At 46.4% G+C, this 71,548-nt stretch overlaps 3 protein-coding genes across 3 annotated transcripts; 1 reads left to right on the forward strand and 2 right to left on the reverse strand.

Annotated features, from left to right (window-relative positions):
* The first annotated feature begins 329 nt into the window (after nt 1–329).
* On the forward strand, nt 330–8,842 carry LOC128721203 (uncharacterized). Its single transcript, XM_053814930.1, has 6 exons — nt 330–373; nt 4,738–5,255; nt 6,049–6,259; nt 6,938–7,126; nt 7,191–7,559; nt 7,629–8,842. Exons 2-6 carry the CDS (start codon nt 4,974–4,976, stop codon nt 8,384–8,386), a joined length of 1,809 nt encoding a protein of 602 aa, XP_053670905.1. The 5' UTR covers nt 330–373; nt 4,738–4,973; the 3' UTR covers nt 8,387–8,842.
* A 22-nt stretch (nt 8,843–8,864) lies between these two features.
* On the reverse strand, nt 8,865–11,881 carry LOC128721202 (ATP-binding cassette sub-family B member 10, mitochondrial). The gene is made up of 8 exons (XM_053814929.1): nt 11,518–11,881; nt 11,220–11,426; nt 10,667–11,151; nt 10,364–10,595; nt 10,109–10,295; nt 9,948–10,047; nt 9,647–9,871; nt 8,865–9,569 (listed from the first exon to the last, which is right to left on the reverse strand). The coding sequence occupies exons 1-8, from the start codon at nt 11,879–11,881 to the stop codon at nt 9,291–9,293; spliced, it is 2,079 nt and encodes a 692-aa protein (XP_053670904.1). The 3' UTR covers nt 8,865–9,290.
* A 4,881-nt stretch (nt 11,882–16,762) lies between these two features.
* LOC128721201 (uncharacterized) lies at nt 16,763–28,273 on the reverse strand. Its single transcript, XM_053814928.1, has 6 exons — nt 24,365–28,273; nt 23,833–23,923; nt 21,055–21,276; nt 20,452–20,972; nt 19,684–19,850; nt 16,763–19,346 (listed from the first exon to the last, which is right to left on the reverse strand). Exons 1-6 carry the CDS (start codon nt 28,271–28,273, stop codon nt 16,763–16,765), a joined length of 7,494 nt encoding a protein of 2,497 aa, XP_053670903.1.
* Between the last annotated feature and the right edge of the window lie 43,275 nt (nt 28,274–71,548).

Consider the following 71,548-nt stretch of genomic DNA (forward strand, 5'->3'; position numbering starts at 1 on the left):
CATCGCCTCATCCCTAAAAAGAGCTGCAAATTGAAAAGCACAAAAGATGCGATCGTAAGCACTACAAAATTGTCGCCGTCCACCAGCCGCTTGAGCGATGGGTCGTTCATTATATTTACGCTGTGCCGTCGCCACTAGGCCGCGTCAATTCGCTCAAACCACGAGCCGAACGGTGCTCTCCACCAGCAGTCTCTGTGATCCAGGCTTTAAAAGCAATCGGGCCGTCTCGATCGCCGTGGTGCCGTGATTTTTAGTGTCTAATATTCGTCATATCGTTTCTGTGAGTGTATCTCTATTCGCTGTGCACCTGCTTAAAAACATCCCATCCAGCCAGACCGTCAGCGATCGCCGGCTTTTTTTTCCCACACGAAAGGTACGCATTCATCTTTCCATCTCACCACAGGTGAGATCCGTGCGCTTCCTGATCCTCGGATCCTGCACCGGTGTTCGTTTGTGTGTGCTTTTCCTGTTCTTAATGCCATCGGTGCCGTCGATATGCAACTTCGCTCATGACCTACACCAATCGAAGCATTCTTGCGCCGGAGATGGATATTTCGCAGCCGGGGCGAAAAAGAACAGCAGTGAATGCATTCACATGAGGTCATTGAATTTCACCGTCTCTGGTTAAGTGGTGGACGACTCAAAGGAGCGCCACAACGCGCATTTTATCGCAGATCGCTCTCTCGATGCACATTTTGCGCTGCGTTTGTGTGTTTGTGTGCTTTTGCTGGTATCAAAGTATATCATCCCGATAGATGGCTAAATTTAGCGCGCATCCCACGTCACAAGGCCACATCCTCTCCGTCGTATTCGACGCTGTTTTTTTTGCTTTCTGTTTCGTACGTCGATCGAGGTTCACTTGTACAGCTCTCTCGATCCGCACCGATGGCGTCTGGTACGGAAGGGTTCCACGAGGCCATTCGAAGGCCACCCATGATAACCCTTCGGGGGCATGCAGGACAGCGAATCCGGTCGGGAGAACCTGCAACCAAAGATGCAGACGGACACGAGCTACAAGAAAGGAATAAAAGATGTAGAATTGAAAGGCGATACGGTGCTGGCTAAACGACAGGAAGTGAAACCATACGGTAGGGTGCGATCAAAAACTAGTTTTTTCCGGTTCATCATATAAACTCGTCCACGCGGAACGAGCGACCAGCGCAATGACCGGTTATTCCCGCGAAGGCATCCTCAAGAAGGACCACAATGTCAATTATATCGTGTGACTGTTTAATTCCGAAATATGGTCCCATTGCGGCTGGTAACCTTAGCATAAATATGCGTGTGTGTATTTTCGTTACACCGTGCACGATCTACTCCACGATCTCAAGAACGGAGCGACTGGTCTATTTTCATTTCGAAAACACATTTCGACACATTTTTCTCTCCCGACCGCGGTTTTCGAAGGGCGACGCGATCGTGGATCATCATTCGCGCAATCCCGCACGCGATACAAAATATATACGCGCGTTCAGGGGCTAAAATGTATACAAACGTGATCGAGCGAGTGAGAGAGAGACAGAGATGAAGAGAAGAAATTAAAAAGACACACGCCACAGAAATCAACATCCAACGGCAAGCGTCAGTGTTGACGATGGGAAAAAGGAGAGAAAAAAATGCACAATATACCGGCAAAGAACCAGTAAGGGGTGGACTTTGATCGCTTGAAAGCGCGTTCGCGTCTCCCACTGTCACCCCTTTCAACCGATCGATCCACCCTTCGCGTGTCGGTCCACCCCACAGGGAATCTGTGGTTGTTTCCTCCTATTCAGAGCCCACGAACCCCAGATGAATGTCACGAAAGGGGGGTGTGTTTGGATGTGTGTTGGAAACACAACCGCGAATGTGTGTCAAATCATCCCTCGCAAAAGGGGGTGCATGGATGGGCGCTTGCGGGAAGATTGTTGTTTAGAGCATATGAGTGTGTGTGTTTTCCACCCCTCCCGACGAACACTAGCGTGTTCCCAGAGTGATCGTTTTGTAAATCAAAGTTACACGGCATGTGCCAACCGTTGTAATCAACCGACCTATCCCGGACAAATTACAACGCCCGTGTGTTTGCAACCCTTGGCGACCTTTTCCGTTCCGGCTTCATTCGTGATAAGACCGGAGGCGATCGTTCGAAACACTGGTGATAACTAGTTCCAAGAGACACCGAGACTGTGCCCGAGCTGTTCCAGAACAGTCGACGACACTATTAAACGCGTACGAGGCGCGCAAATTAGCGAACAAGCCTATTCGGGCGCGAAACAATACTTCCCCCGTGAGCTTATCTAATTTGATTGCGTTGTTGAATGGGGGCCCTTCAGCCAGACGATGCTGGATCGCGATAAGAGCCCTTGATAGTGCGAGGCCATACAGAGGCCGATGCCGCCGTTTAAAGAATCGTTTGGACTTTGGCCATCGTACGAGTGGCCGGTGTTTGGATGCCGCCAAAGAAGCTCGAAGGGATGACGAACGTGTGCTTCTGTAACGGATTGTTTTCCCGCTCGAGCTGCCCTCGCGAATCCACGGAACTGACGATGTATGATGCCATTCGACAAAACGAACCCCCTTAAACGTAGTTATTTTCGTTCAAGCGCTGGTCAGCGAGTTAAACCGTACGAAATTGCTAGCCTTTTTGTTTGCGACTGGGTCCAGCTGGAAGGCTAGTTGGCCAAAGTCACGCTACGAAACGTGCCATCGGAAAAAAGCGCAAGCAACCTGGGTGGAAAACGTACTCAGCCCTTCTCGAGGCGTGGAAACTATTCCCGTTCGCTCGATTAAGCACGCGCCATCTTTGATGCGCACGTTTTATTGAAATTTATGATGAGAAAACACACACACCACTCCCGTGGGTTCGGGGGAAATTTGAATATCGTAAGAGAGGTGTCCGCCACGGGAGAAAGAGAAAAGAAGTATTAAAGGACGAAAGCTCAAAGACGAGAACAAACACTAGCCGCGGGAAACAGCCACTCGAACCGGCACCCGGTAATTGGATGGAGTGTAATTAAAGTATTTTTTTCATTCACTCTTTCTGTCACTCTCTCTCTCTCTCTCTCGCTCGCTGCGTGCCTTCGCACTGCCCATTATTCATCCTTTCACGGGACAATCTGACATGGCTGGCTCCTCGGGCACGTGTCCTGTGAGCCTGTTGCGCGACATTGAGGGACCTTTGGTTTCGTGTATACTTTGCCTTCGCCTTTGATTGAAGATGCCCTCAAGGAGTGTGCTCGAGGGTGCTTCTGTGGGTGTTGTCCTGTGGGAATCTGCCCTCAAAGCTGGGACACACCATAATCACCACAAAAGACGCTCTTCGCTTCCTCGATTAGGTCCCATCGCTTAATTGCCGGAAAAGCGATGAATGCGTGCTGCAATTTCCCCACTTTTTCCCAACCAAAACGGTGACGCCTTTCTCCCGGAAGATGATTGATAATGTTTGCCCCTTTCGTTTCGAGTGGGCGTTTCAGGCGCCCTTTCCATAGACGCAACCCCCCGGAGGGGTGACAAGAAAAGGCAAGTCCTTTTTCCTGCAGGAGCAATGGGTCGGGACGTAAATTGCTTGTTTACTTTGAGCATCGAAACGCCCTTCGTCCGGTCCGGCGCTAGGTTCACGGACTCAATCAAAGACCGGATGGGAGGGATTTTTTTTTCTTCACTCTCCACCCCTCCATCGCCCACCCCCCACGAAGCGCCGGTAAACATCATCAGCGCAAATGAGATTGGCGTGGAGGTGTGGAAAGTGTTGTTTTAAAAATTCAAATATTCATTTCCCACCTCGCGAATGGCCCCCCACTGTCCACGTGCACATCCTCGTTCCACGGAGCCTGAACGGGGGACGATTGCAATATGTGGAACGATGGCAAGCCACGTGAGCCCCACAAAAAGGACACACCGCGCCCGGGAGGCAGCATATTAGCAGCGGGTGGAAAAACAGCCCCAAGGTTAGGGTAAACATTTGCCGGGAAAACATCGACCGGTCCGAAACCGTGACATTCCGGGCGTTCGATTGCAAGCCGGAACGTGGACAGGTCGCAAACCATCGCAGCTTCTCAAGAAGCGTACTCGGCGAACGAGGCTGACCTGCATCATCTGGGTGGGCTGGTTTTTTTTTCTCCCCTAGCACCATGTGCAACCTGCCTTTCTAAAGGATCCACCCAGAAAAGGGCGTCGAGTGCTTCTTGACCTCATTTTTCCGTGCGCCCTGTCGGCTTCGTGCCTTGTTCTTAGTTTTGCGCGTCTTACACCGCACCGGAGCCAGTTGTGGATGAATAATTGAAGCTGTTTGTTTGTAAACACCACTCGGTCGGTTACTAAATTTAGATCCTGGAGCAATTCCTTGGCCCCGTGATTTTAGCCACACGGACGAGCTCCTAGGGGACGAGTTCCTGGGAAGGAGAAACACAAAGCTAAAACTTAAGAAAAACTGTACCGCCTATCCCGAAGACAACAGCATCAACGCATCTACGGTAAGGACTCCTTCGTATCCGGACGTGACCAACGACGCGTTGGGCTAAGGACTAAGCGGAAAAAACTAGCCAAACCAAGCCTACGTGCCTTCAATGATTCAGCCCATTTGGGGGACTTTTGTGGGGCAGAGTGGGGTGTTTGAGATTTTCCACAGAGTTTAAAAATGTATGTCAATAGCGCTCGTGCGTCGGTTAGTTTTTTTTTTGGTCTATTCCACGCAACATTTGTGTGCCGTGTGCAGTTTTGTGAGGTTAACCAAAAATTCTACCCTTGCTTTCTTTTGCGCAGCATCCACACATATCAGGCGTGCAGCTGAAACAACGCTCCCAGTACAAAATCCCACCCACCGGCCACAGATAACAGCATTTGCTCAGTGAATTGGCGAATTTTTGCACCTCAAACTGCAACTAAAGCAGCTTATCTTGGTTTCATCTCGCGAGTAAATCCTCAAACACGCCAGCTCGGCTTAAGATCATCACCCTTCATCAAGTCAGTTCCAACCCACCACCCACCACCCACCAAGGATGATGCGCGGTTTATCATTAGCCCGGTTGGCCCAACTGGGACTGCATCCGGGCATGACCGCAACCGTGGGTCGTAACCATCCGCAACGCCACTGGAGTCAACAGTTCGTCCGACTGCTCAGTACCAGACGTCAGGTGAAGTACCTCGAGGACACGAACTTTCCGCCAGAGAATGGACATGAGCAGAATTCGCTGTACGATAGCAATATCCCGGTGCCGCACGTCACGCTCGATCACTACATGTGGGATCGCTTCAGCCAGTGGACCAACAAGACGGCCGTGGTAAGTGAGCTTCTGCCCTCGGGTCCATAGTCCATCGCAGGAGAGCAGGCCAATTGTTTTATGAGATAATTTATTTGCATCCCGCGGCATCGCGCGTTATCGAGATGTCCTCTCGAGATTGCAACCCATCGCATCCCAGACACTGTTGTCTCGTTCGGTTCCAGGCGTTTGTTTGGTGAGGCCAAAGTGCGATCTGCCAGTTCAGCCGGAGCCAAGTGGACGCATTATCTCTGGGGGGTAATTTATATTTTTGATAGCACCCGAATTTGCACCAACTTGCGGAAAGCGAGCGATAAAGAGTACGCGCGTGCATGTTCTTAAATATAGGCAACGATTGTTTTCGGGACGCTTGCCGCGGGTGTTATCGCGGTGGATGCTTCATTCTCGTACCCGGTTTCAACCGGTTCGAGGTTCAGATCGAGCAGGTTAAGTGATGCCACTCGGTCGGAGTTGATTGCTGATGGTTAGGCGAATCTGCCGGCAGAAATCTGGTATCAGCGAAAACATTCGCTCCTCGTGGCAAATGTTTTTCCCTAGCCAAGAAAGAATTCTAGGAACGATTGATGTGCGTAAGCAGGGACAAATTATTGCGAGCGTCCGTTTTTGTGTAGAGCCACTTATCAATGTCTAAAAAAACCAGTCCCCTAAACGGAACAGCGTGTTTTTCCCCCGAGAAATAGCCGCGAAGGTTCTCGACGCACGCGTGCTAATCGGACGTTACGGCTCTCACGTTTGTGGCATGTTTTCCCAATTTTTCTAATGCTTTATTTCTCTCATTTTCCACCTCACACAGGTCTGTGGTGTCACCGGACGTAACTATACCTACGGGACGTTGAGAGATCATTGCGCAGCGCTCGCAATTCGGCTACAGCGCAAGATGAACCTCGGCTTTGGCAGTACGGTTGCGATCTGTCTGCCCAACATTCCAGAGTTCCCGCTCATCACGTTCGGTGCCATCGAAGCTGGCCTGGTGGTCACGACCATCAATCCCATCTACAACGCAGGTACGTCCTTGCCACTAGCAGAAGTTTCCGCTTGCCAATCGATGGCGCCTGACATTCACCTCGCGAAATGGCCTTCCTCAGCATGAGACCGGAATTTCGGTGTACGACCGATAGCGTGTAACGCCAGCTCAATCGCGTTCTTATCAACCCAAGTAGTAGGATTACTTGTCATCACCCACAGGGTGGCGTATCACAGCATCTGGTCACAAAACCGTAGCGCCGATTACTCGCTATCAGGACCTAATTGAATGTCACATCTCTATCGCTGACAATCGAAGATTTCGCGGTCGAAGCGATCACTTCCTTTCCACCCTAAAAATGGGGCCAAATGGAGGTGTTCGTGTTATCACGCCGCTGGAGCTAAATTGTATGACCGCATGGGCTCGCGAACCGGTACCAATCGCTCGTATGGACCAGTTTTCTGTCCGCCTTGACGGTTGAGTCGTAAATCGTGCCAATCGGTCACAACGCCTACTTCGGTGCGTCCAGTGAGTCAGCAGAGGTTGCTTCGATATGTCACTCGTTTTTCCGTCTCGTCATTCCACGGGGCTGGGGCGGGTTCTTAGCAAAAAGATAACATTCAACTGTCGTCCGCTCGTTTGACGAATCTTTCCCTGTCGCGTACGACATGTCTGAAATGTCTACCCTTTTTGGGGGTGCTACTTCTTCTTCTTGCAGAGGAAATCTCCCGCCAGCTAGTGGACAGTGACGCGAAGATTCTCGTCGGTTTGGCGTCCAACTATGCAGTATTGAAGGAGGCGATGCACCAAGCGAAACGCGACATTCCGATCGTCTGCATTCGGTGCACCAACGATGAGAGTCTTCCGGCGGGTTCTATCGACTTTGCAGAGCTTTCTAACCCCACCGGTATGTAGGAAACCTTTCCGGAGGTCTATCAAGATATCTTACGTCTTCTTTCGTCTGGTTGTAGGAATTCATTACAGCGAACTGCGGCCACATGACCGCACTGCCGATGATATCGTCTTCCTGCCGTACTCATCCGGCACAACTGGGTTACCGAAGGGCGTTGAGTTGACTCACCTGAACATTGTGTCCAACAGTGAAATGCTCGGTGCAAAGGCCGGCACTGGGACGGTGGTTCTGCCCACGACCGACACCTTTCAGGACGTGTTGCCGTGCGTGCTACCATTCTTCCACATCTACGGTCTCACCGTGACGATGATCTCGAAGCTCCAGCAAGGTTGCAAACTGGTGACGTTACCCAACTTCCGACCGGACACGTTCCTGCACGCTCTCGCCGAACACAAGGGCACGGTGCTACACCTCGTGCCACCGATAAGTACGCATCCTTTATCAGGTTCTTATGTGCTTCCGCGCTGAGACTAACGATCATTTTTCGCTATTTTAGTCATCTTTCTCGGACACCATGAGGGTGTGAAGTCAGAACACACGTCCTCCATCCGGAACGTGTTCTCGGGAGCGGCTCCAATGGGAACTCCGGACGCAGAGCGCTTCACGGCACGTGTCCCGAACGTGGAGTTCATCCAGGGCTACGGGTTAACGGAGACGGCACCAGTCGTGTTGATGGCGGCTCTTGGCTCTCGCAACTACGCCTCAGTAGGATCACCTTGTCCACGCACTCAGGCCAAAATCGTCGATCTGAATGATCCCACAAACACCGCACTTGGTCCAAACATGTCTGGGGAACTGCTCGTGCGTGGCCCACAGGTCATGAAGGGCTACCACAACAACCGTAAGGCGACGGACGAAATGATCATCGAAGGCGGATGGTTACGCACCGGTGACATCGCCCACTACGACGAGGATCTGCAGTTCTACATCACCGACCGGTTGAAGGAATTGATCAAGGTGAAGGGCTTCCAGGTGCCACCGGCCGAGCTGGAAGAGTTACTTCGCTCGCACCCTTCAGTAGCCGATGCAGCCGTCGTCGGAACACCACATCCCGTGTCCGGTGAGGTTCCACGAGCGTTTGTCGTGGCAAAACCGGACGCCCGGGTGTCCGAGGACACGCTGAAGGAGTTCATCGCAGAGAAGGTGGCCGCCTACAAGCGACTCGAAGGTGGCGTCACGTTTGTGGACAGTATTCCGAAGAACGCATCGGGCAAGATCCTGCGGCGACAGCTCAAGCTAGAGCACTGCTCGTAGGTGGACACGGCCAGATGTTCTCACACACCCCCTGCGTAGGGACCTGATTGCGAAAATCTCATTTACCATCTTGCACCGGGCGAGCCGGAAGGCGATCGCCGCAGGACGTTTGCTTCATTTTCCGTTACCTACATCCACATTTTACCTCCACACAGACTGTTTAGCTCGGTAGTGACGACGGACGGACGGTGCCGTTGGAAGGTAGCTTCCGCACGTGCATGGTGTTTTGTGTGTTTGTACGTTAAATTTAGGACATTCATCTGTTTTAGCTGATAAACTGTGCTGTGCAGTCGTTGCGCTCAACTCCATCGAGCCGGTAGACAGGGACGGACAGGGTTGACTCCAGCGGAATAGGATTAAGTGAAAAGAGAAAGAAAAAAAAACAAACCTTTTACAAAGTAAAATAAACTAATTTTATAGCTCCTGCGTGGGGTATTTTCGGATATCGTACGCTAGTGAAAATGCATTCATTTGTTTCGTTCGTGTATTTACTATCCATTTTCACCACTCCACTATGCTAGATACATGATTTGTTCTCCGAGGTACACGGTACGTTAAGAACGGGATTCGTTCCGAATAATCTGATTCGCTAACAGTCTCAATACGGCAGTTAAGTGGCGGGTCAAACTGTGTTTCATAAATAAGAGAAATTATTCACAAACAAAAAAACTACAACTCATTCGTTCGATCTCTCCACAAACGAGCTGCAGCTGGGGTGCATTGATTATGGACTTCCTTGTTCTTGCGGTACCGCCCGGCAATCGAAGGATAACGTTCAGTAACAAATATCCAATAACAAAACCGAATCATAATTCGAATGTAAAAACTAAGAATAAACCAACAAACGTGGCCACGTGGCGACCTAAAACAATCATAACGATGCAACCGGCATCACCGACGAGTCCTAGCTCGCGTTAGTAGAACTGCTAAAGGTTTGTCGTTGCACAAGCTCCCGAAACACGCCTCCGTGCGTCGCGATCAGCTGATCGTAGTTTCCGTGTTCCACGATCCGGCCATCCTGCAGCACGGCAATGTTTGTCGCGTTCCGGATTGTGCTTAATCGGTGCGCAATTGTCAGCACGGTACGGTTCTTGGTCAGCTTTTCCAGCGCGTTCTGTATCAACTCTTCCGAAACCGCATCCAGGGCACTAGTCGCTTCGTCAAGGATGAGTATTTTAGGGTTCTAGAACAAGAACAAACGGCATGCGTTCATTAGATTAGCTGCTAATAGGTCTGTTGGGTTCGGTTCGCTTTTCCCACCCGTATGATCGCTCGGGCAATGGCCACCCGCTGCTTCTGGCCACCACTCAGCATCACACCACGTTGGCCAACGAGCGTATTCAAACCGTCCGGAAACTGCTGCACGAACTCGTCCACGTGCGCCTCCCGAACAGCTCGCTCGAAAGCACTCTCGGAGATTTTCTCGCCCATGTTCAACCCGTAGAGAATGTTCTCCCTTATTGTGCCGCTGAACAGTACCGGTTCCTGCGGGAAATGGAAATACCAATTGTTTTAAATTGTTTTCGATTGGAAAGGTTCATTGCTCCGTGCTACGACATGCCTGATTCACTGCGCCAATGTACCGACGGAGAGAAGACGGATTAAGGTCTTTCAGATCGGTCCCATCCAATCGTACCGATCCTTGCTCCGGATCATAAAGCCTGCAACGTTAATAAATATAAACAAAATCCGTCTTATCGATTGAAGTGGGGCCAAGGTTACCTTAACACCAACGACGCGATGGTGGACTTTCCCGAGCCACTGCGTCCGACAACGGCGGTCGAGGTTCCGGGTTCGATGGTCAAGTTCACACCGTTCAAAATCGGTGCATCCGGACGGGAAGGATAATGAAATACGACGTCACGGAACTGAATCTGCCCTGCTAGGGCATTGGTCACTTCAACTCCACCTGGTGAGCGGAATGGTGGAAATTTTGTTAACATCAACCAATGGCTTGTTGCCGAATTCGACACGTACCTTCGATGGGAATCGCATACTTCCGGTCAATTATCTCCCACAGCCTGCTAGCCGACCCGACGCCCTTATTCAGCTCAGTGTAAAAGTTGCTAAGGCCTCCTATCGAGATGGCCGTATAACCGGCGTACAAAATGAACGACGTCAACGCACCGATCGTCATTTCTGCGTTATTCACCATCGTACCACCGTAGTACAGTACCGACAGGATAATAATGTTCCCCGACAGGCCCGTCTAGAGGAGGAAAAGCAAAACACAAGCATATAATAAACCCTCCTAAGGATCTTCTCTGGTGTTAGCGTTACCATCCCGTAAAACGTGGCCCGTGCCCTGGTCTCTCGGTAGCCGATGTTAAGCGCATCCTGCAGTTGTTCCGAAAAGAGCTGCTTCTCGAACCGCTCCTTACAGAACACTTTGACCGTCTTTACGTTTCCCAAACGCTCCTCACCGATCTTCATGATGTCCGCGTACTTGTCCATCAGCTCCCGCGTGATGTTACGCACGTATCGCCCATAAACGATCGCTCCTCCAGCCACACAAGGCACGATACACATTCCCACCAGGGCCAGATGGGGCGAGGTGTACACCATCATTCCAGCACCGGCCGCAATCATGGCCGTAGACCTCAACCCATCGGAGAGGTTCATACTGAGCGAATTCCCCACCAGGTACGTATCGGAGGACAACCGATTCACCAGCTCCCCTGTGCCTTTCCGGTCGAACCAGCCAGCTTCCTGGTTCAGCATGGCGCTGTACACGCTAGCGCGAATGTTTTTCGTTATCCTCAATGCTGAAAACGAAGGCAATGAATTATTCACACCGTCCAAACGGATTCACATCGCTTCTGCAAACACGTACAGGCATTGCTGAACAGGTACACGCGCCCGAAGTTGGCCAACCCGCCAAGGAGAAAGATCCCGCCGAGAATGAGACAAAATTGGTCCAGCTTTTCCTTCGCCATTCCGGTCTCAGCCGAGCTGGAGTAGATGGCGTCAAGGATTTTACCCAATCCAAAGGGAACGGACATTGTGATTGCTGACGAAACGATCAAACATCCAACGCCACCTGCAAGAGGAACCGTGAGAAGATTAAGAAAGACGTTAAAACCCCAACGACAGCAACCGGGAAATCAGCACTAGATGTCCTGTTTATCAACCTGCGATGCTCCATTGCTCGGATTTCGCAAAACCCAGCAACCGCTTCACATCCGACGATCGCAGCTTCAGCTTGGCACGTTTCGCAACTTTCTCCTGATCGGTTGCGGCTTCATTTTTAGCCACCTCCTCCGTACTACCGGTGCTCGCGAATCTGCGCCCCAAGCTACCGGTTATCAGCTGATGATTACGAAATGCTTCCACACCATGCCGGCTGTTCAAACACGATCGATTGCCAACGGTACGACGCAACGTGCTGAATGCCACCCGTTGTAATCCATTCGCACTCGGCAGTAATCGACGTTGTGGGCGAATCGAGAAGGAGATTATTTTGCTCTCACTGCCCCGGACCAGGTTTATGAACATCCTTAAGGTGGCTTCTTTGGGTTGCGCAATTTTTAGGCTGAAGCAACACGTGGCCGACGTTGGCACATGTTCTAACGGTAACGCGAGTTTACGATCACGATCGAGTCACAACCTTTTTAACCGCGTGTTGTTCCGTGTTGCTCGATGAATATCGAATAATTCCAGCTTCTAAAATGAGCCGTTCTCAGGCTGGAGTAGAAAGATCAACGACTGTCGGCAGTTTCGTTAGACTCGTCAGCAACTTATCGCATCGCGGCGCCAAATAAAACGAGAAAAAAGTATTTTCGAATGTTGTAAACAACCACAATCTAGTTCATTTGATGCAGTCTCGCGGAAGCGGCTGAAGTGGGAAAGCAACAGCATTAGAACACGCTTTTGAGGATGTATCAAAGCCAAATGGAGGGCTTTTTGTGGAACATTCCGGTTCACAAGTATACCTTGCAGGTCGGAAAATGGTTACATTTCACTTTCTACTGGCCAGATAGCTTACATTTTTCTATGGCCGGTTATAAATAAACAATTATACAGTCGGCCTTACACAATCGCGACAAGTGCAGTGGAGGATTTGCTCGTTTACAAGAGTACATTGAACCTTTCCGCTATTTTTTACACTAGCAAACTGATTAAAGTAACTGTTCGCTTATGTTTGAAATATTTTAAAACCTAATTCCAGCGGTTAAGCGAAGGAAAAAGGATCACGAAGCTTTCTTATTCCAACTGCTTCATGCTTATGTTGCGTACATGCCTGTATAATTTTCGAAACGTCATAACAAACCATTGGATGTGTGCGTTTCCTTACGTCAAAAGGATTTCCAATCCAGAAGTAATCGAACCGGCAACAATAACACCACGTGATGTGCTGGTTTTTTAATTATTCCGCTCCTAAAATGTGCCAAATAATGCGTGAAACATGGGTATTTGTGTTTAAAATTGTTAGCCTATTTTTAATTTATCGATATTTTAAAAGTGTCATCGAAAAAATGTATAACGAAATGCAGCGTAACGTGTCCTGTCATGGCGCCAAACAGCTGATCATGTCAACAAAACGCCCAAAACAAACGATGTAAAATTACAAAAAACAAAAACCATCCGCTCACCGGTCGGGCTAAACAGTGAAAATTTTATGCAAAAGTAACAGGAGAACATACCAGCTAAGAGGTAACATTTTTGCCGATCGAATTTGGAGCGCAAACTGGGCTACAAAAAATATTTCCGTATAACAGAAACTGAGTGCCGCTGTACACAAGCTTGTCTGCTGGCTCATAGATGGCGCGCAATGCTATAAAACTTGAAATATTTCCAGCGTTGAAATGTTTCATATAATTTGAAACAGATAGCGCCATCTATCGTCAAATAGCGCAAGCAGTATAGCATTTTTATTTTTGAAGCGTTTTTTAAATTCGAAGCGTTTATAATATTTACAAACTGTAGCCTGCTAGCTAGTATGCTCTCCTGTTACTTTTGCCTGAAATTTTCCCAGTTTTGCCCTGCCGGAGCGCGACAATTTTTTTTGATCGTTTTTCTTTCCTCGTTTTGCCTGCTGTTGTGTACTCACTTTTAATGAGCATATTCATTGCGAATAGTCTAATAACAACGTGATATTCATACAATGTGATATTTTATCAGAATATATTTCATCTTTCGTAGCATATACGGGAAAAGGCAATATTATCATAATTCAACGCTCAGAAGAACGAATGGGAGTGCAAGTTTTAATGAATTGTAATAATAACGAGCACCATATGCACACAACTGCACAATATTTGTGTATTTCGGTACAAAATCAGACTAAAGCTATGGGCAAAAGATTTAAAACACGGCTAGTCACTTATTTTTTCCCGAACTGCCTTCAAACATCTGCATAATATCTCAATCGACGCCTGAACCGGTGTTGAATCTAACGATTATTTGAAGCCAACAGTTAAGATATCAGAAGCACCACACCGAGAGGTCGGGAAAATGTTGCCGGACTTTCCCCTCGAAGAAAACGCCGGAGAAAGTTGCTGTAAAAGACGACCATTGGCGCACGCAGATGTTGCCAATGATGTTCGATGGTAGTAAAAACTTTTCACCAAACCACCGCCGAGACATCCGGTGAGAGAGAGAGATGTTCCGACGAGCTTATTGTTAGCAGGATGTGCGCCAACGCATAGACCAGAGCCTTGGCAAGCGAAAAGTGTTTGAAGTTAATTTAAATAAATCATTCCAATAAAAGGATGCTCCACCACCACGGGAAATTGATATTAGCTTCACGGGCAACTTTACGAATAAAATCCGGCACAATGCGATTAGATGATGTGGCGAATTACATTCTCGTTTCCTCTCTGCTTCTCACTGGAAATAAAAATACGTATTAGTTTCGAAAGAAATAGAACCGAGAATTGATGATCGTTGCTTAAACCAAGCGGCACGTTTTTCTTTCCTGCTATGAAGACACGCACAAAGGTATTGCTTTTTTGTACTTTTTTTCCATAACTTTATTTGCTCCAAACATTGTTTCATGCAGACTCAAACTCGCTTTCTCGTTCTCGTATGTGTTCGGTTCAGTTTGACCAATCATTAATAAACCATCATTGCATGCATTTCGGGGGCAAACGTTCAAACGCGTTCTCTGCACTATTATACTTCCTAAGTATGCATTTTTTTCCCTAGGCTAGGTTTTTGCGGTGTGTATATGTATATATAGATATATGGGGTTCGTACAATTTATTGTAAAAAATATGTATCCTCTCTCTTTCTCTCTCTCTCTCTGTCGCGTGTTTAGCACACGATAAATCGTCCCTTTTAGCGGGACCTACCTTGAACAGCTTCTTGATCGCATATTTCACCCTAATTCATACACCTTTGTTTTGTTTTCAAGCGCCCGTTTTTGTTTCCAAAAGCTGCTTATCATATAGGAGCGTGTGTGTCTCGGGGCGGCTAGGTGCGCGATTCGTTCATTGGTTCCATTAGAGAATCATTAATTGGCTTGATTTGCATTTCCTCGCGACCTCGGGTCAATCTAACGTGATAAATGAGTATGTGATCGAATGACGCTTACGCGCGTCTACTGAATATTGGCGACAGCCGGGCGCAAAGAGAAAAAAAAGCTCCTCATCGAGAGATCGATCGAAAGTAAACGAATTCCAACCGATGATCGGAAGGAGTTCGCTTTCAGCTGCTGCAGCATACGATGCACGTTATGATTCGTGATCCACCGTTACAGCACGTTTCTCTCGCACTTGGGAACACAACCACGCCTGTAACTGTAACTGAACTGGCTAACTAAATGACGATAAAGTAAGCTTCTTGCAAATATCATACAATTCGATAGATAACCGCCAAGCAAATGGTGAGTAAAAATTAGGTGAATAATTCATAATACACATGCACGATTTTCTTACGAAGCTAAAACGTTTGTTCAAATTCAATCCTTCCAATCGCAGCTATTGATCAACCATTTCTGGAAAAGAAACCGGAAAGCGTAGATAGAAAGCGTGATTATATACTCAAAACTAGTGTCTCACCCGCGGCACAAGATAGCGCCGCCAATCAGTTGGAAAAAAAACTGCCAGGATTTCACAACTTAATACTCTCGACATTCGGATGAATGAAGATTGTATTACTTGTACAATTAATCTCTGAATCGTTCATTCATTCTCGCTCTCTCTCTCCCTCGCTTTTTATCCCTGCAAAGCACTGTTCTATCTTAGCTATTATGTTCACTAAATAAATTAAATGTAACAAATGATTTCCCACGATATCGGTCAGTGCTTCCGGTACCTCAAACGAGCATATTCCAGTTTTCTCTCGTTCTATTCGACAACCATCTTTCACACCTTGCTGAGTTTTCCGGTGCGAGGTAGGAAGGATGAAACCAATTGCCTATATGCTTATTGGACACCTCGACTCCATGGTCCAAAGAATGAGCCAAAGAAATCGAAGAGCTTAAGCGAGGCGATGCTGCATGTCTAATGCAGCTAAAATATTTCACCTTCCTTTTGGTGCGCTCCACTAGCTCAGTTGTTCGTTCAATTCTGGAATGTCAAACGAGAGAGAAAGCGGCTCTCTTTCGCCTAAAAGGCAGACGTTCTTCCCGTCGATCGAAATTCGATATGTGCAATTATCGTATCTACCGTCAAAAGTCCATGTCTATTGCAGGACACCTGAAGGTGTGTAGAACTCGCACACACTCACACATGGGCTCATTGATTAGGAGAAAGTTGTCGAGTTTAGAGCGAGCGTACGTGAACTCGACGTGAAAGACAGAGAATGAGGAAGGTGTGGTGTTAATGACTAGAGGAGTGTGCGGAAACAGAAACCAAGTGGCCAGGTGGTACAGTTTTGCGAGCCTATCCACGTCAACACCTTTGCATGTTCTCTCCACACTGGCTGATAGGAAAGAACCGCAAACAATGGCTACTTTCCTATTGCAGTGTCCTGCGATTGTTCCACTTTCAGTACTCCCGGTTGCCCGTTACATTTTATACATTTGCTACATGTACTTCCCTACCCTCTCTTATGTACATGATGTTGGTTCTGCGATCAAGAGTTTCGCGATTGTGCCCTGGCACGGCAGTTAGGCAGTTTGCAAGGTAATGTAGTTGTTTTGTTTTGTTAGCTGTGGTTGCGCTTCTTTCGTACTTGGAAGAGAGGTCACTACTGTTTCTACCTGTTTCTGTGTACCTTACGTTACGTTAGGAGGCATCGTCGAATTCGTGTTTAATATTATCGAGAATCACTGCACCACAAGGGGGCGCAAGTGATTCGTTAGTTCATAAATTCCATCTGAATATGCTCACGTGGACGTAGCGTGGTCTACGCGTTCGTGATTAAACATTGTATGTGGGTTGCATTATGCTTTGCTGGTGTTTTCTCCGTCCGTTCTCTCTCCGTTCTTCTCTAGGCACTGCTTTGGTCCTCATTCGAGGAAACGCGCGACATTGATCTTTGTTTCTGTTGTGGTATCACAGTTAATGATTTTGGTATTTTGGAGAGCAACTGCGCAGGGTTTTCCATCAGCGAGGTGGCACCGTTGGCCGCCGTCGTGGCTGCCACGAACTCTTGCAGCTGCGCCTGGGTCACCAGATTGCCACCCTTGAGCAGCTGATCGAACGGATTCATGGCCATCATGTTGCAATTTGCCGCACTCATGTACGATACGGGTTGCGAAAGCAGGAGCGACGATGTGCCAGAGGATTTACTGCTGGATGAGGCCTGTGTCGTCATACCGCTAGCGCCAGTGGACAAGGAGCTGGTCAAGGATACCCCCACCGATGACGAAGGTAGTGAGATTGTGTTTGCAGTAACCATCATCGGTAACACGGTCGTACTGTTTGGGAGCGACAAGGATTTCATCGCTGCCGTACCGAGTGTCGACGTCTTGGCAAGACTGTTGTTGTTGACCGTTGTCGTCATGGTTACCGTCAGACTACTGCTGTTGTTTTTCTGCGAGTTTGTGGTGCCAGAGGAGGCCGCCTTGTTGGTGTTGGCGCCACTACCGCCGAGAATTGGAATGAGTGAGTTTTGCTCCAGTAGCTGATTCGGCAGCTGCACCATCTTTCCACTACCGGTGGGAGGCGTTGTCAGCGAATTGGCGGTGACGGTGCTGCTGGTGAGGCTGTTTTCCACCGACGATGTGACCAAACGCAGAGCTGGGGGCGGTGGTGCCACGGTGATTGCTGGAGATGCAGAGCCCTGTTTTGGTTGCGGGAGTTGCGGCTGGCGCCTGGTGGCCGTCTGCATCATGTTGTGCTGCTGTAGGAGCAGTTTCTCACGTCGCAGGATGCACATACGGTTGTAGTCTTCGATCGAGATGTGATATGCTTTGCCACCTGACATGACCTGCACCAGCATCGGCAATAGTCGACCATCGGCAGTTTGGTAGAGTGGACCAACTTTTAGGCTTTCCGTAACGCCGGGCGCTATCGGGAGCAACGTTGGTCGCCAATTGCGTGGTGACGATTCACGACGTTCCGCTTCCGTCAACTGTTCCGGCATTTGAATGATTTCGCGCGCAGTGTTAGGAACACTGGGCGTCGCTGTTGTGGTTCCACTGGTTGTTCCAGCTGGCACTTTCTTCTGCGATACGGGGGTATTTTGTAGCAGCGACTGCTGTGATGGATTCAACAGTGATTGTTGTTTCTGGACACCAGCCGATGGTGGAGGTCCCGCCGTGGTCAAAGTAGCCGTCGGAATGGTGGTAATAGTTACGCTCGGTTTTCGATTGATGCTGATCAGCTCCGGTGGGGTGGATGACGGTGTTTTAGCATCGTCCAGTTTAACCACCTTCGATCGATTTTCAACCCCGGAACCACCACTGGTGGCGGCGGGTGGTGATGTAGCCGGGGTTGCTCCGTGAGAATTGCCACCACTGCCCGACAGCTTCGCTTCAATCGATAGTTTTCGTTTAAGGCTGTGTTTCGGCGTATGCTCACTGCCACTGTTCGTCAGGTGCATATTGTTGGATTTAAGCAAGCTAACGGGAGCCGGTGGTGATATCGGTGTGGTCTCAGAGCTATTACCGACGGCAGAGGAACCACTTGAGAGAGCCATCGACGCCGCCCTCGGACGGGCTTTCGTTGCCGGAACGATGGTGATAGTGGCGCTGCTGAATTGCTGGAAAATGTTACTCGCCTTTTCTCGCGAAGCCGCCGCCGCTGACGAAGAATTGGTCGATGTTAGCGAGGCTAGTGCCGGTGGTGAGCTAGGCGTCTGGATGTTGTCGAAAGATCGCAACCGATTCTGAACTGCCTCTGAGTAGGTTGTGGCGTTGTTCTTCGCTTGCGGCGACAGCACCAAGTCCCCATTGCGGAAGTACTTTTCAAGAAGAATGAGGTGGCGCAAAAAGCTCGACTGATTTCCGTAAGGTTTCTGCAGTTCCTCCCAGAGTGAGCGCGTACTATCGTCGTACTGGATGGTGGAAGTGACCTTCGTCCAGCCCTCGGGAGTGCGCGCCGATGATGAGCTGAACGGGATGTTCACGTGTACGCCGAGCTCTTCTTCGCCCGGGAACAGCTCACGCATCGAAATATTCGGGTTCGATTTGAGTACCTTTGTCATATCGATGTTGTCGTCACGCTGTTGATGCGACTGATTTACAGCGGACTTTGACGTCGGTATGATGGTGATTTCGCCGAGATCACCCATCCGTGCACCGCCGTTGTTCTCGACAATCGTCACCTCAGGCGATTTCCTGTTGCTCACACGACGCCGCAAGGAAACGGAACTGTCACCGATGGGAAACAGATTGCCCAGATATTGCGTTTCGTCTTGCTGCTGGGATTCGGAACTCTCGTCACCTTCCTCCTCCTCAGCTTCGGCCGCTTCCTCGTCTCCATCCGAAATGACTATGTCCACGGGCACCGGATGGTGCTGCTGCAACAGTTGATGTCGGGGAGTAATGACGACTGTCGTTTCAACATTTTGTACTCGCGCATTCTGTTCTTCCTGGTCTTCCGCTGCTCGCTGACGTAAATTGTACAATCTGCAAAGAAAATTTCCCCGTAACCAGAAACAAATGACCCGCATGATGAGTTACAACATTGTCCACGAAACTTCACCAAAAACTCATCTCAATGGAGCCGCCCAGTCATTCGTTCATCGTTCTCCTAAAACCGAATTCAGGGCTACTAGGATGCGTTCCGTTGTTTGAGAACTGTGTAGAACAATAACATCCCTCACCCCGTTTCCGTAACGTGCTAGGAGAACTTGTCCGGAAGTGTCAAATCTTCGTACACTTTCTTCGGACGGAAGCCGACAAACTAATGACCGGTAGGCGTGCTTAACCCTCGACACACACGTACATACAAATTTACACTTACCTTCGATTGTAGTCCTTAACAAATTGGGCCTTTTTTGATTTCTCAGTCGGTGGCGATAACAATAAATTAGCATAATATTTACATAATTTACACACGACCAACTCCGAGCTGCCCAGACTCATGGAAATCCCCTGCTGTTGAATCAGGCGCTCTAGTGTGGGAATATTCTGTCGGAGAAAAACAAGTACAAAATTAGAGACAAGCTACAGAATGAACAATTCAATTCAAGAGAAGATCCGCCCGTAGCCAAGGTACGGCAGGGAAACCCTTTTCGAACGCACATTCTCCCAACCAACCATAGGGACCGTTTCGCGTCTGGCATAGACGAACCGCCCAACCACAAATTGACAGCCCCGTTGGGGTGGGACACGCAGTCTAATGGGGGCGGTGGTGGTCGCCTTTTCTTAGCCACAAATCCTTCGCTGCAGGAAAAGCTGACAACTTCACCACGGGAACCAACCTCGTGCCGTACCGGTTATTTGTACGCGCATCGTCGATCCACGAAGAGACAGTACCATTTGCTCACGTCGCCGACGGGTACAAGGACACAGCACGAGCCGCTATAAGGTTTGGCCTGGTCTTGGCAACAGAACCTCTGACAAAGCATGCGTTGGATGATGGTAAGAGGGAGAAGTTTGCCGAAATTTATAGTCATTTATTTCCGGCGCCCACGGAAACTTTCTCACCTAACCACACGGGGAGAACGGGCGGGTTCATGGACGAAGGGAGAGCGCACAAAATACTTTCGCTCACGGACGGTATACTTACGTTGTACATATAGTAGACGAGGTTCTTCTGTAACGGTTTCGTACAGATGGCGCAAATCATCAGGTGGCTAATCTGCTCGTAGTGTTTGTTACATATGGAGATGAATTCCGCGGTCGTCTTAGCCGCCTGCTCGAGATTGATGTCCAAGTGCTTGCCAATTTTGCGCTTCATTTTCAGCACCCATTTGCGGCGGAGCGATTGTAGCGCGTGTGCGGTACATTGCCGCACGGCGCAGATTTCGCGAGCCCTGCCACCGGCGTTCGGTGCGTCGTCCATTGTCGCCGGTTGCTCCGTGGCAATACTCGTCGATCCGTCCTTATTAGTGGTCATCTTAATTACTAACGGCGACACTGTCGACTGAGTTGTTGTGCTCGTGGTGGCAACAGACGCACCGGCGGATGAACCAGACTGAGAAACGCTTGCCGATTTCTTTTTCTGAGGTGGACAATTTGCTTTACGATCGACATGACGGTAGCAAGCGTCGCAAAGGCAACTGTCGAGCGTAATCTTCGGTAAAACCGCTGGATTGATAAAGAAGGTATAAGAAAAGGAGAGAACGATTAGAAACTATCGAGAATGTCTTATTGTCCGATAGTAACGTACTATTGAGAATTCTTTGCTGTCGCTCATTCGATTTCATAGCGGCCACGTGGCAAGGCGTATCGTATAAACCAAATCTTCCACCACAGTAGGAACACTGGTCCTGACAGAGTCGCCCCGGGTGTACGTTAAATGAGGATGCTTTCTCGGGGATGACTAACGATTTCTGTGAAACCTCCTTGGTGGATACACTTTCGCTGTCCGGTTCTGCTACACCTATTCCGTCTAAGAAAGAAAAGAGATAAAATGTTTAAGATAAGCGGCTCATCAAATGATGATAATAATTTTCCAATTTCAAGGTATCATCAGCGTGACGATATAATTGACAAATGTTTTTCACACTTTTCTTAGTCCACATCAATTTGAATCCTTGGTACTACGCTAAGCGGATAGATGAAAGGCAAGAGAGAGAGAGAAAAACAACCAATTACACTCATTGGAATGCAACTCTCTTCATCTGAAATTGGCTCCAGATTTCATTTAGAATCTTTTTGTTAATATTTATTTGGGAAAGGTAGCCATTTTTAAACAAGGATGCAGACTAGTCCCGCTACCGAACTGCGCAGGTGGTATGTAATAAAAGAGGGAATCTCTAATGTTTCATTCATTTCATCGGTTTATAAACATAGGGGGGAGGAGAAAGGGGTAGGCAACGAGCGCAAGAAAATGAACAAAAGGTTTACTTTTTATATTCTATAAATTGAATATTTTCAGAAAAATATGCTGTGATGGAAAAACGAATCTGCTGCTCTTCTTTAAATGCTTGTTTTGCCATTTTTGTACGTCTTGCGGGTAGAGTAAATGATTCACAAATCCGATCAAAATTGATACAACAATGTTGACATCGCATTCTGTTCATTGTCTCAACGCTTTCTTCCGAATGTAGTCTATTTTCAAACGAAGGCTTCATCATTTTTTGCGCAATAAATCCTTAGTCCTACCACCGAAGGGAAGAATTTGCAAAGACAAATTTCTCATTGCTCACTACTTTACGGAGTGCAGGACTAAGATTATTGTTAGAGGACGAAGCATCTTTCAGTGCGTCCTATCGCTTCCATCTTTTCGTTGGATTTGTTGCGTCCTCTCGTCACGTCTCGTCAGTGTTTATCATATTCAACCAAGCTAGCTTCTCGATAGAGCGACCAAATGTCTGGCTGGTGCTTGAAAAAGGGAATAAAAAACGAACTCTCCATTGCCCGTATCATGCGCTAGCACAAGAGATTCTGCGACGGCATTTTCCATCCTCTGTTTGTTTACTCTCCTTCGGAAGGATCATTGGAAGGATGCCGTTTCTCGAACGCTAAGCGATGATTTAATTACATTACGACATTCTTTTGGCGAGTCGTCGTTTTACGACAACAATTTTAATTATTATCGCTGCCCGCCCGTCTCAAGAAAGGCGTCGAGGGGATTTCTTAAGGTGTCAGACCATTCGAAAACATGAAAGACAGACAATTGTCTTTGACGAAATTTTAAATCGCATCATCCCATGTTGGATTCGAATTTAATTGACATACTTGAGATTGTTCAATAAAATCTTACCGCACAGTGATTACAAGTGTATTAATTCCCATGAAAAAGCTTTTGATTGCTGGGAATATTTTGTAGTTAACGTGCAAATGTAATTTATTCTTCACAAAGCCTTTGTTATGAAATATTTAAATATCATAGATACTTGATTAAATATCATAGATACTTGATTTAACAATTTTATTCATTTGTCAAGAAATGCATCAATACAATGATGAAAATAAATTGATTTTAGAATCCATTCAAAAAGAGTTTCAGAAACGAATAATAAATAAATAAAACATATTTCATGTATGTTAGGCAGTAAGCTGAAAACATGAAACACCATGCGCCTCCATGTGGCAATGAAAATCATATAATTTTTGTTGTTGCTGCACAGAAAAAGAATGCAACAATTTTATATGATGCGATTTAAGTACTTAAACGCATTTATTCTTCATATTATTTCCTAACATAAGCGGCTGCATAAATATAAAAGCACCTCAGCTACACGTAGTTTCAGTATAGTGAGCTAATCGGAAGGAAAGAAAGTGGTGAGATGAACGTATAATTATTATTCATTCATTCATAACCAGCATTAGGCTTGGATCATAAAGGATTAGAAAAACAGGATAGTGTGTGCTTACCAACCACCACCATTGTTTATGCTTAAGACCTAAGCTGCTCAATGACGTCCGGTTTCGTGGTAATTTTGCCCGGTGCCGGAAGAAACAGTCCACTTTCAAAATAGAAGCACCCCACTTCTACCCATTATCATTTGGATAAAGGAAAGAAGACTGAGCAGCAACGTGGGCACAAGTACACCGAAATGGAAAACTTGTTGATACGGAATCAAGTCACATCATATGACAAATCCTATCCAAACACAGACGACCATCCTTTGCAGAGGATGATATCGGAAAAATACGATGTGAATCCCCACGGTCAGCACAATTTGAAGACTAGACCAACGAGTACGATTCACGATTGGATAGTTACTTTAAGACGAAGGAAAATATGTTGAGCAAAATACTGATACAGTTTGTCTTATTACTTTCTTTTGTAGAAAAACACAACATCGTTACAATTCATGCTACATTCAACGTCTCATAACCATAACCCTTGGCAATCAATTTTGGTTGAAAACTACGCAACCTCCAGCCCTAAAAACGATGTAACCAATGGACTGAAACATTAATTTTCGTGTCAGTACAACGGTTACGCCGCGGCCATTTAATGTCGATGTTATCACGCCCAGCTCCCTGTACCTACCGGTAGTGTGTGATCGACTATGCGCCTTCCGGCCCACCGAAGCTCCCGAATCCCGGTGCGAGTCAGATGAATTGGACGAGTGGTGGTCCAGCTGGAGAATGAAACAAAACAAGAAAGAAAATCAATTCGATGTAACAATCGCCGGATGCAACAGGTGTTACAGCCAATCGAAGCAAGAAAGCAAGCAAGCGCGATGAGGGGATTAGAAAGCATGCCAAAGGTGCGCGGGTCTTGGGTGTTATTGATTTTTCGATGGCAGGGATTTGCTGCCTATTGCACACAGAAAAAAAAGGACAGAAAGGAAGTGGCTCGACCGTTTCTACTCCGTCCCTTCTCTTAGGTACGTGACATTGCTTGATCGTTTAATAGACACGCGTTGGAAGTAAGAAAACTGCCACCATTAGCCTAATCCTGACCATTTCGTCTCGCAACGATGAATCCTTCTTGCTTCGGGTGGATGTGTGTGGGGTGCTGCGATACTACTGTTTTTTTTTTGTCTGTTTTCTTTTTTATTTTTTGGTTACATGCTCACCTCGTTACTGTGCACGGTGTAGAACGCGGTGTCTCCGTTGTTGCCCGAATCGGTCGCATAACCGCATCCATTGCTAGACGACGTGCCTGACCCGTTGGAGGAATCGCGACCCGTCGTCCCACCACCGGTTGACGTGCTCTTGCCCTTGCCCTTCTGGAAGGTCATCTTCAGTGGCATGCGCTGCTGCTTGCGCTTTTCTCCACGTGAATTGTTGCCGCCCTTCAACACGGTTTTCATCGAAACCGTGTATTCGTCCCTTGAGCTGCGGCTTGATTTATTGCTACCAGTGCTACGGCCACCACTGCCGCCGGATTGACTGTTGCTGGATGCCGCGGCAAGCCAACCGTCCCCTCCATTGGCCGCTCCACCGACTGATCCTTCGGGGAAAGAATCGCACGCATTCACCGACGAGGCGGCCGGTTTCTGTTCCGCACGCCGTTGCTTTTCTTCGCACGCCGCCCGAATGGTGAGCAGACCTAGATGCTTGAGGTGCGATTCTTTGCGTTTCGCAGCGTCATCCGATTCGTCGAACTGTACGGCCGATCCGACCGGTTTCGCGTCTTCGACCGCACTCAAATGCATCGAAGCCGAAGGAGGCGATGTGCTTCCGGTCGTCGTAGGCGAACCATTGTTGCTTTCGATTTTGATTATGCTCAGCGACGCCACCGGCGACTTGTTGCTGTCCCTTCGGTCCGTTGCGGTGACGGCTGCCGCAGCACTTTCGCTTTTAGAGATGATCCGCAGTGGTGACTCGGCGGATTCGGCTAACGTTGGAGCCGCGGGCGCATTTCCTCCACCGGCTTCCTTGGCGGGTTTCTCCTCCTTGGATAGCAACACGACGGCCGGAAGTTGCAGGCCGTCCGGCTTGATGGGCAGGATCTCCAGTTCGGCCTTCGGCACTTTCGGAACCACCAATGCGCGAGAAGCTGCTGTGGCACCGTTTTCGTCCTTCTCATCCGACGCACCACTACCACTGTCTTTCTTTGTGATGGCGATCGTGATAGCAGGCAAATTTAATCCCCCGAGTGAAATGACATTTGCCTTGGGAGCGGCGGGGTTGGATTCAGTCTTGGGATCTTTTTCGGCAACACTTTGCTTTTCCCCAGCAACCGCAACTCGCTGATCGGTCTGGGAGGCAGGACTGCTTCCGCCGCTTCTACTGCCAGATACATCCTCTATGAGGCCGTTTTCCAACAACTTTCCTCCTTCTCTATGCTGCTGCAGCAGTTCCTCTTTCAGTCTCATCTCGGCCTCTTGCCGCTCGGCACGTAGCTTTTCTTCCCGTACCTTTTCCTCAACCCGCAGCTTCTCCTGGCGCAGTTTCTCTTCGCGTGTCTTTTCGTCTTCTTTACTTTTCTCTTTGACGACTCGCGTTTTTGACTTCGTTTCCTTTCCGCTTCCGGGAGTTCCTGCGGAGGTTGAACCAGTCGATGCTGACGATTTTGGCGTTTTTGATGTAACCGTCCCTCCAGCAGCGTTGCTCGATTTTGGCTGCCCACGCGAAACGTGTTGATTGCTGGTTGATTGGGTGTTGCTATTAGTTCCAATGGTTTCGCCATTCGTTTTGCCGGAAACTCCGCCATCGGCGACGATCGGAGAATTAACGGTCAATCTATTTTCGACATTACATTCACTTTGCGTTTTGGACGAGGCAATGACAATTTCGGTTTGGGGAACATCCACAGAACCGTTGGCATCATCGTCAGCATTTAAAGAACAGTCTTTTTGCTCCATAGGTTTTTCCCCCTGGAAGGATTCTTCCACCTTTACGGAGATCGATTTTTCATCGATCATCATTGCATCATCCTCCAATAACTCGAAACCTTTTTTTAGGGAACCTATTTTCGATACGACTGTGGTGTCCATTTCATCGCCCTGTGCTAAATTTCCTGACAACATCACACTTTGCTCGTTTGGGTCATCGCAATAATCGTCTTCACTTCGACCTGGTTTCGTGACAACTTCTGCCGCTTCCTGCTGGATTTCTACAATGTCCATTATCGTGGGATCATCATCATCTGCGACCTGGATTTGTCCCTGAACTGCCTGCTTCTCATTCTCTCCCTCGACTGTATCTACAATTGAACTGACGATCGCGGTCGGCACTTCCTTTTCCTTCGCTTTGCTAGTGGACATTGCTTCCTCGCCAATCGTGACGGGAACGTCTTCCAGCACACCACCACCACAGTCTCCTTTAGCGCTCCTAGCGTCATTTTCTGCGTTAGCACCATCACTTTCGTCACTAACCTTGTCGCACCGGAAGCGTTCCTGCACGATCTCCCCCAGCTTCGGATCCTTTTCGATACCCAGATTGTTCTCCATGAAGGCCGGCTCGCTGTAGCACTCCTTCACGCTCTGCTCCGATACACCCTCGCTAATCAGCTCGCCTGGGCTTAGCGAAGGATCTTTCCCCACGGCCAGCTCTTCCTCTCCAACACTAACACCGACACTGCCGCTACCGTTCTCGACGCTGCTAGCCGTTCCATCACTGTGCAGTGGCTCCGCTTCGATCGGAACATCCAGCTCCGCCGTGTCGATAGTCAAGGGTGCTGCCACAGCTGAAGTTGCCGCGTTCTCCCCATCACCATCGAACAACGACGAATCCATCGAGTCGACTAGTTCTGCGGGCTCCATCTTAACGTCGACCATGCCGGACCTTCCGCGCGGAGGCAAAAAATCCTCCTTATCCCGGGCAGTGCTCTTCCGCTGGCGCATGCTGCGTCGCAACGCCCCTCCGGATCCTTGGCCCTTATCGTCCTTCGAGCCTGCGACAACGGGAGATGCGGCACCGCCCGTTGATTTGCGGTCATTGAATGCTTCGGCCATTTTGTCCAGCATTTTGTTGCGCGAGTCATAGTCGAGTAGGTCCCGCTTGGCGTCGAGCCCTGCCTGATCTCCGTCGTCCATAACGTCAAAGCATTTGGTAATCGACACGGAAAGTCGCCGTTCCAGCTTCACCGTTGCAACCAGACTGTCGGAGGATTTGCTGAGATCCTGCTTCAAGGCAGCCAGCGCAAGCCCAGCGGTGGACTTGCGTTTCGCGACAGGACTATCCGAATTGCGAGGCTTTCCATTGCGCAAACTTGGTGTAGTTGGTGCGTCCTCCTCTTTCTCTTTGGCTGCGGTCGACGGAGAAACGACATCCTTTTTCAAAGGCGCAATAGCAACGAAAGGAACGTCCTCCGAGATCGCAGCAGATTTAGCGGCCAAAACCAATTGCCGCCTGCCGACAGCCTTCCTGCCCAGCATTGGCTTGCCGATGATTTTTTTCCCTTTACGCTTGAGCAAAGTTGTATGCTTGAGGGCTCCCACACGATTTTTCGGCGGACGACCGATTCTTCTCTTAGTTTCGGAAGTGTTCGCCGTCTTTGGCCCTGCTTTGCGACCTGCACCGCTAGCTGCAGACTTCGTCAGATCAGCGTCATCTCTGTCCTTTGCAGTCCCCATTGTGACTTGAGCCTCTGCAAGGGACGCGTCTTCCTTGGCGGCAACTACTCCACCACCACGCGTTGTGCGGGATGGAGTTGTTGGAAGTGTCTCCGAACTGAAGGCGATCGTGTCCTCTGCGATCGCATCTTCTCCGGAGCTTTGCTGCAGCAGCTGTTGTTTCGATTTCAACCGACTCAGTGACCCACGTGTTGTCGAGGAGGATGTACTGCTACTTCCACTGCCACCGACGTTACTCACACTTCCGGTGCCACTAGCACCGGTGCTTGGTACATTCGCTGATGCAGCGGCAGCTTTTCTGGTCGACGTTGGAGTCGTTGGTGTCGAGTCACTGCCAACACCCGTGCTGGGAGTGGTGGCTGTGACACTGATGTTGCCGTTGCTGCCACTGTTCGCGCTACCAAGCGAAGGCGTTGGTGAATCTGCCGTCACCGATCGGGCCTTCTTTTCTCGGGTTGCCATAGCGCTATCCTGCGGCCAGCCCGACTCGATGCACCGACAACCGGTGCTCTGAGCGGGGTGAGATCACTGCCCGCAGGCGGGTTTACGAGTGATGATCAACTTATAGGCGTTGCTTGCTAGATCTGTAACGACAAACGTAGATGGGAAATTATTGAATAGATCATGACGTCCAAACACAATATGTAGCACATAAATAGTACAACATGACGGGGGAAAACCACAATCTAACACACCGTCAGTTTATATTTCATTCGAACGCGATTTCAAAAACATCCCCCGGGCAGCCAACGGAAAAATGATGGGAAGCGAAAAGGTGAAAACTTTTTTCCCTCGTCCGCTCTCGTTTGTTTTTCGTGGTACTGCTGCCACGTTAAGAATGAATTCATAGTGTCAACTGGTGGCTTGGAGCAGAAAAAAAGCGGCAACATAATCACCGAACTGTACTGTTTTCATGTGCTTTCTTTGCGCGTCGTTATTCGCACCAAAACAAAGATGGTCGATTGGGTGCCTCGTTCGAAGACGCGGCGATGGTGGTGTTTTAATGGAAAAGTTGGCACTCGTTGCATTTTCCCCTCGAGCAACTGCAAATGTACACATACACACGCGCAGTACGCGTTAGCCCGCAAGCAACAGTACGTGAAATTATGCTCTTTCTAAGATGCTACTAAGTGCATATATTTCTGCATGAGCTTTCTCGGCTGCGATTATGTTGGTTATTAATGTTCATCGATCAACTTTCAGGCAAGGTTCTAAATTATAGCGTTGTTTGATTTTAAAATTAAAGTAAATGTACTAAATATGCTAGTACAAATCCATGCACCCTAATAAATATCACAATAAAGCAACATAGCAGAACCGTAAACATTAACGAAACCTTCTGAAAAACATCGAATCGAAACGAAAATTCGAAACCGTTTAGCTGTACCAACCAAAATAAATCACAAACCACATAACCCTCAACCGCGCAGGCTCTTTCCCGAAACAACAAACCTGCTTTATTCACTCCCTGCCCTTTCCTAACCCTTGAAGAATACGCAGCAGCATAATGAAGGTGACAAAACTATGATTTGCGGATAAGCTTCATCCACACTCCGCCACACATTTATACGTACGGGCACAACACACCTCATATAACAGAAGCAGAAAAAAACGTACCACACACACACACATCAGCGCACGCAAAACACTGCGCTAAAAAAAAGAGCTACAACATAAAATATGTGGCCCAAACCATCTGCGGCCCAAACCTGCCGGAAAGAGTGCATGTAGAGAAAAATGGTGGACCGACAACGAGAGCTTCCAATCGATGGAACAAGGGCACGAGATGCAAAACTGTGTCCCACCAAATTGAAGGCCAACCGAGCAAGCTTGCGCTCCGAACTCACCAGACGTCAAAAACCACTCGCAGGATAACGTAATCGTCGTAGGCCGCCTATGAAGATGATGATGAGGTGCGCACCCGCGTTTATAGCCACGACGCGACGGGCTCAAAGGGCCCGCCGATGCGACAGCGGTAGTGAAAAAGCACCGCAAATAAATACACGCTTCGAATGGAGGCAACAACCACCATGGCGGCGGGTGCGCGAAAATGAGGCACCGCAGGGACGAAAACGGACAGCCGCAGGTTCGTGTGCAATGCCGCGATCAGGAATGTCGTCGTCGCACTCACCGTGACGGTTGTGTTTGAGACGCTGTCACCACCGTTGCTTCTTCCCACTTCCCACAACACGGAGTCCGGGTCCGTGGTGCGGAGATAAAAACATAAAACGCGAACGCGCGCGGACCAGCTCTTGAGCTGGGCGTTTTGGGATGATGGACTGGCGAGAACTGAACCTGCCCTTCTATCCCCGGGTACACCCATCGTCGTCGATTGCTACTCTGCTCCGTTGCTTGACGACCAACCGCGCATTGCACTCACACTCGCGCAAATCCCCCGTTCGGAGAGAGACTGTACGTCATTTTTCTCTCGCGGCCTGCACAGCAGCGGCAAATGGCGCTCTTTGCAGCGCACATCACTTATGTGGCGTGCGTGGTTTTCATTCGCTCTCGCTCTCTTTCTCTCTCCTAAGTGAGCTACACGGCTAACTCGACATCTCACGCATACAAAGCCTGGATGCGTACTATAGCTTTTTCAGCTTGAAAAATTAGCGTTTATTTAACCTTTTTCATTGCTCGATCGAAAAAACAAAAGCACACATGCTAACGGGAAATATTGTAGATCCTTTCTTGGGACTCACTCAATTAATTTCACGTCATTCCAGGGTAGACTCGACCTCTCTTTGTTCGGGTCTTCTACTTTTGCTAACACTTGTTTTGCTGCACGTACGATCTTTCTTGCACCTCGCTCTCTTTTCCTTCGTCTGCTCTCACACTCAAGAACAAATCCCCGGCTCTCTCGCTCTCGCTCTCTCTCTCTCTCACCAACAGCAAACCACACTTCGAGCTCCTCCGATTATATGGCGCTTTTCCAAGCTAATTTTTCGTTCCGTGCCAACGTTTCGCCGAATTTTCCTCTTTCGCGATGCTCCGCGCACAACTACCAGCGCAGCGCGCGAGCACTGAAATCTACACACACGCCATCAACTGCGCTTATCAACATATTATTCTTTCTCGCATGCTTCGCCTGCGTAGCTTACGCACACAGGCGACTGCGCATGCTTTTTATGTTCAAAACTCGCTCAGCCACAGCTCACTGGAATGGCGTCTCGCGCATATGCTGCCGCCTGGTGCTTTCAACCTCCGAAACAACCAAAGCATACAACATATTTGTGCATGCCTAAATGGAGCTATTATTATGCGTCACGGACTACTAGAATACTTAACGTTCTTTGTTTCATGTCGTACTGTGCAGTTCGCAGAAGGGATGTTGAGAGAATTTAAGCCATATTTCATTTGCCATCTTCCTCCGTTCACCCGTAACTCCACATGTTTCGTTCGCTACGTCACCCGCTGCCATTTGTATTTAATCTCTCGCCCAACCTTAACTTGCCCCTGATTCCCTGCTTCCGATCGCACAACTACCTGCACGAGCGTGGCGTTGGCGAAAAAGCGCATTAAACGCAATCAATCAATTATAACCTCACTATTAGCAGGCGAATACAGAAAGCTTAGAAAATATAGAAATAGTTTTAAGGGAAAAATTGAAAGCAAATCCATTTGAGGTCTTTAAACGAAATTGTACACTCATCTAACATTCTAAGATTAGTATAGCCACAGGAAGGAGTTGGTAAAATACAGTTAGGTAAAACGTCACAACTAATTGGTGATGCATCAGCATGCAAACCAGACATGATATTAAAATTATATTCAACATTGAAAACATGTTCAACGCATTTATTAGTTATCTCAAGCTTCCGCTTTTAAACACGAGCTTTAATAATAAAAGTTTGTTACCAAAATTCCACTCATCTTTTCAGATTAAAAAAGCAGTCCAGGTTCCAAGGTTCAACCTAAGGACTCATTTTATGAATACCACGCTTAAGTTTCCTCCCGGTCTATTTCAGTTACGCCAGCGGATGTCGCAATTTCCTTTACAACCAGTAAACTCGATAAAATGAAACCATCGATAGCCGATAGCCTGCTCCTTCGCCACCAAAGAACAGCACTGAATAATATTATCTGATTCGACGATTCAAAAGCACCCACTCCATCAGGGGCTGCGAAGTTTAGAAGGATTAAGGAAATCCAAGCCAAGCACACGAGGGTATTTCGTCAAATCCGGAAGCCAAAGGGAAAAAGACAATGCTCTTCAACAGCATGTCCTCGATATGTTTGCTTAATGTAAAAAAGGCAAACCATTCCATCGGAAATGCCAGTTTCCGGAGCACGTGTACTCTGCCGGACCAAGAGGATACATTTCACGTTGCATTGGGGATCGTGTTTGTTAAAAGGAGCCCACACTCTTTTCTTCAATCAAACTTACCACACCAGCCAATATTTTGTAAACCCAAAACTCAAGTAACGCAAAGACTTCCTGTTCTTTTCACAGTTTCATCCGCAACCAGAAGTTTAATAACGACAGGAAAAAAGGCTATCAGGGATCGTCCGGAGGACGACTACAGGCGCCCAGATCGGTAAATATTGGTCTGTTTGCGTTGGGGTTTGTGGGCAGGAAGAAAACTTCAGCTCAAGACCATTGAAATGCAATGTTTTAGAATTAGCCTTTTTGCAAAAGCTGAAAATCTTCACTGACATGCTCCTGCTCCATCGTCGGCAAGCCGGGAAGCTTCGAAAAGTGCAATCGCCATGCCAGAATGAAACGGCAACGCTCCAACAGCCTCCGGGGATTTCAGGCTAGGAAAAACACAAACGCTTTACCAAGCTAGTTCACATTTATGCAGCAGTCAGGGAGACTGTGTGCTGCAAGGGTTTGCCAATTTGCTTGCCTTGTGTCCTAACCCATTCCAAGGAACAACAAAAAATGGTCAGCCGTCTCGTACGCGTTTCGCCATGGTCAGTGCGTACTGTAAACGTTCCGAGAATTATTTGCAGACGAGAGGGAAACTCAAGCCAAATATTGCAATAAAAGAACGAAAGGATTTTTTTCTAATGTTATGTTATTTGCTTCAACAGGGGTAGCACTTTTTTTGGCTTTGCTTTGTTCCCCGTGATCTATCGCTATGGTCTCAGTGCGAAATTGGAATTTCATTACTTTAAATTAACCAAACGTTTCAGTTAATGAGAGTCTGCCCGGGTGTTCTTTTATTTGCTCCTACGCAGCTGGGTAGAAATTTAAAATAAAACCCGTCCTCGCTATTACTAGCGTGTCCGTGGCGTTTTCGTTGCTGCCCGTGGTCGAATTCCGCTTGAAAAATGGCTTCTTTAGCAAAAAAAAGCCGCCCGCTTTGCCACCATTTGCTTTACTCTACCCGTTAAGGATACGTCCTGCATTGTGGGCGGATGGTCAACGTGCAAATGTTTGGTTGGCGTCTCTTTCCTAGTTTCTCCATCTTTCTCTCCCTTTTATCTCTATCTCGCCAACTCTGGCGTGTTTTATGCGTGTGTTAACATTTGCTTTATTTTTCCTATCAGATAATACTGGTTCTCATTTCCACCCATGGGCAGCCAACGGGTGCGTCATAAGAGCCTTTTTCTACTTATTTATGTTTAAAATCTCTTTTTTTATTTCCAGCAGTGTAACCAGAGCGATGAACCTTTTCAAAGAAGGGGAAGGGTAAAGTTTGCTTTGTTTCCTCAAAGCTTGACTTTGGGCAAAAAGTCCATATTTGCATTAGCGTAGTCTGTTGGCTTTGGGGTGTCGAATCTCATCGAGTGAAGGGTTTAACGCTTTAACCAACCCGCACTGTTTTTCTTTCTTTCTTTACTTCAAATAAAACATATTCGGCGACCGACAATGGCTTTATCTTGATCAATGCTCTACCGAATCAATTCAGATAAAGATCTGCAATAAAACTTTCAGGTACTTTCAATGTTTCCCACACGTCATCCACTTTAAAAACAGCCGTTTTTGCAAGCGATTAAGGTCATCCACAAAAAAAGGAACTTTTTTCCTAAAATGTCCTAAAAACGAGCTTCATGTTTTCTCCCTATGCTGAAATATTGTACCTTTTTCCGTAAAAAGCGCAATAGACAAAACGACAGCTACGATCGATTCCCCAAGCCCCGGAAGCAGTGCAAGCAAACACGCGCCACCATTTTGCGACAGAACAGATGTGACACCCGGCGGCATTTGTGGTGGCGTACACGGGAAGATAAATTGCACCATCACAAGCGGTTGTGATTGCACTTGCGCCGAACGGGGACAACCCTAGCTGGAATGGATTGGTCTCCAATCCATCGTCTCCGGAAATCGTAGCAGAAAGGGAGAATTGTGTGGTTGGGTTCGAGCTAGATTGTATTGTATTGGATTGTGGCAATTTGGAAGCAATTCCTCCGGGATCAAAATCTCATCTCGAGGAGACGAGCGATTGAAAGATACGCAATTGAATCTGCTTTATCAATGCTGGTGCAGCTTTTTTTGGCAACCATTCGTGAAACAGGCGATAAAATCCGCAAACGAATCCAGCAACGAAAAACAAACATCGTGATAATTGTTGTACCTGGATTAATTTTAAACTCATAATTAATTACTACTTTTTATCCAAGCCAACTCTAGAGCACAGGGGGCGTCGTGTTGAGTAGCGTGTTTCCAAACCAACCTGCTCCCGGCGTTTGTACTTCATTAAAACACCCAAACACATACGAACACACAAGCGCACTTGAGCGAACGAGGATGAGAAAAGTTTATTAAGTCTCCAAGGCAGCGTCGAGTGGGAGCCTTTCCCCCCAAATTGATGCTTCATCCAGTTCGTCCCTGCGATACATGAAGCTATTCGTACATAATCGCTCAAAATACCCGCCCTAGGACATGCACTTGCTGAATGTCCTTCCGCTTCCGCCCGGATGGCACAGAAGCCCGAAATGGTGGTCTGCCTGTTGTGACGGGCCTAGCAAAAAGGGGTGAAAAGTCGCTCATTCGGAACTCAACCCCTCACGCGTCGTGCATCGAAGATCCCAAACTCACACCCTTTGCCGTTTCCGAACCCCTGCTAGACATGCGCGTCGTCGTCTTCCATCACATCGCTTCGGTCGCCTCGCAACCTAACCTACGCTACGTTGAAAATCACTTCCGACACCGGAGGATGATGCAAGGACAACGAGCTAGCACTGTTGCAGACGCCAACACTGGCCCCGGGGGCGTTGGAGAGGGTCAAGGTCGCGGGGATGCACGGGATTCGGAAAATCGTGTATTGTTGCCGGCGGTTCCATCCCTTGTCGAATGTCGGTTGGTCGGGAAAACCGACCGATGGCCTTCACTTCCCTTCGTGGGCCCCCTTCCAATGCCCAGTTTTTCCATTTTCCCCCACTCGATTATGACAGAATCCAACCCTTTATCATCGCACGGTCACAAAACGTGCGGCGGCTCGGTGGAATGGCGGATTCTATGCTTCAGAGCGACTTTTTCCCGCCAGACCAACGGTGGGCAGTGAAAGAAACCGCCCCAAGGTCGATCGATTTCCCGGACGAACCACCCGCACAGGTCGGAGGAGCCGGAACCGGAACAGTGGACACGCGAGCCGCGTTTGCGGATCAGCCCTTTTTTATCAAATGAGGGGTGAAATGGCAAACAGAACCCATCGGGAAGCCAGGCATTGGCGCGTGGTCTGGACGTGGCAAGCGAAAGGCAGAATGCGTAAATACGGAGCGTTGATTTATGATTTCGCACGAGCTTTGCTGGATTGGGATTCGGTGTTTTCAATGGGATTTCAAGCGCCTGAGAGCCACAAGTTGCGAACTTTTCGATTTCACGTCACTAGTGAAGCTCGCGCTATTTTACTGCTGCAATATGGCTCTGCTAAATTTCGAACGCTTTCCTGGTCATAAAATTGTGAGAGTTTCATTTCGATCTACCACAAAAAGTGTACACCACATTCGATTAGCCATAAAAAGTAGGAACCTTTCCCCCATCTCGAAACGCATCCTTTCATTCCATTCAGCCATATTAAGGAGAAGTTGTAGATTGAACATATTTTTTAATTTACGACATCCCGCGCCGGCTTCCTCCGAGTGATATTTCTCTTTTCCTCAAAGCTTTACGAAAGTGTGTACATATATATTCATAGCCGGTGTTTTAGCCACACAGAAGAATGGAACCATCCGAGGACTACGACGCCATCCTATCAGATGGTACCCTTCAGAAGTTGTAATTTAAAACAAAAATAACCATCCAGGCTGCGCAGCACGGCAAGGGTGGCAATAAAAAAAGGGAAATCCCTCATCCCATTGATTCTTGTGCTCGTATTTCCTTTTTCCAATCCCACTCATAGCAAACCACCGTTCGGTGTTGGACCTTCGATGCAAATGTTCCATGCCGTGGAGGAGAGAAATTAGTTTTATGATTATTTTCAACCGCTTCAGAAAACTTTTCCCCCAGAGCGCTGCAGGTTGTTTCCGACTCATGGTGAAAGGACTTCGAGAGAAGCAACAAATTCATGGTAAAATTTTTAAACTCCCTCTCTATCGCCGCCAAGCCGCACTGGCCAAACCAAATCCTATTCTTCCGTCCGGTGTAAGGTCAGGAGCGTTTCGCACCGGCAATGATTTATGCGCGGAACATTACTTCAACGGACGGACAGGCGACCCGTTATGTTGCACCCTCTCTCGAAAGTGTCATCTCCTTTTGGATAGTTTCACAGTGCAAACCCTGCGGGCTGGGAGAACTTCACTCTGTTGCATTCGTCGGTGTGTCGGTCGTTGCGATCAAAATCCATTTGCCCGCTGGAAAAGGACTCGTACCATCCCACCGGACACAGTATCAAGCTTATTTCCCCCGCTTCAAAAAGGCTGCACGTGACAATGCCCAAAATTCTAACCATAGCAAATTCTAACTACCAAAAACCCCACACACCACCATCGCTCATAAATAAGGACGTCCTGGTTCGCCTGCCGACAAAACAAAGGGGAAAGCCCTCATTTGTGAGCAGTTGGTGGTTGGATTAGACGCATTTTTGTGTCCATATCATAGTGCTGCTCATAAAGAACCGGACAATGCACTCGAAACATGCTGGGGCAAGAACCGGTGTGAAGTAGTTCCTGGGAAAAGTTGGCATCGCCCGAATTCAATCAATAGAGCGCTAAACCATAACTGCTTTCCGGTGCCGGTGGAGCTCTTCACTCCGCCATTTAACGGGTACGAGAGTCTTTATCGGGTCATTACCATTAACGGCGGAACGCCTTTTGCCTTCTCCCTTCTCAAGCTGGCGAGGCGGTGTAAATGTAATGCGATTTTACTTAGCACTATATAGCTCCAACCCGAGCGCCGTTCCGACCTGCGTTGTGGTGCGTTGGCGCGCTCAGAAGTTGTCCTCGCCGGCGTCTGTCGTTGGCCAACGGGCTTTGTTAGGGTGGAGATGTGAATCCTTTCGCAGAGCTTTATCATGGAAATTTAACTACACCCACACACATGCCGACCCGGGGGCGCTCATTCGCTGACGGGTTCCCAAAAACCCAAAAGGGTTTGCGTGCCCTTTCAGGCGCTTTGGACGAGGTTCAAGACGATTGAGGACCGTGCGATTGGGACATTGTGCCAAGGGGTGCGAATGATGATGCTCGTACGAGCTGAACTGCTCACCACTTTTCCACCTTTAAAACCTTTTGCCCGACCTCGAGGAAACGGAAGTTTCTAGGCGGGAACGGCGATACCGGACGCGAACGGGAAACGATCGATCCCACGCACGGGTTCGGCCCATCTTCCGGTGGTTTGAGTCCTTTCCGTGAAGAAGGAGTCTTGGGATGAAACAACGCGCCCCGGGCGGTCGATGCTGTCGAGATAAAGTGTATTTTACGCCTTTTAATCAGACGCTCCATGGAACCGCCCGTTGCGGATGGTTCGTGATTATATGTGCGGTGCGGTTTACGATCGATCGTAAGAAGTTTCATTTTGATAGGGTCGTGAAGGAGGTTTTTTTTTGCGCAATAGCTGCTCTAACCCTGCTGATGACTACACGTAGGAGCAATTAGAATACCCAAATTTGCAGGTAGCAGTGGGTGATCATTGCCTGCTACCCCATAGTTGAGACTAAGCGATTTCGAAGGATAATCAATTTCATAATCAGCACTTCAAGCACACTAGCTTTTTAAAACCATCCCAAATGTGTTCGATGAATCTGATAGAACCTTTATTAACAGAAAATGGAGCTTTAAAAAAACGAGTGATTTCCAAATTAAATTATAGCAAATATTTGCAAACCACACCGAATCGCAAGAGCAGCCATTTTCCTCCTTTATTACAAGAAAAATATCTCAAGCATATCTTAAGCATACGCTTTTTTGTTTTCGATTAGCACGAACATAGCATAGAAAAAGCAGCAAAAAAAGAAAATTTATGGCGCTCTTTCCCCAGCGACGGAAAATCACCGGCAAAGTAAACCTTTCAACGACACCATTCGACACCCTGTCAAGGAGCTGGAAGCACCGGAAGACGATCGTGAGAAACGACCACAGACGGATACAGCAAAAAAGCTGCAAGTCGAATAAATTGAAATAGATTGTTAAATAAATAAAATCAACAACATCGTGATCGTGAATAACCGCTGTCAATAACGAGACGGCCTTGCTCCCCTTTGCTTTTTTCTTAAGGAACAAACGCTAAGGATAGCAGTCACGAGGTAGTGCTGTGCAGCCACCCACCGTGAAGAAAGCAAATTCTTCTCACGAAATTTACATCCCTTTTACACAAACGTGGGGGGCGCACTCCTCGAGGGCCCATTTTGCGTCGGTAGACCTAAGATGCCACCGCAGAAAAAATGATCAAGGAAGCGAAGCAGAGTGAAAGATAAGTCAAACGGTGGGATACTTTATCTGTTCCGTTCCGCTGACTTTTCCGGATACGGAAAGCCACTCCTCTGTTCAATCCCACGTCCTGTTTTGGGAAAAAAAATTCTTGGACGAAAACAATTGCTTTTCAGAACGATAAAAAAACGTACCAATGAACTCCCGAGAAGAAACGTCGGGACAATGCAAAGATACATCTCAAGACTTGTCGACCGACGAAATCGAGCGATTGTTTTTCGGCAAGCGGAAAAAGAGAAAATCCAAAGCCGGAAAACCAACAGACCACCCCCAATTGACGCTCCACCCGAATCCAACGTCGTTCCCTTGCTCAGGATATTATATGTGCGTATGTTTTCCCGCTTTTCACAGCAGCTAACGCGTAAATGTTTGAAATGCCATTAAATTGATTGATTTCCATCGTTTCCATTCGATCGCGGCCAGTTCATTGTTCCGCCGAAAGTTCTCGGAGAGCATGGCTTAGGTTTCCGTTTTGTCTGCTTTCTTTCGTCCTTTTTCGCGAGCGGTTTTCGCACCCAATCGAAGCCACCACCAGTCTCGATGCCCCTTGCAACAAGCCTACAGTTCGATTTAGGGGATTTTTAATGTGCGCCCCCACGCCGGGAAGCAGCTGTGGCTTGGGCTTGGGCAAATATTTGATAACATTTTTCAATTTGTTAATTCAACAGGTACCGACACGTCGAGCCGTCCCTCCTGGCCGGTCAGAAACGGAAGCAGGCCCATTAGCATCGCGCTGCGTGTCTAGAAGGAGACCGCCAGGATAAGATGCGATGTGGGATGAAACCGTGGGCACCCACGGAGAAGGAGGTTTGGGAAGTTTTTAATAAAGATGGAAAATAAACAGGTAATTCATGGTCGATTTAGGAAACGCGCACCGTCGTCCTTTTCTTCATTTTTTACTCTTGTTTCGGAGACAGTAAGCGCGTTCCATGCCTGCTGGGAGGAAAAAAGTTCTACCCACAAAAAGGGAGTCTGATGACCGGCAGAGTTCGCTCTAGAGGACGGTCTCTTCCAAGTTACGCGTTATGCGAATAGAAAACGGAAGCTCATTCCCGTGTACACACAACAGGAAACATATTGCGAAAGCATACCAAAATAAAGCAGTAACATAAATACGTATCAATGTCGAGCGACGTTTTTGTTTTGAATGTCAACATACAATCCAAAACTCCTGTAATGGAGTTTAAATTAAGCTGGGCAAGATGGTTAATCGAGTTTGAAAGTTTTCTTTTGCTTCAGTAATTAGAAAACTTTCAAAAACCTACTTTTTTCATGCTGACAATAAAAGTTTTCGAAGAATATAGCTTTGCATCCAACGCATATTGCTTTATTCAACTAATTGACTTTGAAGAATGTACGTCACTTTGAAAAATTATGTCGATTGGCTTCAACATAGGTTTAACGAGATGAATGAAATTCCAACACAGGCTAGTAATATCTAGCACGTGAAAAGGCTGACATTGAAAAGCAAATATTAAAGACACGCCACCGTCTGAATCGCAGATGCTCTATTCACTGAAAAACACACCGCCAAAGAAGGGTGAAAATGAGCGCAAACCCCAGAAATAGCGCCGAGATATATCTTCAGCAGTAGATTCTGGTATATATGGGAAGAAGATTAAGGAGCCACCCACGTTTAAAAGAGTAAACAAAACTTCTCCACTGCAAGGAAATGTCCACGTTCAGCTTGGGACCGTTTGTTCGTTCGCTCGTTCGTTTCAACACTAACAGCAGAGCGATGGAGAGATGAAAGCATCCTTTAGAGCTCTCTCAACTTGAAACGTGCCTTCGGCGTTACGCTAAAGCTAAGCTACGCAAACATCCTCCACCAGACGGCCTCCAAAGTGTCCTGCGAAGGACGAACGGAATATCTCCTTATCGTTCGGCCATGCTATGCGGCAGGCGAATCGGGTCTGTAGCGAAACGTTTTCATTCTTCACATTTTTCTTCCATTTTTCAAAGGACGATTCACCTGTTTTCTGTTTTTCCCTTTCGGGTGATCCACTGTTTAAGGAATCAAGCACAAATCGACTAACAAACCAGGAACGGTGGGACGATTACAGTCGAAAAAGTAATCCTCTTCAACGCATACGCTTTCACCTTCGTTAAACGACGTCTCTTATGATTTTCGGAAGAGTTCGATTGATTCTTATTGTTCAGAAAATGTAATAATTGAGTGGTACTATTTCTACAAATTACACATTATTTTATATAGAATTACAATTAATTTAACTAAAATTCTGTATTTGCTGGAAAAAATCTACTTTCAATTTATTCTTCACAGAAAAATTTCCTCTCCAAAAGAAAGCAAAATTCTCCTTGGAAAAATAGAAGCATTAATCATCTTTCTACTGATTGACGTAGACCAGGTGTTGTTAGAGGTGCTCCAACTCCCCTCTTTTTTTCTTGGAGGGAAAGCTTGTTGAACATCTGAGCAGCGATCGCATCGCGATGTGAAAACAGCACCAAAGGCACGTTCTCACGGATGAAGGAAAATCATGACGCCGGATCGTGCTACGGAGCTTTTCCGAGACTCTTTAGAATATTTCCTTCCATTCCCTTTCAAGGTAAGGTGAAAACAGCGTTATCATTGATTGGAATGATTAATGATTGATGAAATATGGAATGTGTTCAAATTGTTGAAACGATAATAAACACCAAGGGACGGTGAATCATTTTTTCTTGATTTTAAAGCGAGCCAGAGAACATTTTCGAAAAAATCTTCAAACCCAAATTTCAAGGATTTGTACGGATCAACATAATAATATTAATACAAAGATTAACCCTTAAATAAACTCCAGCTTATCACAAATATGGTCAGATAGAATATTAATTTACATAATAGCTATGTTTATAAAACTAGCATATACATTACACTAAAATATTTAATAGAACACACTAATACACTAAATACACAAAAAATTTTACATTTATCATTTCAATACATTCGGAACAGTATACTTGCTGAACATCTACGTAAAAAATACAAGAGAATGGTACCGTTCGCATACAAAACGCGTTCATTTCGCCTCCTTCTTAACTTATTCAAGATATCGATTTTCACCCGTGTTTCACACACTCTGCAAATGAACAAATTAACGAACGGTTCGTACGATTTTTCCATGAAGCCCTTTAGGACGACCGCCTTTGCCATCCTTTGCTTGCTTTCTTTTGCAGATGGGCCAACAAGGATGGTATTTACATTGCTAATTGGTGGTAAACACAGTCGTTGTAAATCTGATTACTTATGCCAATAATACATCAACGAGTAGAAACCTTGTTGCACAGAACTTCGAGGACTTTCGTATCATTCAAAGACATGGAGCCGATTATTTAATATACGGTTGGGTATTTTAGATATCTAAAAAAAGCAAATTTATTATACCAATAAAATACAACCCGGCGTCCAAACATATAGAACAACCTGAGCTTTCACTGATTCCACCGCACATAGAAAGTTAAGCATGAAAAGCTTCAAATTCGAGCACAGCCGTGTGTTCGTCGCTGTCGTCGTTTTCGTGTCGATGGTGGCATCATTGCAGTGTACGTACGTGTTTAAAAACCTACTACTCTAAAGTGTGGAAGCCAAACGCCCATAGCCTTGGGGCAGGCCGAAACAGTTCGTCAATGAAGAGCAAAAACAAAACAACACAACCCTCTCGCGCCATGTACTACTAGCCCCAAATGCCGCTCGCTACAGCAGAGAGACACATACAAACACAAATAAATAAGCAACCTAGTAGCTACCTTTTAGTATACACCAAACACCTCGATTCGTATACGAAGCTTTGCTGTTGCCGTGAAGGCAGCTAAAAACTATGCAACCGGCGTTATGCGGTCTTGGCCAACGAAGAAAAAGGAATCAAACATTTTGAGGTAAATAACAGATAACACGAGAAACGTCAAACTTCGCTGGGGAGTCGCGGATAACCTCCGTGAGTATCGTGTTGTAATGTGCACTGGACTGTCGGCTATCTCTTACACGTAAATAGACACCAAATGATACCAGATAAAGCGATGTAAACAAGCCAAGGAGACATGCATCTATTGATACGTTTGCTACCAATCAACCTGTTCACATGCAAGACAGAAAAAAATATGTTTTTATTATGTCCAGAACATCGCTTATCCCGTCGATGGAAGAAGAATCCGTGTAAAACAATAAATAATAATAAATGGATACTTTTGTCTCTTGCCAGAAGGTAGAAGGTCCTTATACTCACCTTCGATGGAGTCTTCGGAGCCCACGAAAACCTTAATCCTTGTGTAATCCTTGTGAGGTGTTTTGGCCAAAATATTGGCATATCAACGAATTTAATCCACGTGTATCAAAGCTTTTCGAAATAGGCATTGAACAACTGCTTTTGAAAAAGTTTAACCGTACACCACATGCTGTACGAAACGTTTGTTCGGATTTACGATATCACGTGCATTAATCCAACGGCCACTTCATGCAGAAGCATTAATCTTAATCTCCATCAGTCACTAATCAACCCGATATCTTATTTTGATTTCATCTCTTTCACGCGACTCATAACTATCCATTTGATTGGTATTGTTTTACTACACTTTGTATATGCACAAATTCACCCACAGGTTGGGACAGATCCTGTGGAATAGAGGCAAGATGTTGATGTTTTATGTACAACGATTGACGGCATGGCTACATAACAGCTCGCTCTGTTTCCTTCTTCTTTAGCTCTACTGCACTTCACCACACGCTCTTGACCCGGCACAATCTGAATCCATGAGCCACGACCACGGTTTTCTATGTACCAACGCTATATACTACTGCGCCATCAACCCATCCCGGACACGCTCTCTCCCTCCTCTAGCACTTTCTCTTTCTCATCAGCCCTGCTGCCTCATGCACACAACCCATACTACACGAAAAGCAGCAAAACGCCTTCTAAACTCCATCAACACAGTAGGCCATGCACGCTTCACGTTGCTAGCTGTCACTTTTGGGGTCCAAAACGAGAAATTAATACACGTCAGCATCGAAGCCTCTCTTAGTAGTACTCCCAGGGAGCGAACACTACCATCCCGGATTTAGTGCAGCGTGCCAGAACGAGATGAAGCGAGAAAGCGAGCGAGTGAGCGAGGATAAACAGACCTGGGCGAAAAAGCTGTCAACCGGACGGAAACGGAACCGACCGTGATGGGCGAAACCGGAGCGAAAACACGACGACCGCCGATTCGACCCGATATTTCCGATGGGGAAGCAATCACAAACGAATGCGGACCATTTCCCCAGCATAGGATGTGGAAAATCCCGCGCACAACCACCAAAAGTGACAAGCAGGCGCAGTTTCCTATGTTTTGATTTGCCCTACGCCGACTCAGCGGGCTCGAAGGGTCGTTGCGGTAGGCACTAAATGGGAGAAAAAACTTGAGCCCTTTCACAGGGCTGTGCACTACGTTCGCGCGTTCTTCACGCGCGGTTGCGCCGCTTGGGCGAAACGCACCCGCGGATTACTTTCGCCAAACCGGACGGCAGAATCCACCCAAGAGCCCCAAGAGCCCCAACATTGACGTACCGTTTGTATCGAGGCTCCACGGCGACGGAGCAATAGATAGTGATGTTGATGATCGCTTACTCGCTCATTCATTCGCTCGATCCTGAGGCACGCACGCACGCACGATCCGATCCTCACGATGGGTGAAAAGGGGGTGGTGAGGCTTTCTCGCGATCGCGACACCGACCGGTTTGGGCAGGAGTTCGCGAGGGCTCTAGAACAACGCGCACTACATACACACAGGCGGGCACTGCACAACGATGACGATTACTAGCGAAACGGGCGAGTATCGTCCACTCCACCGTCACCGCCTACTGGTTGCTTGCTCTGCATGCGTACCCACGGCTCTTTGAGATGGAGCAGCACTTCATGCAGCAGCACACTCCGGTTGCGAGAACGTCAACACCAAAATGCGACATGCCAGCGAAACTGACTGAATGCGAAAGCTGTTTTCCTACCCATACGTGCTCTCTCATGAATTCTCTCTCTCTCTCAATATCTCGCTTCTGGTGCAATTTTCTCGCTCTCTCACCATCAGCAGAGATTGAGCGGATTTCACGCACACTACCTTGTGCGGCTCCGATTTTTCGCTCTCGCAAAGTGGCAGCATCAGGAAAATCCCGCGAGAGCAAACCGCAGCACTAAGCAAACGCACACACGCATCCCGGCCCACTCCGACCGGTTGCTTCACATTCGCTACGTTCGCTCTCTCACGGTCTTACTCTCTCACGACGGCACAAGGTGAGAGAATCGCCCAAATGCTCTCGTTCCCTCGGAGTTGTAGGCTCTCGCACACAGCAGCTTTGGCAAAAGCCTCACGCAGCGCCACCCTCGCAAAACTCACCCTCTTGCGCTGTTTTCCCGTGGAAATCGTACCCCTGCTAAACCACCGCTCCACTGCGCACACGCTTCCACGACCTACCCGGCGCCATTTCCATCCTGAACCTTTCGCAACCTCTCGAGCCCTCCACCAACACAGCCGTGCGCACGCCTCGCCAAAACACCGGAGAGCTTCCTTTCTACACGTGGCGGTACGCCGGTGTGTGTGCGCTCTCCGGTGGCGCGTCCCAGCTGTCGAAGGCTGGCTGGCTGGCAGGCTGGCTGGCCTGCTCGAAGCCGCCACCGCCGACACCAATCCACGTTTGCGCCGAGTACAATGTTTTCCTTTCGCCGGCTTTTGCGTCAGTTCCGCTCGCCATTCGCCCGCCTTGGTCCGTCCTTTCTCTTTCCGTTTGTGTTAGAGTTGGACGGATCCTTGGCGTGCCCAACACCGACTGCGGGAAATCTTCGTTCGTTTTCCACCGCAGTACATGGCGGGTTTTATATAAAACCAGCCTTCACATACATTGGAGTACATGCACGGGTCAACTGAGACGTAAATTCATGCATTAAAACATGTGATCATAATTAATGCATCTCAAATATCTTCGTAAATTGTTCTAGGCGGAAAATTAATGAAAAAACACTCCCATTTATGTATCCAGCTACAGCGTAATTGTCTCTTAAAAATTGTATCTGTTTGCTGCCTCGACCGGCGCCAATTAAACTAATTTTGGATTCTGGATATACGATGATGTCTATAAATAGATATCAGTCGCATCGCATCGATTGTTGTGAAGCTAAATTCAAACGTAGCATTCGATTCTAATTCAACCTGTCGAAGAGCCGAATAATTTTGCTAAATAAGTTGCTATGAATATAATGAAATTTGCTAAATGAATTATTCAAAACATAATATTAAAAAAAATGTAAATATTTTAAAATAATCTCTAACTATCAAGCATTCTTTTTGACTCAAAGCATCGTTTGAACTCTGCAAACGACATGCATCAAAAGATGAGCCACAAAGTTAATAAATATTATGAGGCATCAAACAGAGTAAGAGGCACACCATAACACATTCACCAATATTACACATAAAAATAACATTTCTCCCAATCTACATTTAAAAAACTTGCATACATTTTACTTAAATTGGTAGTGTACCAAGCCAACGATGTTGATCGGAAAGACTTAGTCATACAATAAATTGAAAGGACTCAGAAAATATGTTTTTCATGAGAAATCAAAAAGAAACGAAAAAAACCTAATTAGGATAACCAGCTAACCAATATAGGGCACAAGGATATCAAGAAAGATAGTTGAGAACTGTAGTACATACGAACTGTGGTGCAAAACAAACTTGCTTTTATGACAATAATTTAACATATTCCATCAAACGCCTATGAAGCAGCTGCCGAAGGACTTCTTTTTGTCGTAAAATCATTCTTCTAGTGCAATCGAAAGAAGCATATGATGGAGTATTTTATATATCTGTGCGTATCCTTTATAAACTCTAGAAAACGAAGAGAGTTCGTAACAAAGCAAAAATGATTATCGCACCCCTTACTGTTGTTCATCAATGAATAACATCAATTGAATGTAGATCACTCTAACACGTTAATAACATGTTATTTTTACCATGATGGTGGTTCTAGAACAATAATTTTGATTGAAAGGATCGAACTTCCATCAAACAATATATCAAAATTTTTTGTAAAACTGACTGGCTCTGAATTGTCCTGCTATGTTGGCCTATTTGCTAAAAATGTCTAACTCCTATCTTAATACAATCCATTCTTTATAATGTGCACTCGAGCGGTCGGTTAGAAACGATTTTTGCTATTTTTTTAACCCACCATTGGGGAAAATGCCGACGCCGGAAGGACAAATACATTAATCATTTTTCTACTGATTGACGTAAACCCGGTCTTGTTGAAGGTGCTCCAGGTGGTTTTTCGCGTTTTGGAAGGGAACAGCTTGTTGAGCTTTTGAGGAGACGTCGCATCATGGGACTAAAACAGCTCGAAAGGCATGTTTCTTTGGTGAACGAAATCGTGACACCGGCTCATGCCGAAGAGCTTTTTCAAAATGCTTAGAATATGAAAAAATTATCCTTCAATCTCATCGAAGATGTGGTAGCACAGCCGAACCAGTGTTTGGAATGATTAATGACTAGAAAAATGTAGGATTCGCTTAAATTGGTAAAACGATAACGAACAAAATCAGATACAGAAAAATCACATGTAAAAAAAATATCAAACAAAACTTTGCCAAATCATGATCGTTTAGGGATTACTATTAAATAGGGTATGCATACTTAACATGCACCGAAATGCGTTATTTTTCAGATCATGTTGTTATGGAAATTATTAAGATCTGTCATGTCGAATAGCTACATCTATTAAATAACACTCTTTTTAGCCTTGCAAATAATTACTACAAAGCAGACTAATTCAATAGTTTCATCTTGTTAGTAAAACTGTACCAATTTTCGTTGGCAACTAATATTGAAAGAAATACATTAACCTACCATTGATTTTCAATACTTCTTTCAGTTACAAATAGTTATAAACTGCTCTGATTCGGTTAATTAAATAAATATTATCCACCCCATCATAGACAATAATGCGTTCTATGACTTGAGCGTTGGAACGGGCGTGAAGATAGAAAAGATCCCACCAAGAGAGAGGCTAAGAGTTGTTTAAAATGTCATTTGTGCTGGAGGACTTACGTTACAGCGTTTTCCATTTCGCGCCTCGTAATTGTTCGCAAGAGAACACGTAATCTTCCATGGCGTCTCGAGAAAATAGAACCAATCCCCTCGTAAAGTAAGTCGTCGGCCAGTTTTCGCGAGGTTTCACGTGTGCGTGAGCTCTCAACACATCGCCAACAGGTGTCGATAATTTTAAATTTATGTACTATCATCGGTTACAGCTTAATCACACCCAGGCGCCAAACCGCTCCCCCATTCATGGCTTGGTTGCTTTCGAAAATGGGGATAGCACAATGGTGAACCGTTCTGCCTAGTTCTAGATACGCATGGTGGGGCTCATTTAGTTGCCACCGGAATGTTGAAGAACAAGAGCCGAAATCCTTGAAACCAAAATGTGATCTTTGGATTTAACCATATTAGTGGATTGCATTACCTATGTGTTGTTTGCATAACTATGGATTCATATCGTTTATCCTGTGATATTGCTTGGATCAGAAAACGTTCATTTGACTGCTTTTCGGGTAACTTTCAGTTAAAGATATCTATTTTAATTATTGCCAGCATTTGTTACTTTAAAACTCCATTGTGGTTCAAAAGGTTTAGATTTTGTTCTAAATACATGATGGTTGGACTTATGCAAAGCGAATTTCTAGAGATTTTTAATTGAATAAATGTAGTAATAAGCAATTATGCATTTAAACGAAAAGCATAGGTAGGCACGTTTTACTTATCAATTAATATGAATTAATGTTTTTATTGTAAAATGTTTATCTTTTCATGTAATGTATCTTGATGTTATCGCTGTTTTTTTGCATAATAGCAATATTGTTAGCAGACACCCTCTACTCCTCCTTAACTTATTCAAGATATTGAAGCCCTTACTCCTCCTTAACTTATTCAAGATATCGATTTTCGTCCGTGTTTTACACCCTCTCCGAATGAATGACGGTCTCTACTAGTATACCGTTCATTGTTTTGTTTTGCGGCTTATCTGCAAGGATAATATTTACATTGCTTATTGGTGATAAACACAGCCCTCTTTCGTCAATAGTGGAAACTATTTTGCATCAAAACTTAAAGAGGATTGTGCTTTGAAACAAGGAATGGGACATGGCATGGATGACGACCAAACACATAGAACAACCTGAGCTTTCACTGATTCCACCGCACATAGAAAAAGCTTCAAATTCGAGCACAGCCGTGTGATCGTCGCTGTCGTCGTTTCCATGTCGATGGTGGCATCATTGCAGTGTACGAACGTGTTTAAAAACCTACTACTCTAAAGTGTGGAAGCCAAACGCCCATAGCCTTGGGCCAGGCCGAAACAGTTCGTCAATGAAGAGCAAAAACAAAACAACACAACCCTCTCGCGCTATGTACTACTAGCCCCAAATGCCGCTCGCTACAGCAGAGAGACACATACAAACACAAATAAATAAGCAACCTAGTAGCTACCTTTTAGTATACACCAAACACCTCGATTCGTATACGAAGCTTTGCTGTTGCCGTGGAGGCAGCTAAAAACTATGCAACCGGCGTTATGCGGTCTTGGCCAACGAAGAAAAAGGAATCAAACATTTTGAGGTAAATAACAGATAACACGAGAAACGTCAAACTTCGCTGGGGAGTCGCGGATAACCTTCGTGAGTATCGTGTTGTAATGTGCACTGGACTGTCGGCTATCTCTTACACGTAAATAGACACCAAATGATACCAGATAAAGCGATGTAAACAAGCCAAGGAGACATGCATCTATTGATACGTTTGCTACCAATCAACCTGTTCACATGCAAGACAGAATAAATTATACTTTTATTATGTCCAGAACATCGCTTATCCCCTCGATGGAAGAAGAATCCGTGTAAAATAATAAATAATAATAAATGGATACTTTTGTCTCTTGCCAGAAGGTAGAAGGTCCTTATACTCACCTTCGATGAAGTCTTCCGAGACCACGAAAACCTTAATCCTTGTGTAATCCTTGTGAGGTGTTTTGGCCAAAATATTGGCATATCAACGAATTTAATCCACGTGTATCAAAACTTATCGAAATAGGCATTGAACAACTGCTTTTGAAAAAGTTTAACCGTACACCACATGCTGTACGAAACGTTTGTTTGGATTTACAATAGAACGTGCATTAATCCAACGGCCACTTCATGCAGAAGCATTAATCTTAATCTCCATCAGTCACTAATCAACACGATATCTTATTTTGATTTCATCTCTTTCACGCGACTCATAACTATCCATTTGATTGGTATTGTTTTACTACACTTTGTATATGCACAAATTCACCCACAGGTTGGGACAGATCCTGTGGAATAGAGGCAAGATGTTGATGTTTTATGTACAACGATTGACGGCATGGCTACATAACAGCTCGCTCTGTTTCCTTCTTCTTTAGCTCTACTGCACTTCACCACACGCTCTTGACCCGGCACAATCTGAATCCATGAGCCACGACCACGGTTTTCTATGTACCAACGTTATATACTACTGCGCCATCAACCCATCCCGGACACGCTCTCTCCCTCCTCTAGCACTTTCTCTTTCTCATCAGCCCTGCTGCCTCATGCACACAACCCATACTACACGAAAAGCAGCAAAACGCCTTCTAAACTCCATCAAAACAGTAGGCCATGCACGCTTCACGTTGCTAGCTGTCACTTTTGGGGTCCAAAACGGGAAATTAATACACGTCAGCATCGAAGCCTCTCTTAGTAGTACTCCCAGGGAGCGAACACTACCATCCCGGATTTAGTGCAGCGTGCCAGAACGAGATGGAGCGAGAAAGCGAGCGAGTGAGCGAGGATAAACAGACCTGGGCGAAAAAGCTGTCAACCGGACGGAAACGGAACCGACCGTGATGGGCGAAACCGGGGCGAAAACACGACGACCGCCGATTCGACCCGATATTTCCGATGGGGAAGCAATCACAAACGAATGCGGACCATTTCCCCAGCATAGGATGTGGAAAATCCCGCGCACAACTACCAAAAGTGACAAGCAGGCGCAGTTTCCTATGTTTTGATTTGCCCTACGCCGACTCAGGGGGCTCGAAGGGTCGTTGCGATAGGCACTAATTGGGAGAAAAAACTTGAGCCCTTTCACAGGGCTGTGCACTACGTTCGCGCGTTCTTCACGCGCGGTTGCGCCGCTTGGGCGAAACGCACCCGCGGATTACTTTCGCCAAGCCGGACGGCAGAATCCACCCAAGAGCCCCAAGAGCCCCAACATTGACGTACCGTTTGTATCGAGGCTCCACGGCGACGGAGCAATAGATAGTGTTGTTGTTGATCGCTTACTCGCTCATTCATTCGCTCGCTCCTGAGGCACGCACGCACGCACGATCCGATCCTCACGATGGGTGAAAAGGGGGTGGTGAGGCTTTCTCGCGATCGCGACACCGACCGGTTTGGGCAGGAGTTCGCGAGGGCTCTAGAACAACGCGCACTACATACACACAGGCGGGCACTGCACAACGATGACGATTACTAGCGAAACGGGCGAGTATCGTCCACTCCACCGTCACCGCCTACTGGTTGCTTGCTCTGCATGCGTACCCACGGCTCTTTGAGATGGAGCAGCACTTCATGCAGCAGCACACTCCGGTTGCGAGAACGTCAACACCAAAATGCGACATGCCAGCGAAACTGACTGAATGCGAAAGCTGTTTTCCTACCCATACGTGCTCTCTCATGAATTCTCTCTCTCTCTCAATATCACGCTCCTGGTGCAATTTTCTCGCTCTCTCACCATCAGCAGAGATTGAGCGGATTTCACGCACACTACCTTGTGCGGCTCCGATTTTTCGCTCTCGCAAAGTGGCAGCATCAGGAAAATCCCGCGAGAGCAAACCGCAGCACTAAGCAAACGCACACACGCATCCCGGCCCACTCCGACCGGTTGCTTCACATTCGCTACGCTCGCTCTCTCACGGTCTTACTCTCTCACGACGGCACAAGGTGAGAGAATCGCCCAAATGCTCTCGTTCCCTCGGAGTTGTAGGCTCTCGCACACAGCAGCTTTGGCAAAAGCCTCACGCAGCGCCACCCTCGCAAAACTCACCCTCTTGCGCTGTTTTCCCGTGGAAATCGTACCCCTGCTAAACCACCGCTCCACTGCGCACACGCTTCCACGACCTACCCGGCGCCATTTCCATCCTGAACCTTTCGCAACCTCTCGAGCCCTCCACCAACACAGCCGTGCGCACGCCTCGCCAAAACACCGGAGAGCTTCCTTTCTACACGTGGCGGTACGCCGGTGTGTGTGCGCTCTCCGGTGGCGCGTCCCAGCTGTCGAAGGCTGGCTGGCTGGCAGGCTGGCTGGCCTGCTCGAAGCCGCCACCGCCGACACCAATCCACGTTTGCGCCGAGTACAATGTTTTCCTTTCGCCGGCTTTTGCGTCAGTTCCGCTCGCCATTCGCCCGCCTTGGTCCGTCCTTTCTCTTTCCGTTTGTGTTAGAGTTGGACGGATCCTTGGCGTGCCCAACACCGACTGCGGGAAATCTTCGTTCGTTTTCCACCGCAGTACATGGCGGGTTTTATATAAAACCAGCCTTCACATACATTGGAGTACATGCACGGGTCAACTGAGCCGTAAATTCATGCATTAAAATATGTGATATTGCGCTCATGCGATCATAATTAATGCATTTAGTATTTTTTTCCGTGGAGTTTTTTTAAGGTGCAATAATACACCATATTATCGAAAAGAATATATGTAAAAATCCATGCACTTTTCAAATATATTATTCAATTATATATACATCATCTATAATAGGAATGTAAACACACTACATTTGTACATGTTGTAATATTAATATTTTTTTAATATAAATATATTGATTATTCCAAATCGTTTTATTTTATAACGAAAACTGAGGGTGTGTACATAAATTGACATTCTTTTTCATGAGACATTCGTGACTGGTACGTGATTTTGTCAAATATAATAATTATAGCTGCCAAAAATATATAATTATTTATGTCCTATGTAGGTTTGATGAGAGTATAGCATAGCTCACATTGAATATAGAAATATATTTCCCAAACAAATAAATAAATGTAAGATTTACTTGACATATTTAAAAATTTGATTGATCGAAAAGAAATATATATTCTAACACTTTGATAAAACCATAGAACCATAGTAATTATTCAAAGTATACATTCCATAAATTAAAAAGAAAACGAAAATTTTAAGAATATGTTACTCATCATAATTATCACAAATGTTGCAACAGTGAAGGCCGTTTATTCCTAGAAATGGTCAGTTCGTCGAGAAGTCAGTTATATTGCTAGAAAAATATAAGCTAATTTCCGAAAAAAAAAATCGTTAACAAATGTGTTTACTAGGTATACATTAAATATGAATTGGATAAAACATTAGAGATTTATTTATGGTACTCGAGATAGGTACGTGTGACGTCAAAAGTCATCAAAAGCTGTTTTTATTCATGCTCTTTGTAGTACGTGGCATTGCTCTTTGCAATTATTGCTCGCTCTTACTCATTCCTCTGCCGCTTTGATCTCGCCTTCGAGAGCATTGAAGTTTGATGTGTGTGACTTTTGTTGACCTCTACTCAACTGTAGCACTGAGTTTTGAAACCATCTTAGCATATCGAATATTCTTTGACAATATCAAAATCAGAAATATTGTTAAAAATATCTGTTTATGAATGTTTCCATATTCGTTGTAACTAACGCTGTACCTGTTGAATGCAACACATATCCAGGGTAAGATAATCGTATTCATTCATTACATCATATTATCTTGTTTTCGCTTAATTATTTCATATCACATAGCAAATAAAATGACGCTAGAACACGCCAAGGTCCTTGTCATTATCCTTAAGGTTGAAAAAAGAAATTAGATATTAAATCAAGTTTTAAATCAGATCGCAAATTGGTGTTGATTAAAAGAATTAATGATTTTTCTTTGTTAATAGATATTCTTGGACATTAACTATACATTTTTTACAACACATATATTAGTTTTAAAATTAAAAATTTAAAAATAATGAAATTAATATTATTAATTTAGCGTGGGAGACCAATGTATATGGATCGTTTAATCCTGGGTCATTATTTTACGAAATGATCCATTCAACATGGACTGCCTGCTAGTCCTATCTTTTAATTGTCCACACAATATTCATGCTGTCCACACTGATGGTGAAGAAGTTGATGGTGCGCTCGTACGAGTGTTATATTAGGAACCCTTTGGATGGAGATAATCTTTTTGTTGGACCGGAACAGCAGGATGAAGTTTTGGGTCCTAATCGGATTACGTCTAATTTCGAGAACAAAAGCTATCGAATGAGGCGTAGGTGTTGAGATACTGGAGAACTTTCTCTGCTGTTCGATGGTACAAAACAACCTGTACATCAAAGTTTTTCTAGACAGCGTTACTTTCGGGTAAATAAAAAGAGAGAAGATTTGCAGATACGGTTAATGAGATATCATGAACTACATAAATTTATCTACCATTACAAGGATCATAGAGCAGTCCTCATTATGTTTATCTCTGTTATGAAAGGGACATTTCCCACGGTCAAGGAAGTAGTTATTCTATCCAATCACACTAGTTGGATATTATTGCAGCTATTTTATTATATATGTACACGTTTTCAGAATATTATTGCAGCTGTTTTTAACACAATCGCTGGTGTAATTCAATACGTTTTCCAAAAGATATTGTGATAAGCGTATTATTCCCTAATTCGATTCCAACAAACCAGCAAGAATTTGGAAAATTTGATAATAGTTTTATTGCTGACACAAATTAAATTGATGAATTTTAATTACGACAATCGAATAGTTTCTTGTTAGGTTTAAGCAAATAAGGGGAATTTGGTGTAAAGAACTAATGTGCTTCTTTGTCGATGCTTTCAATTATAAGAAATAAACGATCTTCAGGCAGTCATATTTAAAAATAATATATTATATGTTATCTTATTCAATGTACATCGAGATGCGAGATCATATTCTGAATTGATAACCCTTCATACGTATGCTATGAGCATAAACATCATACGTTTTTCCAGTCATATGATAGAAGTCACAAAAATGACAGTTTTCATAGTACATAAAGCAGAACTTTATATTACATTTAATTAGGTTGAAACTTGATTACAGTAGTGTACAGAAAATATATATAAATAAAAATTAACTAGAACTATAGCTTGAAATTAACTCAAAATTAATTATTTACAAATGCATTATGAAGCGATCAGCTTGCAACTATGGGTTTGTAAACTGATTCAAGATTGAATTTTCTAATGTAAAATCATAACATTGTAAACACTCAAGAGTGCACAAGGTTCTGAGAGAAAATATTGCCGCACAGATTCGAACAGAAAATCTTGACGGCGTGCGCAACGTTATCATCTTCATTTCCCGTCTATAATTTACCATCAAGCACACGCTGCGGTCGCATAAATGTCCCCTTGCATGATGTGTGCATTTGAAATCATTTGTTTCTTATCACTTCCGATCGTCACGGGACGGGGCTCGGATGTATTTGTGCACCCTATCGACCATATCAGCATCGGTGCAAGCTCCGATTACACACTGCACTGGTGATTGTCTAATTTACGTTCAGCTGAGCTTGTTAGACTACTTAAGTGAAATTAGTACACTTATCGTACTACTCGAACCTTCACATCCGTGCAGAAGCAGCGTTAACGATTCCAAAAACACCATAAAGGGTTCAATATACTGATCCGGTTTCACACCCGTCACCGTGTTAAGCTGCACATGTTTCTAGACGAGGTTGTGATAACTATACCGTACATACTTTTCTAGGATTGGAATGCTAAATCAATACGATGCTAGCCCAAAATCTACCAAATAGACCATAAGTATGGCTGTTAGCGGTTGAACTAGCACGAATTTGCATCTCGTGCTCCTATGAATTTCTCGCCTCAAAATCATAAAACAAGCAAAAATAGCTGTTAGCTCTAAAAATAGCAGAAATTTTACTGACATTTGTTCCTACATGCCTGTACCAGGAAAAATACAGTTTTCCTGGCGTTGGTTTCAACAAGGAGAGCGTAACATTGAGCTTAGTCCGTCAGCTTCAATCATGATGTGGTACATTTCATATTATTTCGAAACAATCCCATGAAAATGCGACCCACCGTGGGTCCGATGGAGCTGCCACGTAAGCTCGAACATTCGGCAGCCTCATCAGGCGGCCGCTGAGAGCGAGAGCGAGGCCGTTCTAAATGAAGTACGACACGAACACCAGTAACGGACACCAGCGGCGGCCCCAACCTGACCAACTCGAATGGGGAGCGTATGCGCGAATCGAACGCACGTCACGTCAGCTCCATCTCGTCCCATGCCCTGCCAACCCGACCAAGTGCCCTTTCCGTCCGTACGGAGACCGAGAAGTGGCCACTTCGTTGTTGCAACCACACAACACTCACGCATGTACACGTAGTACACCTTGCAGCTGGCGGGTCGTACAGTTTTCTTTCGCCTTCCATCATCGGACAAACGACTAAGCTGAATCTTGAAATCTCCCAAATGACCATGCCACCCAAAAGGCTGTGGCGGGCTTCAACTGGTGTGGCATGGAGCAGCCACACCGATTGCGCCACTTCCTGGTACCGCCCGTTAATTTGTCACGTTTCGTTCCAACGTTGCCGCAAACGGCCAATTACGCAACCATTTCCCACACGCTACCGGGTTGGTCGTCGTGAGGGCCCGTTGTGAAATGACAGCCGTACGTCAACCCAGCATGACCTTGTTCCTTGCCGAATCAGCAGCAGGATGACGTTGGTCTTCATAACGCCAACGCTTGATAACAGCTTGATAATTGATAACAGTACAAACTTATATTTAAATATTGTATGGAGACTATTGCTAGATTAAATCGCTGAATTTCTGAATCTCCGATTGTGAATTGTTTACTACTAATGTAAATTTTTAGTGAGAATTGTAGAAATACATAACAAATTATAGTTAAAACAAAAAAAACTCATAATATGATAGTATCCAAAACAAATTCTACTCTACTTGACCCCCATCATTAAGGCGTCATTACTTATGATTATCCACTCGAGGTAATTAGTCATGAAACTTTTTGTTTTTGTTTTCCCTCGTTTTTTTTTTAATTCTATAGTGATCATTTGAAATTGTATTACCATCGGGAGCATCCATTAACACAACGAGCTTAACATAAATCATCATTGTAGCTAGTTGGAACGATTTTTGAGCAATATTTTTGGCCTTCGTTTTCGTTTTTCGTTGCCGCTTTTTCTACTCTCTTTTGGCCAGCGGGTGACCGATAAAGAACAAAACGTGTCAAAAAACTGGATCATAATATGGCCGTAGAAATACTGAATGAACAATGAGAAAGAAATCGTACCTGTGTGTGGGAGTCTCTCGATGAATCGTCCAAGGTATCCCCTTTTGCTTAATTCTTAAATGCGATTTTTTAGCCAAAACACGAACGGAAACACCCAGCGAGAGAAGAACGAAGTTCAAATGAGTGGCAAAGCGGAAGAACATTAATTTTAAAAATATACACTTTCCAGAAGCTGCTTTTTACACGCCGTATTTCCTTTTGGCAGCTTCGGTTCTGTCGTCACCTATTCCACAACCGTTATATTCATAGATCGCCTCCGTTAGGAGAATGGACAAAAAATCGGTTTGTTCTTGTTCTATTACTTTTTTCTTAGATGTTTTTGGAGAAGGTAAGAGAAAAGATGCCCGAAAGGCGCGTAAACTTTTGCAATTAATCGTAATTGTTAATTGTAATTTCCAATCTGTGCGTTAGTGCGAATAAGAGCTAACAGGACGAGACTTATTTCCCTACGCGTTTTCTCATTTTCTTACAACCGGAAAGACATTTCCAACGTAGAACGTCTCCTTGCGAAAGCGCAGTGACGATTTCCCCATCGAATTGAAAGTTGTTTCGACCAACTTTAGGAACTTGCCTTTGCTGTAGGTTAATTTAATCGAGTTTCACGACTCGCGCCAGTCCCAAGCCGCGCTCCGCTGACAGGTTGAAGATTTGTTCGAGCACTATACATTCGAATCAATGCCGTCACCGCCGGTTGCCTGGGGTTCTTTTCAGTTCGGTCCCTTCGCGAAGCTTTTCGGCGCAGCTAATGAAGCTTTTAACGAGTGCCACCGCCGAAAGGCATCTCATTTTCAGCTCGACACCCCAAAAGAAACGAGCCACCCCCCGTTCGCTGGAGTCGGTTGGCGATGAGCGGGTCGTTATCACGTGAAATATTAATTGAAAAAGGCCATTGAAACTTTCTACATTAGCTTAGCCTGGTGAAGTACTGCGAATGATGCCGGCTGTAATGATGAGGGTAATCATAGCCGAAAAAATATGTTCAATGCAGCTTGATCCTAGTATGGATATATACACAACCTCAGTAAAATCACTTGAGATAGTGTAAATCGCAATAGTTTTTTTGTCAGAGCTTTCAAAATAGAAATTAAAAAAAATAAAATGCTTTAATTTTTTTTAATTGTTTTTTATGTTATATTTGCCTACACTCTTTAACATAATTTCCCATCGATATTGTTTGTATATAATAGAGCATGCATGCTACTATGTAGTATAGTTTTTTATATGATGTAAAATAGATTATACTAGCTTGTATTTTATAGTTCCAATACTTAAATAATCAGTTGATAATATATGCGATCGATAAAAATGTTTCATAATCAAATGTTCAAATGTTTCATAATTAACTCAATACTTGGCTCGGTTCCAATGATGTTTTATAAGAGCCAAGCACAAGAGAAACTTTCTTCATCAAACTATCATTTTCAGATGTGGTTGATGAGGCTAAACTGCTAGATTTATATTGAAGTACAATAATATCTATCGAAGAGAGAGGAAAATAGATTTATTGTTAGAGTTCATGAGTCAGCTTTCTACGACGATACTGAATCAATGTTACAACATTAAGCTATTCGTATATTAAGATCTTATGTTACACTCAGTGCTTGTACTTTCATAGCACTTTATGGTTGGGCAAAAGTTTTCATTATTTAAATAATTAAATTGATTGTTTTTTTTATTAAAATATTTTTTTAAATATTGAATTGCTAAATACAGCAGATCAGATACGGATAAATAAAATTAATATATAAACATTACATTTTATCAATTTGAAATGTATCATGTACAAGCCTTTTTAATGCTTAAAAGTTCTAAATTAAAAAAAATCTATGTGTTTGGTTTAAATACAAATAAAATGAAAACTTTAAATCACAACATATTTTCGATGATATTGAAACTATGCTTTTGTAAGAAGAGCGAGTGTGAGCATCATACCATAAAACCGGTTTATTTAGGCACGTTGTGTAGCGTATAAGGGTGTTTATCAAACGAATTAATGCTTCCGCGATGATCATTGACTTGTTTAGAACTTTTTGAAATGTATTTTGTACATAAATATATTATATTCTCTATATTTTCAGCAAATTTTCTTCATCCGATGCCGAAAGTGACGTTGCACCGGTAACGAGCGCGTGCACCACCATGCGTCTCCATCATGAACTCAGAGACGAATAATGTGGGCACAAAATGACATTTCTTTCAAACAGCCGAGCCCGAACCCTCAACGAAAGTAATGCTGGCTTCTATTGGCTTCATGGCCCGTCGGAAATCGACCACTTTTCTACACATTTTTGACGCGGTCGACTCATGCCATATGCAGGGTTTCCTAATCGCACACCACTGAAGGACGTTGGCTAGCATACGGGTACCAACAAAGTAGTCTTTTCACAGCGTTTACAGGATGTAAAGGGTGCCATTTGACACTCATAAAAATGGTCACTTGGATCGGCTTCGTGAAGTGGCTTTACCAAGGCGTATGCGGGTGGGACAGCCATGTTTGATTAAGGGATGACTTCTTCAACGTTTTGTTCCGTCTGCACACGGACGACAATTTCTAATGGAACGTGCCAAGCAGAGGGTAGAACTTAAAATAATAAAAATATGTACACCAATTTATTTCCAAAACCTTTTTCGCAATTCTCATCTGTCGAGTACATCTCGCTTTCCCGTATCGAGCTCAGTAGCAACCGGTTTTCGCCAAGCGCCTAATGTAGTAGGTGTGTTTCAATCCGCACTCGGGAACCGCACCTTTTGAACCTTTTTTGCTCGAAACCACCAGGGCACCGAAGAGAAGCAGGTGGCAGAGAAGCTTAACCTTTTCGAGAACCGTCTTTGCTTCCGTCTCCGTCGTTAACCACATCGATTCACATGAATCCTCGATCCGAGCTGATCCGATACCGGACCGAATGGTGTGTTGTTCTGTGTGCTTTTCTTGCTCCTTAGAGCGGACCAAATAAATATATCACATTTATCAAAACACACCCGTGCTACCAGTTGGAGATGGTGAAGGAGAAGTGAGAAGAATTACAAGTAAAAAAATCGATTACATTCATTGCCATTGTCCAAGTGCTGTCGGACCACAGAATGGCCCAACATTGGTGCCCCTTTGGATGTAATGTGTTTGGTCAGGTAAGGAAAACATGCCACCAAGGGTGTTATGGTTCGGGATTTATCTGGACATTATTTTTTATTGTTTTAAGCACAGATTCCGAGCTCCGGCTAAGGTGAACCACAACGACACAAAGTCGGCGGCAACATATGATGTCGTATTAAGCGATTGCGATATCTCTGTGAGGCTGAGGGTAAACATATTTTCCTCTCATGATCGAGATCATTCAGTTCAAGTGAAGCTTCTCAACGGCAGAACCATTCCAACTGACAGCTACTAATTCATCGACAAACATCAGCACGTCAAACAAATGCGTGTGTGGAATGTTGGGTCCGTTGTTGTCGTTGACAGGTACTACATAAAACTGGTCACTCTCGCTGGCGTCGCGTTATGTACTAAACGGAAAATTGGGAAGCAACAGGGACGCGCAAGACGCTGCGCCGGTTCGACCGCTGGCCACCGTATGCTTAAGCAGTGATTAATCGATCGTAATAAAATATCAATCAGTGGCGTAAACGCGCCGGAAGAGAAAGGCGAGCGAAAAGCCAGAAAGCTAAAATAAAGTACCGAAGATAGTGTCGAAGAGGGATATGGATAAACAGCCAAATGGTGGGAGAGCGAAAAAAAACGACCACATCCGGCTATCGCGCGGGAAAAGCGCTGGAAAGCCAATCGCCATGCCGAGCGAACCGAACGAACGAGCATCGGTTAGAGAAAACATAAATATTGCTCGCTCAAACACAATCCGTTTCGAGAGCTATAAATCTTGTTTTCTTTCGGTAGCGCTGGGAGGGTGTCGGGGCGTGTATTTTTCCTCGCTTATTCCCGCACCCAGTCGAAGATCCTTATCGGAAAGGTGGACTTTTCGCAGGGCACTGATCTGAGGGAAAGGTGATCTTTTGGCACTGATGCTCGAGCCTTGGCAATTTTTTCCCTGTCAAGTTTCATGTTCAGTTGGGAAAGTGTTCGTTTTTTGTGTAAAATTAAGTATCTCACTAAAAAATTATATGAAAAATTTCTGAATTAAACGCTAAGCATGGTGTGATATTAAAGATATTATTATGGGCTCAATTCCGATGTAGCTATTTATTCTAAGGTGTATGTTTTGATGAAAATAACTTTAATGAATACTCCATTTTAAGATTGAATAAAAACATACTCAAAATTTTTAAAATGGTATTTATTCAATTAAAAACATGTATATTATAACAATTGATACAATATAAAAAACCGTCAAACGTGAAAAATAATTTGAATTTTTCGTTGTGTTAACATTTAGCAATAATTGAAATGTACGATTTTGAAATTGAACGACATTCGTTATGTACATAAATACGACTCTCCAACATCTATCGTTTCTGTAGCTCCTCAAAGCCGGATCCTTTGTTTGACATTAAAAAAATCATCTTCGGTCGAGACAAAATGGCTGCAGATGAATCATATTTTGATGGGCTCAACGAACATCAACAACGCCTGCACGGACTCGGCTCAATAAAAATCATCCTAAAGTACCTCAAATTCGCTGTGTAATGCAATTATGACAACCGGAAGTACAGGGATAATTAATTGATCCGCAACCGGCGACATCCGCTGTCTTTACGACTTCCTTCGCCGTGACGCTTCCTCTTCCGATCGGCTCGTTTTCATGCTGCCATGCTCTACCCATCGATCGCCATCGGGGCGTCACGATCCGGCCGATTAAACGAGTTCAAATTATCTCCCTGCGCCCGAAACTCATCGACTGAAAACTCCCAAGTGCCTCCTCACCACCACCGGTGGTCAAGTTGTAAAACTCAAATGACTAGGACTAATTATTACCGAAGAGACCCACCACCCAGTCGGGCGGTGTGGTCGGAAAAGCTACACCACTCCGTGGTGGACGAACGCGAGAGAGATGCGAGCCGAAAATGTACGACAAGAAAATTCAATAATCGAAATTAATGTCGCAGAACGCAATCGGAGGGGATTTTCTGGCAGATCAATAAAAATCAATAAGTCCTGGCAGTCCTGGCTTTTTTCATGCTGCTCCCTTTTTCCGGATCAGAGATGAACGAGATACAGGGCCGAAGGGGCATGGCTCTGCTCATCGGCTCATCCTGTCCTTGTGCCGTCTTTGTTCTTCGTGGCGGTTCGATGGAGGGGCCCAATTTTTTTCCCAACCACCGTCTTACGCCTGTTGTTCTCGCTCGAGAATCTAAAGGTGGAGACAGGATTAAAGACGACAGTTTGGTTTTTGCCTCTTAAGCTCCATTACGCGGCGTCGAGGCATAGTGAGACAAAGCAGTCCTGTTGGTGGTTAAATTGTGTCACATTTTGTGATACGAAGTGGCAGGGAATTTTCAAATTGATACAACTTTACTCTAGAAAAAGAACAGTGATGATTTTTAAGAAACATCCAAATTTCCAACTCCTTCTGCATAACTCCAAATAAATGTTGATAATTCTCATTTAACACCCACTGTTTGGCTGTTTTCTCGTCGGAAAAGCACGCGCACCTTGCGACTGTTTCCGGTTTTATCAATTTCGCACCCGCAGGGTGTTCCTGCGGCACGAAGCTGCCCACCGGCGGCTGGCCTTATCGATTATCGTTACGATGTCGTCGTTTCAGTTGGCTGGGCGTGAGGAGCAAGCGAAAAATAAAACCCTCAAGCTCGAGCGGATTGGGCTGCAATGGCAAAAACCGACAATGCGAGTGAAATTAATGAATTCTACATTAATCGGAAATCGGAAATCAGAGCTTCGAGGGTGCGAATTGGTGCGGAAAATATTCGGCACGGTATTGCCCGACCGACACGGCTTCTTCTATGCGCAACACGTCTTCTGGTGGGGCATTCTGAGGCGTGTTCCGGATCCCCATCGAGCATCTCGAACGCTCGAAACGGTAGCAATGCTCGAGATCAGATAATGGGAAGGAGAACAAAATCCGTCCCGTAAGCAGGTCTAGGCCAAGGGCACCCCACAAGGGTGGCTCCACACAATCTTCCTTCCAGCTAAAGAGCTGTAAGACACCAGCACATCTACATCATTGGAAATTTTGCACGACGGTTTCCCCTAATCTGCACGTTGTCTCCAGCCATACTGCATGGAAAGCGCAGGTACTGAAATAATGGAGCTTGGGATTTTCCATCTCGCAAAATTCGCCCGATTCGCTCGAGGTGGTTTACGGAGGTGGTTCGAGTCGAAGGAATTTGCGGGATAGCAACAGGGCGTTGCGGTGAACGTGGAAAATCCACTTCCAACCGAACTTTGCAGCAGCCAGTCTTATCCTCGGTCTCTGGGGTTGTTGAAGAATATCCCTGCCATTGCCATTGCCGGATGTCTGAAAGAACGACGAGCCGAATCCTGTTCTTCTTCGCGCACGGTGAGCTATAAAAGCAGGCGTCTCGAAACCGGCGAAACCCCCCGAGGGACCCGTTCGTCGATATTTAGCGGAAATAGAAGCTTTAATAAGAAAACTTTACGCAGTGCAGTGTTAAGTGGCATGTTAGCAACCCAATCCCGACGTTTCGGGTGTCGGTGGTGGAAATTTGAACGTTTCTGCTGTTGACACACGTGCACGTACGTACGTACGATGCTATCGAACGCCGAAACGGATGCGCCGATTTTCCCGGGCGTGAAAATCGGTGGAATGTTGCTGTTCATTAGACTGCGGAATATGACTTCCGGGGAGGAGGGAAATTAAGCATAACATAAAATGGCATTCGAGATGAGGGCATCTATGGTGGTCGTATCTATGTTTTTGCACCACTGCCTTATAAAAGCGCCCTTAGCGTCGCCGAGCTTGGCGCAATGCGACGACAGGTATGACAGGGGCCATAAATGTTGATGATAAAAGTTTACTTTATTAGTAGCGGCATTAAAACGGGCGTACCGTTAAAGTGGCAGCACATTAACGGAACCCTTGCACCGATATGCAACGGGTCAGGGCAGCCACGTGAGCTGTTTTGAATGTCAGTTGAAGGTTTCAACAATCGACGCTGATAAAACACGATTCAAAACTTCTCTACGTCTGTGTGCCTGCTGTCACACAGCTACCACAGCAAAATGGGATCGCTTTGAAGCAATGGCCAACGCAATGGCAAGTAGCCTGACATAAAAATCAGTAAATAGCTACATCAAATATTCAGCCCATCTCTCCGGAGACCGCGTGCTCTACTTTGTAGGCGATTTTAGTGGTTTACACTACTTTGTCCACACGGTGTGCCAAACCACCCGGAGCAACTTCGGACCGGCAAGGAAGCCGGTCCCATTTTGATGCTCCACTTTTCCTACTATCACAATGCCCACCATATTGCCACCCGGTGGAGGGGGGGGGAGTAGAGAACCGGTTGGGTGGGCTTGCCAAGGGGCCATGAAGTTTTCCACATGGCCGACATGGCCGGGCCCGGAAGGATGGAAGGGAACGGTCCGGACCGAGCTTAGGGACCCGTTATTGATCGCCGAGCCCGTCTGCTCGCGTACGAACGAACACCAGCGCGATAAGCTTCGCGGAAAAAAAGCCCACCCCCCGCCATTGGAACCGAGTGGGGCTGGAAAAGCGTGCCAGCAGCGCGCGTTGTTGTTATGTACAAAGGCTCAACATGGTGACGGAAACTCGCGCGCGGCCTCGAGGTGGCTGCAGTTTGCTGCTCTCCTGGACACAAAGTTCGTTTAATCGTGCCCACAAGCGGCGCAATTTTCCTCGGCTAACGTATTTCTTGTTTTTTTTTATTTTGTATGCTTGGACAAAAAGCGAACCTGAAAATACATCGCATAGGCACATCATGAGCATAAATAAATAAGCACGTTTCTTGTGTGATTTCGTGCAGTATTTACAGCGTTCTGGGCGAGTTCTCGGTTAGCAGTTGTTCGTTTGGCGGTTAGAGCGCTTGAAGTAGAGCAGCTAAAACCCTTCATACACGGGTAGATAAATCCCATCAGGCCTTCTACCCATGTGCGGCTTAGATAACAACGTGATATGAGCGCCGAAATGAGCCGAGCTTCGATCAAGTTGAACCGCCAAAAAGGTCTACGGTTCAACGCAATCGCTCACGAAACGATCGTACCATTCGTGGGGGTCGTAGCCTCGGATCTTTCGAAAGTTGAATTCCGACGTCTCGGTGGCGGTTTAGTCGTCTCTAATCAATAAACCACACGAAATCGGTCTCCTTCGGTTGCTCGCAAACGGCCGCTGTGGTTGATTTAGAGTTGCCAACCGAACTAGGACGGACAAACGCGGGTGGTTGGGGACGGATATTTTTTTTTTGTTTCTTCTCCCACACCATCAAAATGCGCCTTAGTGTTGGTGGCGAGCCGCTGTACTGGGGGAAAAGCAAACTAGCAAATTTAAGTGTTTCATTACGCAGCTGCAGCGAGGGTGGAAATCGTCTAATTCGGCCATGAAACACCCGCCCACGCGTTTCTCTCGGCCAGCCACCCACCCGAAAGTGGGTGGAACGTTGCAAATAGTATTTCGCACATCGTTTTTCTAACGTGCGCAGTTGTTGTGCATCGCAAAGGGCTGCATTCGGGCAGAAACCCACGAGGGAAAGCAGCTCCGTAGCGGTCGCGAGTGATGGCGAGTGTGAGAGAACGGAAAGGAAAAGAAGAAAAATTGGAAGAGAGCGGACAAGCGACGGCGTACGGAAATAGGACGCAGGTAGAAGAAAGCGCACCGACCGGCATGAGAAATAGGGCGCAAAATGTGAGGGAAAACGACCATTTGCAGGTGTGTGTGTGCGTGTGTGTTTACGCTCGTTTGTGGGCATAATGATGCACACACACACGCACACACCGACACGGCAAGGCCACAATCCTATTTGGAAGGATGCGGATGGAATTTATTTGTGCTGCATTTGTGAGCGCATTGATTTGCAAAAATGCATCCCTCTGGTAGAGCAAAAAAAAAGGGGGCTGCCGGCTTCGTGAAGGCTGCGGTCCTTTCGCAAACCCATCCCCTTTGGGAATCGATAATGCAGGGGTTTTAGACGGGGACTGTTCGATCCCATTCGGATGGTTTTGCACACACGGACCAGCACCAGGCGCGGCCAATTAGTGCCAGAAAAACACCAAAAAGCAGCGCCAATTGAGCAGGCCACCCTCAGCAGGGAAGCCAGTGCGCCAAGCGGAAGAAGATGAAATAAAAAAAGAGAAAAAGAAACACCGATGGAGACGGAGATGGTTTTGGGGAAACGTAAAACGGTTGTATTATAATTTGCGCGCTGGCTACTGCGTTGTACAAAAATCCAGTTGCGACGCCGTGCTGCCAACAACCGGGCGTTCGGTTGACCCTGACGGTCCAAGCAACCACGACCACGAGGGGGTTTACAGTGGGCAATGGGCGAAGGGACGCGCGAACGAACGAACGCGTGAGCGAGCACGCGAACACGTGACTGTTGCGCGCGCGAACGAGATGCCAGATGCCTCAGTCGAACCCGAGAGCGCGCGCTCCTATATATCGGTGGCCAACGCTGTGTCCGTCCGTGGGTTCAAAGCGGGGAAACGCACGCGGTAGAAAGGGGTGGCTGAAGGGCGGCGGCCAGTACATAAGGGCGCATACCGGAGCGTTCGTAGGGCGGGTTGCGTGCTGGTGGTGCGACGACGCGTTGTACATAAGCCACGTAGATACGGTTTGGCTGTGGCGTCGTTGCCGGGCGTCGAATGTTGGTGCGCGCTTATGTAGTGCTGGCAAAAACCGGGTGGCAGGCTGAGCGTCATCGCTTCGGGTGCCGCGCAACCCCAAAACCCAAGGCTGCATGTCCCCGTCGCCGACCGGAACGGTGGGGCGCGAGTTATTTTCGTTTGTGGCGAAATCAAAAAAAAAAAAAAAAGAAATGCTTCGAAACACACAGGTTGACTTTATTCTGCCAACTATCCGGGGCCGCGAGTTTCGACGATCGCTGGACGCGTGGGATGCACGATCGTGCACTTCCAAAGCTAGGAGATGGGAAAACTTGTGCCCCCCCCCCCCCCCCGGTCCGCTCCATCGGGGAAAAAGGAAAATTGGGAGAGCAACGGTGGCAAAAAAATAATTACACCCAACGTGACGCGCGAGCACACATCCGGCTTGGTGCGCGATCGCGATCGTTTCGGCGTGTCATGATCGCGGAATGTGTTTGTTGCCCGCACAAACGCACACACACACACGTGCATTCTCGTGTGGTGATCGTGCGCGCTGACACACACACACACGTACACAAACGCGCCCCCAGGGTGTGCTCTTCACGGTGTTTTCTTTCGTTCGCCTTCTTTCCAAGCTCCATCGCGTGTGCTGGTGCGATTTTCACGTCGCCAGCGTCGCCCGAGGGAAAAACTGTCCGACGATCGAGTGATCGTGCGTGTGGTGGAAAATGAAAAGCTGACTCGCTACTGCGTTGTTGGTCGATCGTTCGTCCTACACATGTCTGCAGGAAACAAACGGACCCTCGGAGGGTTGAAAGGTTGCTGATCGCGACGTCTCCATCGCGAGCTTGAACAGAGTGTGCGCCTTTTCACCTTCAGCAGGAGGACAAAGGTCGTGCACGATTGAGGGTTTGGAAAGGAGCGTTTGCTGTGAAAGGGCGTTGTTTACGCGATATTGCAAACGGGCCACGAGCCACGCACAAACACACGCACGCACGCACGTTTCGGAACGTGGCAAATGGGGCGACAATCGGGTGATGGGTAAGCAAAAAAGTTATAAATAAGATCATAATTATACTCGCCCGGGTCGCACATAAAACGGAAGCGCACCACACGCCAAAGCGAGACGGGGCGTGTGCCGATGAAAGCGAGATAGGGCAAAGACGATGGGCTTCTTGGGTGTGGCGCAGTGGGAAGTTGCTGGCCGAGGACGGAAAGGAGCTGTACATACAGATAAGAAATGTACCACTCCCAAAAACACCCCACCGTAGCATGGGGGCTGCGTCACGGGATCGGGTAATGATCGTTCGGGCGTTGGGATCGCACAAAACATCGCACCGGAGGCTTTTGCGATCGATTATTTTTTACAATCGAATTTTACGATCATTTTTCGGTGTTTTTTTTTTCTCGCTGCTACTGCGCTTCACATTCGCCCTTGCGAAAGCATTTTGCCCTCAAGGGATGCGCAAATGATGAGCCACACGAGAAGGGATTTTGGGATCTTCAGGAAGGCTCGCAGACTTACGCACACACACACATGCACACAGCGACAGACACACCGGCCTGAGGGCATTTGCGAAGAAAATCTTAGCACGCTGCAGCAGGGTTTTATGTACCACCGATAGACGCTCCGAACGGCTCCGGTTTCGAGTGCCTGTCTTCCGGGGGTTGGAAGGTGCCTTTAGAAACTCGGAAACTTGTTCTTCAGCATTTTCCTTCATTCTCTCCTTCTCCTTCTCTCCCATCTCTTCGTTTCCCCCGTTCATCCGTCCGTCGGTCCGTCCGTCCCTTAAGATGCCAGTGTGTGCACGCTATCGGTCCGGGTGTGCCCTTCCGCTCAGACCGATCGGTCCGCGCCCCGTCGTTAGGCGTTTGCTAGAATCCCTATATACAACGCCGCACGCACGCACACAAACTCGCAAACGCTCGATTTATGCACTTGGCATTTTCATCCAGCCGGGCAAAGATCTCGACCCTTGTGCTGAGCTGGCCGGGTATTTATCACGCATCCCCTGCGGTTCTCTCCGGACCCCGTGCACGATCGTCCACCGTCTCCCCGGGGACTCCCCCTTCCGGCCGAAGCCATAGGGCTTTAGGGCTAGGTATTGGAGGCTCGCTTTTCGTTCGATTTTCTCCGCGCTCTGATGATGGTTGCACGCGCGATCGCTGGTCGGATTGCAACCGGGGTGCATTTCGCTCGCAGCCTGAGACGTGGATGAGAAATGTGTGCTACTACAAATCGGGTTTCGGTGTGTTGGTGATACCGGATGCATCCGGGAGTCGACCCCTCGGGGTGTGCTAGGCGCATCGCTCGAGCGGATGATTACGTTGACGTTTTTACTAGGAGAGGAAATAAAAATGCTGCGCTGTTGCGCGTCCGTGGGTTTGTGTGTGGGCAAAATCAGGAATTTTTACTGCACGAAGGTTGGTACATAACGCGATACTGCAGACGGCGGGAGTTTTATATTTTTGAGCGAACCACGTAGAGCTTTTATTTGGAAACTATATAAGGCGAAGAAAAAGGTGGACGAATTAACTGGCTTAATGAGTCATACATCATTTCGTATGCAGATATTACATGTTTCTATCGAATCCTTCATGACTGGGGGGCTAATTTAGATTTATTTCATTTTAATTTTCGTGAAAAAAACATTTGATTGAATCTCTGTTTAGATCTTTTTTAACACAAAAGTATGACGCTACCCGAAGAAAGAATTTAGCCAGAATTATCGTAGTTAATTTTTATGTATTGCTTCGAAAAAGCGTTCTCCAACATGCCTACCCTTCGGTCTTCGGGCAATTTCATTTAAGAGCCACAGTAGGGCAATACTCCAATAGAACCGCTGCCACAATCTAACGCAAGTAGCACGGCAGCTCGCCGTGGTCAAACAAATTAGCCTGCACCCGTAGAGATCAAACATCCACCCGTCGATTGCCGTATTGCACCCGTTCTAAAATCCATGGGAATTTCCCAATTTAGGCCTCGCTTTGAGGCCCTCTGAAAGTCTCCTCTAACTCGCGTGGTTTCCAACGGTCCGCCAATTCCAAGTTGCCCCGAAAGCGATGCACACGGGGGCGAATAATGCATACGTGCATCTTCTACAACCACCCACGGTGCCACCGCCCCCACGCGAATGCCCCACACGCGAATAGCATCCCTCAACATCGACGTGTGGCGGAAAAAAAGAACGCGATCGTGTACCACACGGACGAGAGGAATCGTTCAAGCGCGGCTACCGCTTGTTGCACTCGCGCCTGGCAAGATTTGCAAGCGATGCACAAAGAAGAGCAAATTGCGCAGTAAGCATCACGCCAAACTCAACACATACAGCCGCGTGTGGCGGTTCAAATGGATCGCGAGCTGGATCGAGCGTGGGCACGCTCACATTCATGGGCGTTATAGTGCGGGAGGGTTGAAATGGACCACCAGGGGGTTGTTGCGAGAGGCTGCCGTGAGTCATTGCGATGGTGGTGGAACCTTTCACGTTCTCGCTGGGGTATTTTGGGGTTAAAACAGGATTTCGGATAAACCCACGGCGGGTCGCTCTCATGCCTCGGAGGCTCCTTGTTTCGTTCTTTAGACGGGGCAAAACCAACGCTTGTAGAACGCCGTTTCAATTCGTCGAGGTAGACGCAGCAGGATGTAGAAGAGACAAACAATAAACAAACACTGATGATGTGCAAAGATCGCAGGTTGACCAATTGGGAGCTCGTTCCAAGGACGAATCTGACTAGAGCGTAGCTGGATTTGTTTGGATTTGGTAATCATCGTTTAGAGTTGGATAATTTCCTTGTTGAGGATTTCACATCCTCGAACTGGGCTTAAACTGAACTGTAAGTACTCTTATAACCTTCTGCAAGATAATTGACTTTCTTGCACGAAGTGGAAGTTTTACTCATCCAAATAGACGCGCGATGGAAAATGTCATAGAAGGAATGCATCCGCTAATCGTGTTTTCTTCGGTGGAAATGGAAATAATTATGCAACTTCTCGTTACAGCTTAATGTCGTTTCTAACGCCACTCCGATCGAATTCTAACTTTGTTAAGAGTGTCCATTAAATACGACCGATGCAGCACGTACGGAACTGGGCACTAATGAAGTTTAGCTACGTTCCGGTTTTCGCTCTACCCCTGCCCGATAGCCGGTACGTGATCTGTTGAAGGTTTTTAATCTTGTGCTGACGTGCTCCTATCACGCCATTCGGTGGAAAGTTCGCTAGCGCGCTGCGTAGATGAACGTGAACGGTGGGAATTGGTGGGAGGTTTAATTAAAAAAATAAAACAACCCAACCTAGCGAGAGCTTCAACAGGTCCAGCGGAGGGCCATCGAAGACACCGAGAACCGATAGAAAATGGAAACGAAGGGTAAAACAAAAAAAAATAGAAACAATCTCGAAACTTCTGGTCCGGTAACACCATCCACCTGTTTCGGGCAGCGTCTTTGGGCATTCGTCTCCCATTTCCGGTAAGAAGATCTACTCGTCGCGGCGAAGTCACCCAGCCGTTTCGAAGGGAAACGGTGCGCGCGCGCTCGCGGATCTCTTCGGCAAACGAAGCAAATAATTAAAATTTCCTGACCTTGCCCGGGAAAACTCAATTAAAAGTGCTACCAGGGTTGCTACTGCCAACCCTTCCGTGCTGGGATCGAGCGAAAAAGGGTTACCGGTGGGAGGGGGGATGGAAGGATAATTTTTCGTTGACTCGATACTTCCGGCCGGTGGAGAGGTTCTGTTAAATGACTCTATTGGGGTGACAGTTTCGAGGAGTGGCGATTTTTTTAT

The sequence above is a fragment of the Anopheles nili genome, chromosome 2, assembly GCF_943737925.1.
Source record: "Anopheles nili chromosome 2, idAnoNiliSN_F5_01, whole genome shotgun sequence".
Classification (NCBI taxonomy): Eukaryota; Metazoa; Arthropoda; class Insecta; order Diptera; family Culicidae; genus Anopheles; species Anopheles nili.

Excerpts from the sequence above, each read along its gene's own strand:
- LOC128721203 (XM_053814930.1), top strand. The coding sequence starts at position 4,974 with ATGATGCGCGGTTTATCATTAGCCCGGTTGGCCCAACTGGGACTGCAT. Across the intron at positions 5,256-6,048 it reads GGACCAACAAGACGGCCGTG|GTCTGTGGTGTCACCGGACG; the intron begins GTAAGTGAGCTT and ends CACCTCACACAG. Across the intron at positions 7,560-7,628 it reads ACACCTCGTGCCACCGATAA|TCATCTTTCTCGGACACCAT; the intron begins GTACGCATCCTT and ends TCGCTATTTTAG.
- LOC128721202 (XM_053814929.1), bottom strand. The coding sequence starts at position 11,881 with ATGTTCATAAACCTGGTCCGGGGCAGTGAGAGCAAAATAATCTCCTTC. Across the intron at positions 10,596-10,666 it reads GGGCCACGTTTTACGGGATG|ACGGGCCTGTCGGGGAACAT; the intron begins GTAACGCTAACA and ends TTCCTCCTCTAG. Across the intron at positions 10,048-10,108 it reads ATCGCGTCGTTGGTGTTAAG|GCTTTATGATCCGGAGCAAG; the intron begins GTAACCTTGGCC and ends TTAACGTTGCAG.
- LOC128721201 (XM_053814928.1), bottom strand. The coding sequence starts at position 28,273 with ATGGCAACCCGAGAAAAGAAGGCCCGATCGGTGACGGCAGATTCACCA. Across the intron at positions 23,924-24,364 it reads ACACCGTGCACAGTAACGAG|CTGGACCACCACTCGTCCAA; the intron begins GTGAGCATGTAA and ends TTCATTCTCCAG. Across the intron at positions 20,973-21,054 it reads ACAGCAAAGAATTCTCAATA|CGGTTTTACCGAAGATTACG; the intron begins GTACGTTACTAT and ends TTATCAATCCAG.